Below are 72,089 nucleotides of genomic sequence, written 5' to 3'. Positions count from 1 at the left end.
GATCCCCAGCATTTTTCATAGGTGACACATTAAAATTCAGGACATTTGTAAATTCTGATACAGTTGTGACGCTGACAACACATAGGGTCTCAGAACAGTAAGGTCTGGTCATATTTTCTGTTGCTGAGAACATGCGGCACTTCGTAATCCATATTAATTAAGTATCTGTTCAAAGAAAGTAGGAACTAAGCAAAATATCTAGATCTTAATTTTGAGTTGGTGATGAAAGTTCTGGTATTAGGATCTGTCATCAACAAATCCATGTTTAATCTACAGGACCATACAGGACAGAAGCCAAGTTCCAGCTTCAATGTGAGGGAAATTGTAGTAATTATAGCGAAGATATCGACAGCCACCATGACAGAAAAGTCATGTAGCCTAATTTTTCAGGTTCAGAAAGATTAACTTGGCAGCTGAATTAGATTGCCTTAAACAACAGCCAGGTAGAGCAGAAAACTGTAGGGAGAAGGAAAGGCTTGAGAAACATCCTACAGCATAGGCCTGCAACTGATTTAACATACCAGACTAGAAGTGGTTAAGACTGGCATTGGAAAGACTGTGTCAGGGTAAACACCTATTGTCCTGTAGAGCATGTGTTTTCTTCCCTCTAGAACCCTTGTCTGGTTTTCATTTTGGTGGTGTTTTCTTTTTTGCTTGTTTATTTTGCATTATTGCTTTGTGTAGGGCTCAGGAGATACTGGTTGCATTCTTGGCTTTCTCTAAGCTTTCAGTGTGACCTTTAAGGTGTGATTTCATATCTCCATTTCCTGAATGCAATCAAAATGAAATTTCTCTACCTCATCAGGATGTTATGAAGCTAAAATACCTCTAATATGTTTGAGATGCTCAGGTATTTAGGTGGTGGTAACCATGTCAGTGGCTATCAGAGAGAAACAGCCAAATCTCAGGTACCTCATTTCACTCCTCCTGAAATTTAATTCAGCTGGCTGAATTTTTGAGTTTTATTACATCATGATGCAATAAGGTAGGAGTGGATCACCTGTACTTTTTTCCTCTACAATGTTTGTGCCTGATAAATACTCCTACCATTCATGACTGTCTTATCAATTTCAACAACTGCTAAAATAGTTACCTTGTTTCAATCAGTGCAGAATAAAACAGACCTCCTTACCCTTTTTACTGTATCTCCTTGGAAAAGGAGGGAAAATTTGCATTTTTATATCCTTTTCTTGCAACCCTTTGATTTGAGATCAAGATTATTCATTAGATATAACCTGGTTTGTACTGTCAAATATCTCTGGTCTAGGATTAAATCCAACAAAGTCACATAATAAGAAGGAAAAAAAAACCCCAAACCCTTAAATAATTTAAAGTCATTATTCTACTAATCCTTCCATTCTCCTAGGCTCCCTGGAGGTGTATTAGGAGGTAATTGAAAACACTTTAATACACTGAAAAGACATTTGAGACTAATGTAGTCAGCCCTTGGTAACTCTCTACTTCATTGCTGACTGTTTAGGAATAAGGAAGAGCTCACTTAGAAGGGAAGAAAAAAAAACAAAACAAAAAGAAAAAGAAAACTCCCAACGTATTAAAACAAAACAAAACCACCTAGAGATAATAATGTGCATTTACTGCAAATAAGTACTGACAAGACTTCACAGTGTTGTCTTCTTTAAAATGATAATTTACTGAGCATTCAGAACACCACGTGTAGGGCAGGAGAGGGTGGTATCTGATGCTTGATGCAGGACACTGACACAGAATGACTCAGGGATCCAGTGTCCAGCTCTGTTGCTCTGTGTGATACCTTTGGGAGTCTACATCTAATTTAACTTGCATGGAAAGTGCTGTTGCTACCTCTTTCTCTCACGAAGCTTAAAATAATTATTGCTTTTAAATCACTCCCAAGATCCTTGGATAAAGTTACTCTAGAAGTTGAAAGTGTTATTATTCCTCAAAAATCCTACAGCAGGAAAAGTGTTTAAATGTCAATTCTGATAGGCAGTGCATTGGTACAGGATTGAACTATGCCTGTTAAAGCACTTGCTTGTATTAAGGACAGTATAAAGTTTCACTTCCCCAAGGAAAATTTAGGGAGATGTTATTTTAGCTTTTACTTCCAGTTAACATATTTGATACTGAGCAGGTTGTGTTTGGGGATGGGTGGTCTTTAGAGCACCATTGGACACTGCAATGTGTGAGAACTGTGATTTTCTGGTTGCAGTCAATTTATGATTCAGAGACAGCTTCATCCTACGTATGAATTTATTCCCATGGTTGTGCTGCCTCTGCCAGTTCACAAATGAATTCTTGTCCAAGGCATTTGAGCTGCTTCTTGTTTTGAAAGCAATACTTTCAGTCAATAAGGTTTTTCTATTTTTTGTAAAATTCTGAGCCCAGGCATTAGACAGATCAAGGAGTCAGTGGTGGATTAGGGAGGCTTTGGACCCTAGATCATATGATTTTAACCCTCACCTTGGAGAGTAGCACTCAAAAAATTTTTGTGGAAAGACTGGCCAGTGACTTACACAAAAAGGAGTGCACTGGCTTTGTCTCAGTCCTGGGACATCACCACACCCAGGATCTGTGGGCTGTCTTAGCAAACCTGCAAGGACTAGAAGAATTTTTGGGTGCAGATCTCCCTTCTCATCCCAAAGTGACCAACTATTCCAACACACCAGCAAAGAACAGGGAGTAATTTATCTCCTTATACATCTTTTTGTCATCATCGCTAACTAATGGTGTTGGCTTAAAACTCTGCCACTTAGTGTTGCATAAGGTAAATCAGCTGAGTTATACATAATGACACGCCTGGAGATTTATTTACATTGGGTTCTTCTTGTGTCTCTTGTTATTTACATATGTTAATATATTAAAATATTATTACATATTAAAGCAGGACTATTGTGAGCATTCACAGTGACTGGACATCTCCCTGAAATTAAGTGAAGCTCACAAAGCATGACTTACATTTGGGGGAAAAGCTGGGTTCCTTAGGGTGAAGATATACAAGGGGAAGAGAAGTGACGTTCCCTTGTTCAAAAACTCTTAGAGACTGGAGTGGCTCCCCATTCAAGCTGGAGTTGCACCAGTCCATTGCAGAAGCTTGTAAATATGAAACAGACAACCCACCTTGGCCATCACTGCTTTCCTGCCTCCATCCAGATCCATGCCCAATGATTCCCACTCGGTTTTACTTCTGTTTTACTCACATTGTGCCTTGTAGCAAGGGAAGGAAAATGCAAAACTGGCAGATTTGGTTCTGCCCTGGCCCTTGCACTGCTGCTCCTCACTGCAAGGAGAGGACTAGTATCCACCTGTGTCAACTAGATGGGCACAAATGTCTATAGGGGTAAGATAAACAAGATTTCTACATAGCTTGTCCATGACCAGAAAACAGGACCTGATGGATGATTTCCCTACCTTTCACTTAATGATGAATTTCATTTTATACTCACAGTCATTAGACTGAATACCTGAAACTCTTTGGTGCATTTAGAAATTCATTCATGCAATTTACCATTGTAAGGAAGAGTATACAGCACAGCATAGGCCCCCAGCATGTCACAGCTGCAGCCAGTTCTGTGTAACATCTCTGAGGCAATCACAGCAATTTCTTCTGCTGAAAAGTATTTAAATACTATTTATTTTGAAATGTAATTTAGTAGCTGTTAGATAGGAAAGATCTTAGTCTTTGCAATTCATTTGCTCTTCTGTAAGCTCCCCATCTCCTAATAAAATTACCCACAATAACAATTAAGGAACTCTCATTTTGTAAGTGCAGACTGTCACATAATATAATACTTTCATTTCTGTTTTGATTTCAATGGCATTAACAAGTTTTACACCACATGAGGACCTACCCGCTACATTGTAATGCTGATGAAGGCTGATCATATTTCTCTACTGCAATTTCAACAACTGTAAAAAAGAAGGTAATAATAATAATAATATTGACTTGTGTACCTTAGAGGGATTTTGAGGGGATCAGTAGTGTTTGTAATGTGCTCTGAAATTGGTGCTCTAAGAGCTATTAGGAAGCTGCCTTCCTGACAGCTTGACATATTTTCAGACAGTAGCAATGCAGCTGTGTTAAGCCATTGAGCAAGCAACCCCATATAAAACATCTAAATAATAGAATGTACCAAAAATAACTTCCAAAAACCCCTCTCCTTTTTGTGATGCACTGAAAAGTAGAGATTCATTTTATATGTCTAAACACGTCATTCATCGGTCTGGACTTCCAGCTGGAATGTACTGGTGAAGAGCTGAGAGATATCAGCCTCACTGCTCTATCAGTGCTGAGTACTGTTGTTACACACAGTAAGAGTAGTGCTGAGACTCTGGCAGGTGCTTCTCTTCAGAAAATGGTGAGCCTAATTCAGCTCTTTCTCACATCTCTGTAAATCTGTAGTAACATCAGGAAAGGGAAGATAGTCTGCTTTGTATCAGTGTGACCGAGATTGACCCAGATTATTAATAAAAATCTGCTGAGATTAGATAATAATTTAAGTATCCAGGTCCATGGCTAGTGAGGAACTGCACTGTCATGACAGGGACAATGGCAGGGAGGTGAAAATTCGCAGTTTCTAACACTGTACCTGATGACTGAGTTTGCGGTTACCAGGAAAGAGCTACTCTGTGTCATTGTCCAGCAGCCTCAAAATTCCTCTGTCCCTGTAGTCATGACACTTTATAATTTCAAAATTTACATGTAGTTTCCATCAAAGTAAAAAAAAAAAAAAAAATTCTTAAGTTCTACTTTAGTTAAGTTTAGCTGACAACTTGAAGATTACACACAGGTATTTGAGACTGAGTTAAAAAAAGTTTCAATTTTACTGATTTTAAATTTTTTATAACTCTAAAATACAGTTAAAAATTGCAGATGCAATATTACTCTGAATTTAAAAATGCAGTAGCAAATAAAAAATAAAAAATAGAGATGATAAATTTTTTACAATTTTTGTTTTAGGTACTCTGATTTGAAGCATCAGGTAAAATAGCATGAGTTTATGAAAGAGTTCATTGTGGAAAAATAGACTATTTAGGAACCCTCCCCTCCCAGCACCCCCCAAATTTTGGCTAAAACCCAATTAACTCAGATCTGCTCTAGGAATGTTATAACCTCAGCTGCTCTAATTTCTATTTGGGCTAGGCAGCCCAGGAACAGAGAGCTGTCATTGGCTGATGCCAGTTTCTAGTGTCTCGTCTCTTCCTCACACTAAGCTGGCATCTGATGCTGGGGAAAGAAAAAGTCTATGTATATACATATATATAAAACATTTTGCCGTGAACGTCTATGATTTTTTTTACCTCTTCATTGATTTTGTTAAATGTACTCCAGAGATGACTGTCAAACTCTTAAAGTGATACATTTCTATCATGGAGAACTGTGCTGCTCGTAGCATTTCTTTCACAGAAAAAAGCTGGCTAGAAGCCACTGTTTCACAGGACTTGTACTTTTAGAGATGTGAGCTGTTCTGTAGGGGATACAGCACAGTGTAGGTGGTCTCTGATAATGGACGTTTTGGCAAGCTCTGTGAGGTTCTTTACTTATTCAGTTGGAGATTCTTGCTTTAATAATATACTTTTCTTTCATAACACCCATGCAGCAGGATGCTCACAAAGCTACCATGCAAAAATATTAACTAGTGCAGGGAATAGATGTAACCTGTTCAGTTTCATGTCCCAAGGGGGAACATATTATAAGTCAAGTCCATATACTGCATTACCTCCCAACCAGTTTCTGAACATATTTCTGGGACCTGATTAGTATATGTGAGAAGCTGAGACCTGGCTGCCTTGAAATGACTTTTTTAATCCCCACCTCTATCAGTACAGTCATGCAGGATGTTCTTTTTGGCTTGTTCAGGAGCTGAAATTTGAAGTACCATGAACAACAGCTTTTTTCTGTCATTACACCATATTACTTTGGGTTTCTGCTTGAGGAGAATCTTATCTCTTGCTTCCAGGACTGGTCTCCTGGAGATAGTGGTGTTTGGCTGTCCAGATATATTGCAAAACTCTGCAAGGATTTTTGTGAGATTGATGCCAAGGTCCAAAAATGGTACTTTTGTCTTTTGAAGTATACATGTGAAAGGCAGGTTCTCATTGTCTGGAAGAATACATCAAAGCACAGGACCAAATAGGCAAATGAAGATATAACTGGGTAAAAGGTAGGTATGAACAAGTTTATTAGTGAAACTTGATTGCATTCAATGTTTCTTGAACTTTACAGATGTCACCAAAGTTTGGGGTTTTTTTGGTAACTTGTTTTTTAAATATATGAACTGAATATGAGAGAGGTAGTCATTAAAAGTTATAATGAAGACCATCTGTGGGCTGTGATTATTGGTCTAGTACACAGCTTTTCTGAAGATGGAAATACCTCTCCAAAATCTTAAAGAATATTGTTAGTTACTCTTCGGTTGTCAATTAAATACAATTAGAATTTTGTTTTGGTTTAGGTTTTACAGAATCTACTATTGACATCAGTGTATTTAATCTTTTACTTTCAATACAGGGATTGCATGTGCTGCTTAAAATTTCTTTGTGGTGTTTGAAATGAAAAAAAAAGTTTGAGACATTATTGTAGTAGTATTGTATAGATTTCAAGTCTAAAGATAAAAAGGGCTCACACCAGTATTGTCATTGTATTTGGTGAGAATGAGATCATGCAACTTTTCTTGTCTTAAGGGAGCTAAATTAGGAGTAATTAAGAGCATGAATGATGAAAAGTAAAACTTAGATTAATGAACACTGCCTGTTTTAAAACCTGAGCTAAGGATGTTATTGCTATTTTAAATAGAAGTATTATGGGGGTAAAATCCTATCATACTGAAATAGAGCATGTGGTTATGTACTTCAGGAAACAATTTGTGCTTTGGCAACAGGAATGGACCAGATGAGCTTTATTAATAGGTTTTATAGAGTAATGATTTAAATACAGAGCATGCCAATTAATCGCTCCTGTATTGAGGCACAATTCCAGAAAAAGAAACCCCTTGACCACCCCAGAAGTTTTCTGTTATTTATTTATCTTCTGGTTCTAAGGTCATAAATAGTAAATGGTAACTGTTGATGTAAAGCACTGGTTAGCAGTGGTAAATAGTAAGTTTTCATTTAATATATAGAAAATCTGGAATTATGATATGTTACAGCTAAGGTTGGCTGCAAACTAAGAACAAAATTCTGCCTTCACAAGTGTCCATTCCGTTTTGATTTCTCATACAGCTGTGTAGATGAATATGATGTCAGTGTATTCTCCAAGAATATATCTGCCTTTCTTGGGATGTTATGCCAGATGCTGTTGGGTACTATGAGTGAAATGTCCCATTGAATTCACTAGCAGAGCTACTTTAAGCTTCCGTGGCATTCATCTGTCAGTAGGGATCAATAGATACTGTTTCTGTCATCTTATTTTGATATTGTGGGATAAAAGCCTGAGCATTAATACTTAATACTAGTAGTACTTGCAAGTATATGCAGAGATTTTAGACATAGAAGAAACTGATGATAGGCAGTATCCAAGCTCAGAGCTGTGAATGAAGTACCAATGCACAACAAATGCTATCATAATAATAATATCCCTCATGTCCCCTAATTTTTTATCTGTTCATTCTAACTTTGCATTGCAAAATAGTATGTGTATGGGGGCCTTGTTTAGGTAGTTGTTTATATGTTTGTCTTCAAAGTGCCATGAACAGATAGATGAAAACGAAGACAACTTTCTTGGTTTTGATAACATTCCCTTCCTGCATTTAATGTGCTGTAAAATCCCAGTGACACATTGCCACTCGTGATGACTGTGTCTACATTGATGAGAAATTTGGTGAAACAGGACTGGTTCAGTGGATTGAAACAGCTGGTGCTGAAGACTTTGCATTTACCGAACACGAAGCTTAGAGGGGTGCAGGTCAGACTAAAATTAGTCTGGTACCCTGGATCAAACATCCTTTCTATGTCAAGGGTTTGGGGATATTTGAATTCGTTGTCTGTGTCCCTGTCAGATTTAGAGAGCATCTGGTTCAGTTTCTTCTGAAAGAATCTAGTTTGTTTGCACCAAATAAGCTCTGTAAATGCAATCTGTGCATGGTGAATGGGTATACTGGGAAGAGTCACCAAAATGCCCTGAACCATAATGCTAATATTTATGTAGGTACAGCTTATGATTTCTTTGCTTGCCTATGTAGAATCTAAACTGACACTAGGAAATGTTAACTGCACACCAGGTTGAGCCTTTTAATTAATTCTCTGTAGATGCCAAAGAGCCAGAGGGATACTTGTGATAATAACTGTTCGTAACAGCTAAGGTGGTTCTGATCTCTACTGATAATGTAAAGGGAAATAGCTATATTAGTTTTTACTAGTTCAGTGAGCCATTCAGCCCTCTGTTCAGCTGCATTCCCAATAAAATAATAATTAAGAAAAAAAAGTAAGTTGTTACTACAGGTTTAATTAAAGTTCTGAGCTAATTTCACAGTGCAGCTTTGGGTCCTGATAACAACAGATCTAGAGTCTAATTACTGTCATACCAGGTGGCCTGCTTTACATCTAATTGCTTCCCTTGGGTCTGACAAGAGCCTGACTTGGAAAGTCAACTCTTTCCAGTAGAATATGATTTTATTATAGATAAGGAAAGAAGGACAGAAATAAAGACTCCTTCCCTACAGGTACATACTTAGGTAGCTCTTGTGCCTTGATCGTGCTCTGAACCTCTCTACTGGAATTTTGAATGAAGATGTTAAAAGTAAGACTTCATATATTGATATCCTTTTAAACTCATCCATTCCCAACTTGTAGACAAGGTTTATCAGAAGAGAACCTGAGTAGATAGTTCAAAAAGTGGTAGTAATGATGAGTAATATATAAATTAAGACAGTAGGAAGAGGAAGGATAAGTGCTGTTAACTTTAATGTTGGTTAAAAATACCTGCTCATATTTGCTAACCAGGACAGAGCTCAAATATTCTTGAGTGAAAGCATAAAATGAAGGCTTTCAGAAATACACAAATTGGGTTCAGCATCTTCTATACCACTTTCTTCTGGTAAACAAGCAGGATGGAGTTGTCTCCTGCTTGAACATGTGGAAAGATTTATTAATTCATATGCCCATCTGGGGTTGCAGAGTTATTCTGAAAAAGGGTCTGGACCTGTGGGAAGCAGTGTTAAAGCAGAGGAGAAAGCTTTAGCACTGATCAATAGTACTTGGAAGCACAGGGATTTTTAAGTGCTGAAGGCAGCCACTTATTTTCACCATCATCTAGGATGCTGGGCTTGTATAAAGAACATTTATTTAGTTGTTGAGAGTAAGAGTGTCAAGAATGATGCATAGTAGGGCTGAACACAAAACACAGTTATATCAAAAGAAAAAATTCCATTGTTTTAAAGGGCTCTGGACCAAGTTCAAGCTCACTGTGTCACTGGTCTTGCACCACAAGATTTTGAAATAATTGATTAATTATTAGATTTCAGAAATAGGTATATTGGGTGAAAAACTAAAAAAAAAAAAATCTCTCTAATTCAGTGACATGTGTTAATACTTTTGCTGGGGGAAAATCAGGGAAATAACCTGTTTTTCTCTCCTTTATTGGTACTAGCTGAACTTGATCTTCATAAATTACTCAATATTCTGCTCAAGGCAAATACAATTGTGAGCAACTTTTGGCCTGGGATACAGTGAATTTATGCAAAAAACCTGATATTCATTTTCAATGAAAGTTTATAAGGGTAGATTTCTAGTGTTGTATTTTGAAAGAGGGATTGAAAAAAAGATTGAAAGAGAAGTCAACTCTAATCTTATAGCTGTCACCAAAATGTGAATATTTAATCTGTTTTTACATTGTGGACAACTGGTAAACAATTACTCCTTGAGATGTACAGTCTGAGGGCAGACTATGTTTATACTGCTTGAAAATCAATGGCAATACACTGAGTTCCTGTTAGGCTATCTGAACACAAATGTCTTTGTAATAAACTTCTTTTCTTCCCAACCACATCCTTTCAGATCAAACACATGCTTTAAGACTGTTTTTTTTTTAGCTTGGAGGAAGAAAACAGGACATGTGTTAAAGATGTAGTGGCAAGAATAGCTGAATAATTAGGCAAATAAAGGCATGTAGCATTGTATAGGAACATGTGTGTTCATAGAGTACGCTCATGGAAAAGCTTGGATTCACTGGAAGAAGCCATTTGAATCATGCTGTCACAGGGGAACACCTGGTGAGCAATCTGCTTCCTGGAGCTGGGAGCCAGGGCTGTCCCACCACCTCAGCCCAAGGGAGCAGGACAGATGGGACCAGCCAGGGCAAGCCCCAGCCCTGGGCATCAAGCACCTTCCTGGGACTGGGCTGAGGCCTGGTTGGGTCATTGTCCATGCGTGGGGGTCAGGCTCTGGATCAATGGGGCCGTGACTGGGCAGGGCAGGGCCAACCCTGTCCCCAGGGAAGGGACACTGAACTCCACCTGCAGTACTGACTGGAGGAGCTCTCCCCAAGGCCACCAGCAGCATCAGCTCAGTGTTGGCCCTGAGCCCAGGCAGACAAAACCCCAGGATGGGGAGGGGGAATGTGCTCAGGGCTCTGCATTTTAACAGTGATACATTCTCTATTCATGCTAATTTTCTGACTGGAGTACCTGGTGCCAGGGGATAAGTTATTTTTTTATCTTGCTATGGGTTTTTAGAAGATAAATCTCAGCAACCTGTAAAGCAAGTTTAAAAAAAAGAAAAAATAAAATAAAGACTAAGGAGAGGATCTTAAGGGCAAAAGAAGTGAGGAGGATGACAAAAAGTTTTATTCTCATGTTTAGTACAAAGTGGACACAGTGGCAAATTTAGAAAATGTGCCATCATGGTAAATCTCTGGCTTTCAGGTCAGATTATATGCTAAAATAGTGCATCTTCACCATTGAGCTCAGTTGCAGTGAAAAGAGCTCTTTTTGGCCCTAGAGGTCTTTCTGTTAGCCTCTTGTCTTGGAGTTAGTTTTGAAAAACACACCCTTCTTAGTACTTAGTAAAAGGGGAAAAAACCACACCTGGATAGCTGAACTGGCCTCACCACAGATGGACGTCCTGAAATACGACTGTTGCTGATGTCAGTGGCTAAAAGCACAGGGCTGGCTGTTCAGGGGGGAAGTACAGCACAGGGTGCTGGGTAGGACACCAGAAATATTCATGTTCCCATCGTAGCTCTGGACTTCCTGGGAGCTGTTCAGCAGGTTATTTGGCCTTCTTCTGGTTCATATTTTTCATGTTGTAGTATCGTCTGATTAACTGATTAATGCTCATATTGTTGTTTGAGAAAGTAATGTATTATTTTATTGACATTGCCTATTGTTATGGACAATTAATTGAATCATTTTTGTGATAGCTTTTCCTTTGATCCGTCATTTTTTCATTCCTGTGTCTGATTAGAAAGTAATTAAAATAAACAGATGTCTTTTGCTTGTATCTATGCAATAAGCCTGAATTCATAAATATTATTACATCAGTAATGATACTCCTTAGTAATACAGTAGCTGACTAGGCTGAAATGCTGAAAGAAATCACAATGCAAACAGAAATGGAGGTTAATATGTTTATTAGCAGGCAATGATTAGAAACACACTTGCTTGAAATGAAAACAGATCCCTGCCTAGGAAGGAAGCTGGACAGTTTCTTTTAGATGGGAAATTTTAGCTTAGCAGTGATATAAAAACTAGCTAAAAACACCTTTGGCTAATACAAAAATAAGAATTAAAACTTTGTGATGTTTTATTTTTATGTGATTTTATTTTCCCTTATGTATAAAATGCAGCCACTAGGGCATCTACGGTAACTAGAGAATGTTAGAAAGGAGGCTATACCAAGTTTTGGATTATCTACACAGATGTGGCAATGTTTTCCTTTAGCATTAAATGACAATCCAGTTGTCTACATCAAGAGCCATATTCTGATGAGGACTGAATACAAAAGAAAGAGGATTAAGATTAGAAATAATCCCTTATGGAAATTGAACAACAAAAGTAAACAAAACGACAAAAAAAAGGGGAATAGTGTTCTTTCCTTGGAACAACTCCTTGAAGGCAGCTGGGCAGTCAGACACTAACTTCTGAGCAGTATTACCAGGCTGTCTTACTGTGAAAGGTCTTCTAAGATCTTCCAGTTCTCATCAGGCACTAGTGAAGAGACAACATTTCTCTTAACCTAGAGTAAGTCCTTTTTTAACAGAAAACGTGCCATTGTTATATGATCATACCTGTCTTGTTGTATAATACATCACAGACTACCTGGAAATAAAACATTTCCAGACAAATGTAATATTAAGGAAAGGTAGTCTGTGAAGCCCAACACTGTGCTACTGGCATAATGCAAAGTGGCAAGAGAACCACAATGTGCCCGTTCCTATATAAGACACACACAATCCTAAATGTACTAGTGGCATTTGAGGGTTTTGTCTCATACAAGATGTGGTGGTTTGACCTTGGCTAAATGCCAAGTACCCACCAAGTCGCTCTATCACTTCCCCCATCTCCCCCTTTTTTGTCAACAGGGCAAAGAGGGGAAAGAAAATAAGATAGGGAAAAAAACCACCCACCCTTGTGGGTAAAACACAAGCAGTTTTAATATAAACAAAGCGAAGCAAAGGTTCACGCGTGGAAGCAAAAATAAGAGATTTATTCTCTACTTCCCGTTAACAGATGATGTCGGGCCTTCTCAGGAAGCAGGGCTCCAACACACGTACGTAGTGGTTGCCTCGGAGGACCAAGGGTGACCCCACCCCCTTCCTCCTTTCTCCCAGCTTTATACTGAGCAGACGTCATATGGTATGGAATATCCCTTTGGTCAGTTCGGGTCAGCTGTCCTGGTTGTGTCCCCTCCCAAGATCTTGCCCACCCCGTCCCACTGGGGGGGGGGAAATGTCAGAAAGAGCCTTGGTGCTGTGTAAGCACTACTCAGCAGTAGCCACAACACCAGTGTGCTATCAACACCCTGCCAGCTCCCAACATAAAACACAGCACCATGAGGGCTGCTACAGGGGAAAACCAATTCCAGCTCAGCCAGACCCAGTACACAGGAACAAGGAGTTTTATCCTTTTTCTTTCAGGCCTATAATTTGCCAACATGAAATTTCCTACCTCTTACAATGTTATAATAAAATGAAAATTGTGCTTATGTTTTTCTTCTTGGAAGATTATTCCAAGAAATTTGTTTTAAATTAATTCGCTTTGTTGGCATTTGGGTCATTCTTCATTCTGACTTTTTTTCTGAGTGTGCCTTGCAATCACATTCCACAGTTTACATTTTTTCAAATATCCTTTGTAGGTCATACTCTTATTGTCATCAACAATGCTGAACTGCTCTGGAATAGGATTAGAAAAGTTCATGGTGAGAGGACATCAGAGTCCATGTCACAGACTTGCATGCGTATGCAAATACCTTTGAGGTGTAGTGAAGTACTGATGTCTTTAAACGTAAATGCTACCCTCACTTACAAGAACTGTTTTCTTAACTTAAATCCATGTTGAACCAAATGGATGCATGATTTCAGTGTAGACATTTATACAGGTGTGGTGCTTGATCCAGGGTATGGCGTGGCATAAAAATGTTCTTGCCAGGAAAAAAATTAATTGAAGAATGCAAACGTTTGCAGTAAGTCTAATTTTGTTAACGAAACATTAGTCTGTGCACCACAGATAATACTTTCTATAACTTAGAACTTTAGCAGGTAACATTGAAATCAATATTCTTATTCTGATTTATACTAGACTGGGGCTATACATTTCTTCTGATATCTGCAAGCAATTTTTGGAGACTTTATTTTAACAGATGTATTTTCAAGGGTGTGATGATCTTAAGGCACACGTTAGCTTAGTACAGTTCACCTTTGAATATACGAGTAAATAAATGAACATGATATGTAAGGAGACAGTTTACTGTTTCTAAAGAAATGTAGACAATGTAGATATGAAGTTTCACAGAAGAAGGTTGTCACTAGAGTACAGGTACTCCCCTGACTCTGGCTGGGTCAGAAATAAACTTTTGCTAAAGTTTCTTCAACTGATGACAAGAAGAAACTGCAGTGGAACTGAAAACGACAGCAGGGATGTTCATGGCACTCTCACTGATGACAGATTTCTTTGAATGACACACTTTACCCCCACATTCCTTGGTTCTCAGGAGGCTTTTGTGGAATCCTGTCACTCAAGGTCACTTTGCAATGCAACAAATTGGCTATCACTACTGGACGCCATAAACTTAGCATCAAAGCAATTTTTCTACTGAAGATTTCATGCAAATGCTTGATGAGCATTTGATGGTGCCTGCTGGGTTAGTAAACACAGCATGCTGTATAATTGCAATAGCTGTGAATTGTTTTAAGCAAGGGGAAAAAAAAAAGATAAGGTTGTTCCTACCTCCCCATTAACAATTATAACTTATGTATTTAAGTAACTCTGACATGGTTTGCATTAATTAGAAAACATTGGAGATGGAAATGGAGTTATCACATTGCTCCTGGATCGTTTTCTTTGCCCACAAGTTGAGCAAAAGAGTCTAAGTGTATAGACTGCAGAAGTCTTGTCTTCTGAACAGCAAGATCTACAGGTGGTTAGAGGAAAGGCGGTCAGAATGAGGAGCTCTGGCTTTTAACTCTGTCACTGATATTTTGTATGATCTTGTAAAAGTCATTTTATCACTCTTAACTTTTTGTCATAGGACCCTGACATGACCAAGAAAATGTGCTAGAATTTTTCTAAAGCCATATATTTCATGATCTTTGCTTCAGTTTCCCATCAGTGAAATGGAGAGAATATTAAATGCAAACCAAATAACGCATAGTTCCGGAGTTCTGTTAAATGACAAATTCAGCAGCTCTGTTAATATGGACTGTGATATTATCTGAGTTTTTATAATATGCCTCAAATTTTACATTCAGATGAAGAGGTGTAATTGGCATTGTCACTGAATTAAAGCAGCCTGGTGTCTATCAGGCAGTTGTTGCTAAGAAAAATAAATTTACATTGGGAAAAACTGGGCAGGAGTTGTACTTTATGTTAGGGTCCTGCTTTTTCACTGTCTTCACTTCATGATGTAGATAGCTCTAATTGCACACTTCCTTGTCCTTCAGAATCCTCTGGGGATACTGGCAGGAATCCATGTCTCAGTCAATACTGAAATTAAACTGATTATTATTGTCACCTCTCATTAAAGCTGGAGATTTACTGCTGCCATCAGAACCACATGGGAAACAGATATTTTTTCATAAAATATATATGCTTTTATAGTCCTGGTCAGCCATTAAATGAATTGCTAATCTCTGAAGAAGTTAGACTTGATTCATGCCTCTATATAAATTCTTTTTCATCATTCTGGTTGGTGTGGAGGGAGCTAAAATTAAGCACAAGTTGCAATTGTGCCTTATAAGATCCCTTTATGTGTTCTGAACAGAATGAGTCCTAGCATAAACGAGACACAGCTTTTTTTTACCTTTTCCTGCATGGGGAATCCAACTGATGCCCATGGAGTCAATGGGAAGAGTCTCATTCTTTTCAGCAATAGCTGTATCGGCACCTATGTGTCCACTGAGAGAGTAGAAGGGGAAACAAATACCTGGTTTTAGTGTTTTAAAATACATGGGGTTTAGATGTTTTGAACTAAGGCCTGGCTTCCTTTGAAGTAAAGGTTGGTGTTTGTGACTTCAAAAACTTTCACCCTTTTTCATGTCACTGGAGTGTCTTAACTTTTTTCTTAGCTTCCTACTTGTCTCACCAAATGCTCTTTCTATGATGCAAGCTGGGACAAAGGGATACTGGGTCACTTGGAGGTTGAGTCACAGTCAAAGATGAAATATAAAATTAAATCCTCTCAATTTTGATCATTAGAAAATCACAATTAGATTTTTCTTTCAAGAGTAAATGTAGCAACCTGGCTATCTTAGTGCAGTTCAAACACAGGCCATTACATATGGGCTTCCAAAAACATTATCTATGTGTCTGTCAGCCTTTCTCATTTCCTGAGACCAAAAATAACTGTTTGGGATGGGAATGTTTCACTGCTGGGAGGGAAGAAATTCTTCAGTACAGTAGGTACAGTGTGGAAGGTGATAGTAGTGTATATAGAGATAATCACTACTTTTATAATTGACAAGATATGAATCAATTTATTTACTGGCAATTAGTGTGGCTGGCAAAGTGTTCTTATAAGAGGTGGAAAACTCCCTTGTGCCTATAGTAAGGGGCAGAAAAGCTAATGTGTTTTATAGCTGCTGGAGTCTATATCTGCTTTAGCTTTATTCCGTATCAATCAGGTACATATTTTTTCTCTCCTGTAATTGCAAGTAGTAGCAATGATGACTATAACATGTTCTGGAGTACACAGACTAGAATGAATCTGAGCAGGCAAAAAACTCACCAGGTGAGCTTTAATGTTTACAGAAGATATGAAGGGTAATTTTTAACAGAGATGAAAGTAAGCATCTGGAAAAAAATCTTTCTCGTAAAACAGCACTCCTGTCTGCCATGCCTGAGAACTGCTTCCACACGGGGAAGGGTTAGAAGAGAATGTCATCTATTATATAATTAGAAAAACAGTTGTGAAACAAAAATGATGATGATATTCCCCTGAAGAACTATCATCTCCTGCCTCAAATGACTTGTAGAAAGTAAATTCCAGTGGGACACAGAAAGTCCAAATAGGATAAAATGTAATTTGTGCCTTTTCCTACATCTGAAACAGCAATTTTGATGTAGTATGGGTGATAACTACAATCCTGGCTGGATGGGGAAACACTGTGAAAGCAACAAATGACTGTCCCCATGAATCTATAAGCCTTTCATTCCTTAACATAGGGCTTGTTGGTCTAGCTCTTCAGTAGTAGGTTGGCTGTGAACACCTACATCTGTTATGTGTGATTCCCTTTAGGTATCAGTAATTAGCAACAGTCTGACAATCAACTGGGAGTTTCATGTGCCACTCTGAGGGTATGTGCCACTCTGGGAACAGGCATCAAAAGATGAAAACCAAGCAATGGAGAGGGAATCTATAGAGTTGCTTGTAGCATGTTCCTTATTTGCTATTGTTGACCTTGCACCAGTAAGGCAAAGGATATTCATGTAGCCTCTCTGTTGGTGGCCCCAAGAAATGTACTCAAAGAGGTGACCAGGAAATGTTCTGCTGGGAACACTGAAGCCACACCAGGCTTCTGAAATCTGCTTTCTAGACCAATTGAAAATGTTATTTCCTTTGATCACTACCAGTCTTGCCTGAATGTGGGAGAAAGACCCTGTGTGCAGCTTCCTAAACCATCCATTGTTACTTTCTTGGGAGTTTATTCTAGCATGATGGATTAGTAGGATTTCTCTGACCAGTAATGCAAGGATAGGTATTTTCTTGTATTGCATTGTATTGTATTTTCTGTTACTCACTCTCTTTTCATCCCTGCTCTCTTTTCACCCCCTTCTTTCATTATTTATCTTCCTCATTTTGGACACACTGAATTCTCCTGGAAGTGCAGAGGGGAGAAGAGTTGAGAGGGAGATGGGGCAGATTAACTGTCCTAAGCTACTCAGGAAACTCTTGATTCATAGAATTATAGAATGATTTGGGTTAGGAGGGACCTTAAAGATCACCTAGTTTCAACCTCCCTGTCATGGGCACAGACACCTTCCACTAGACCAAGTTTCTCAAAGCCCTGTCCAACCTGGCCTTGAACACTTCCAGGGAGGGGGCAGCCACAACCTATCTGGGCAACCTGTTCCAGTGCCTCACCACCCTCACAATGAAGAACTTCTTCATTATATCTCATCTAAATCTACCCTCTTTCAGATTACAATGTTTAACCCTCATCCTATCACTACATTCCCGGATAAAGAGTCCCTCCCTATCTTTCCTGTAGGCCCCCTTTAAGTACTGGGAGGCTACTATAAGGTCTCCCCAGAGCCTTCTCTTCTCCAGGCTGACGAACCCCAACTTTATCAGCCTGTCCTCATAAAGAAGCTGCTCCAACCCTCTGATCATCTTTGTGACCCTCCTCTGGACCTGCTTCAGCAGGTCCATGTCCTTCTTTTGTTGGAGGCCCTAGAACTGAACACAGTACCTCCGGGTGGGGTCTCATGAGAAGGGAGTAGAAGGGGATAATCACTTCCCTCAATCTGCTGGTCACGCTTCTTTTGATGCAGCCCAGGGTACAGTGTCTCTGGGCTGTGAGTGCACACTGCTGGCTCATAGACAATTTTCCATCTGCTACTACTCCCAAGTCCTTCTCCACAGGGCTGCTCTCAATCCACTCATTGCCCAGCCTGTGTTCGCTCTTGGGATTGTCCTGACCCATGTGCAGGACCTTGCATTTGCCCTTGTTGAACTTCATGAGGGTCACGTGGTCTCACGTCTCCAGCCTGTCCAGGTCCCTCTGGATGGCACATCCCTTCCCTCCAGCATGTTGACCGCACCACACAGCTTGGTGTCCTCGGCAAACTTGCTGCGGGTGCACTCAGTCCCACTGTCCATGTCACCAACAGAGATGTTAAACAACACTGGTCCTGACTACAAACATACCTGTACCATAGAGGATCTATGGTTACAACAAGTCTTGCTGATTAACTGAAGGTTTGCCAGATACATCATTTTTGCATCAGTAGCTCTATTTTTACAGCACTGCCTAGTATTCGTCTTCATTTCCTTCCTGCTCGTATTCTCTCCTAATGCAAATAAGTGTGTGGAACATCCCCCAGTGCAGCTGAAAATGGGCGAAGGCAAGGCAAAGGTTTTTTGATAATTTCTCTGATATATTTCATTTTGGAAGATGTTTGTTCAACACCCATATGAAAAAAAAATCCTCTGTCCATGTAAAATTGAATGGGCATGAATGATTAATTTCTAAGATGCCCCACACTAGACCTTCAGGAGTAGCTGTCAAATATGAGTGTGTTATTCAGTCTCTCTCATCTATTGGTACCTTACCACATCTGCTTATGTTACATACTGCGGCAACTAGAGAATAGTGTTTGTGTGATACAGACAGCTTCCATTTAGGACCTGTTATGGCTCATTTCACATAGGGTGCACCTTGGTTAGCACTAGATTTGGAGGCACTGGTATTATCTGGTGCTATACCTGTAGTAGGCTGTAGGAACAAGAAATCCAAGGTTTTCAACAAAAATAAGGTAAAATAAATTTGGACAAAACTCACTTTATCTAGAAGTACTTTTTGTTAATTTTACAATGAGTTAGGAGTGTCATGTGCAAGGTGTCTGAAATTCTCTTCCACTTGCCCGAATGTTAGTCCTAATAAGTTTCCAGGAAGATATGCATTGAATATTCAATATAATGAATATAAATGACACATGCTTTTTTTTTTTTTTTTTTTTTTTTTTATGTATGAAATACAATATAAGGTAATGTTTGAGAGCGTTTGATATATTCTTCTACTGGGATGTCTCTGTCACTTACACTCAGGGCAATGTTAAGAGACCAAAGAGTCAGAGCTCATATATGAGATATTTCTTACAGTGATTTTGATTCCTTTGTTGATCTTAATTTTAGTGAGAAAGTCAATGAAGTTACTCTGAGTTACATTAGCATTATTTCTTTGGAATTGTATACTCTTGACTTATGTACTCACGCATCTGTAAGTGTAGGCTGAGAAATTCACACAGAAGATTTGGGTTCCATTATAATTCCCTGCCTTTTGTTCAGCTTTTCCTCTTTTTCCTGCCTTTTGTTCAGTTTTTTCTTCTTTTCTCAGTGCACTTTTTGCAGGCAACTGACAATATTGCAAAGGCAACATGAACTTACAAAATCAAAACCTTCTTTCTTTCAAAACTTCATGGTGTAAGCCAGACAGTATATACATACCACTAAAGATAGGATTCCATTCTACAACAACCTTTTTTTCCATGAGATTTTCCTTTTGCTGATAGACTGATTAGAAATGTTATCTTTTTCATAGATCTTTGCCAACTTGATGGTGACTTTGAGCAAGTTCCAGGTGGCAGAAAGCATCTTGTTAGCTGCACAGTGCCATCACTGTACAATGCCAAGACCTTGAGGGCAAGGAATGATTATCTCAGGGAAGGTTGTACTCTCCTTGTTATGGTATCTTAGAGTCTCAAGTGATCATGGAGAATAAGGTATGAACATGGAAAAATAAAATGGGTAATGTTACAACGTTGCAAAGGATGGTAAAAGCCCTTTAAATGTATTTTATTCACCTAATAACAGTCTCTCTCTCCCATTCTCATTAATGGAAGATTACATGTTGCATTTTCACTTAGTTCTATAGGGTTTCTGATTGTCTAGTATGGACCTGATACTGCGATGCAGCTGTGAGAGATGATGCAAACTCCATTGATTTAGTGAGGATAAGGAATGGGATGTCTACCTATTTTGAGCCTGATCCCTAGTCCACTTAAGCATGTGAGTGAATTCTTGGTAATGTCTAGGGATGCAGCACCTCATGCCAAGATCACAGAGCTATTTTCAAGACAAGAGAAAGTTAATGAATAAGACAAGGTAAAACATTAAACATCAGAAGTGCTTTAGTAGACTGTGGGTAATAGCCACATAAGGTATTGATTCAGGATGTCAGAAATAGTTTCTCTAAAGAGCTTTAATGATGCCACATGCAAGAGAGATTCCCCCTTATCTTATCAGTAAGATTACAGCTTGCAGATGACGCCAAACAATCACTGAATCAGTGGGAGAACAGGCTTCTGAATGATTGCTCCTAGATGTGTTTTCCTTGGAGGTTTCCTATCCAGAGACCAAATTCAGTTCTGTTTAGCTTTAAGAAGGATGTGGTTATTGTATGAAGTGATAGCACTCCAGTTTGGAGTACAGTTCATCTTCTGTCTGTTTTCTACAGCCACATGTTATAAATACTTTTTAAGAGAACTGTCATTCCTTTTCACTGCATTTTATCAGCAGTCTTTAACAAAACAAGTATGTGCTAGTAGCTTCTAACAGGTCCCAGAGGAAGCTTTAAAGGAGGAACTTAAACCTAGAAAAAAAGATAAAATGCAGGGCAATGTTCAGTCATTGTATGCATTAGGGTTGTTTGACTATTCTGCTTAGTCTGAAAGACATACATGGGAGCCTTTTATTATGTCTCAATGTATTATGTGTAGATGTGAGATTTATTTTTAAACAGATGTATATGAATTCTCTTGCTTTATCTCTGGAAAAATGTTGTGTCCTGCAAAGGGCACCCACAAGTCAGACTAATGTGTGGAAGGGAAAAAATAAGAGAGAAGAGGGAGCAAAAGTAATTTACTCACTGTGCCAGCCACATTTTTCACAGGAGAGGTATTTAGGACGTGTGGATACGAACATATGAGGTAGTGAGATACTCAACGTTCCGGCCAGGATCTGCATAAAGCTGCAAAAAGCTGGTGCCCAGATGATCTTTCTTAGACCAATATCAGTGCAGGGAGCAGCAGCCTCAGAACTGTGTTGGATCATAGTCCTGGACATCACAGCGCCCTGCATCATCCACAACCTGAAATCAGCCATCTTTGCTACTTTAAGGAAAAGGTCCCCCTTCCCGCACTCCCTCCCTCTGTCTATCATTCCTTCTCAGTCTGCTTCTTAACTTGGACTGTGTTCAGCTTTACTCACCACATTTCTTTCCTTTTTCTTAATTATGACTCCACCCCTCTCTCTGTGTCTCCCTCCTTCCTGGTGCCCTCCTCTTTTCTTTGCATAGAGTTATTCCTGAAAGGTCTGGTTGTATGTGAGCCTGGAAAAGGTTCTTCAGTTGGTCATAAGTTCTTAGGCTCACATAGGACACTAGCTGTGATATACCAGAGGCTTGGATAACTGATCTGATACAGTAATCTTTAAAAGGAGTAAGGATTCCGTAATATTGCTTTAGTGAGAGAGAGAAATTTTAATGCTTAATGGTTCCATGAGTATCACTCTTCCAGTGCTGGTAGAGAATGATGAATGTTTGAGGAAAAAAATTGACTCTCACTCACATTCTCCCTTTTTAGGACAAGTACCTTAAAAAAAAATGGTGATTAATTTTCAGTTTACCTTTTCTTTAGTGTAACAAACTTCCATTTTGAGGTTTAATTGGATCTGTTCTGGGATGCAACAAAAAGTTAGTGGAAGATAAAAGGGGCATAGCAAGAAAAAATATTCAAAGTGAATAATTTAAGATCACATCCATAATTAATGGCATTTGGAAAGCTTCCTCTAGTGCTCTAATCATATCTCAAAATGTGCTAATTAGAGCAGTTTGGTACAAAACAGAGTATGCAGGTGTTGAACAGCTTCTTCTGTTCTTTTTTAAGAAATGTTGTGGTAACTGGTTCTCCTGACATTAGTGCTCACATTTAATAAATGTTTCCCCATTTAACACATATTTGACAGCTGAAGAACGTGCATATAATTATTACCTTGTTAAAATGGGTTTGATCAAGATTGCAGAACAAAATCAGGTATTTGTAGTACAGAAACTTAAGCTTGCAGTAAACAGTGGGGCATCCTATAATGTCCATTGGGGATATAACTAGTAAAGAGTTGAAACTGAAAAAGAGAAAAAAATCAGTGTTCCTTGTCTTGAAACAGCAAAGTACCTGCATTCATCTAATTGAAATTAACATTATCTAAGAACAGTTCTGATACTTCAACAAAGCTACTCCTTTGCTTGCTGCTTGCACTGTGTTTGTGTTGCTATCTTCTGGCTGGTCAGGATTTTGCTGGTCAATTCCTCATTTATCTTGGAAATCAATGACAACTGACATCACAGTTCCCTCTCTCTAACCCCTCTCCAAAACTAATCAATATGATCCAGAAATAAATGAGCTGTGCATTCAGGTCTTTGTGTGTACACATTTGTGCATCTATTACTGCACAGTAGTAACAGCAGTGAAACAGCAAATGCTGAGGAGATGCTTAATGCACAAATGACTCGGAACCCTCCTGACAGCTCTACATTACTGAAACAGGAGCTGGTTCTACAGGGCTGCAGTGTCCAGCAAGCAGGTGTGAGAGTACTGTCAAACAGACAAATAAATAAAACTGAAGATCACAGATTGTATTTAAAATGAATGTATCATGATTCTGCAGGATGTGTTTTATATGATTATTCTAACACAATGTTTTATTTTATTTAGATTCTACAAAACTTAGCAGAATGAAACAAATAGTTCTATAAACATGTATTATTAACTGTTAACATTTCCTTTAAGGTTAGTTAACCTGGCTGAGAGCAGAGCTGCTTTCTGTTACATGCTGCACATTCATTTTAAGATACTTAATTGGAGACCTATGGTCTGAAATATTAATCTTGCAAAATCTAACACATGGGCTTAAACCTAAGGCACGTCCAACTTTTCAAGAGCCTCAGCAGTATCTAGTTCCTTTTTTCCCATGCAGTCAGTAGACTTACTGCCATCTATGAATTAGCTCTTTTTCTATGCTATGTTCTCCTTATTCCTACCATTAGCATTCAACTCTTTGTCTCTGCAACTAGATGAATTATTCCCAGAGAACAATTCATTTGACAGTGAAATTTGCCCTTTTTGCATTTGTTATTTCTCCATGAACACATCACAATTTGCATTAATTAGTTTATTATTTGAAATTGTTTGATGAATAGTTTGTTCCAAGCCAGTTCACTCATGTAGCTAATATTAATTTGAGTGTTTCATCCCAGTGATTTACCATTCAAACTGTGTCCTATTGTATCACGTGGTGATTGTTTCTCTCCTGTTCTGGATGACGCAACTAGGGTCAATCAAAAGAGAAAATTATGGTTCATGGAAAGTTTTCAGAGAAAAGTTTTGTTCTATTCTCTTACTATTTTTGACATTTTTTTCCCTGAGAAAACACTACGTTTTCATTTTTTTATTGTGTTCTTCCTTTTTCTCAGTTTCAAAACTGTAAAAACATGAGTAAAAAGGGATTTTAAAAAGTCTCTTTTTGTACTCCCTGTTCAAGGAGATGGAGTAAAGTAAATTGGGATTTTATTTAATCCAATAATAAAGCATTTTTTCACTTAGGGACAGTTTTTCATCAAAACATGCTTTTTGCAATAAAAATATTTTTGTCCAGGTTATACAATCTATAAACAGTTTCTACTTTCCCATGACTTATGATTCACCAATAAAAACTATTTTGGCAGTATTAAGTAAAATTCTGATAGAATTCAAATGTTCTTTCACTACCTCCATTTGTTTGAGGAAAGGAAGTTATACCACCAGGAAAACTGGAAATATGTGCACACGAAAGAGTAGAATAAGGTTTCAGAATTCACAAGCATAATCACAAACCCTTTCTTTCTGCTCTGTGCAGAGTTCTGGTCTCTTGATCTAAACTTCTAATAAACTTTGGAGTATAATCACCTTATTTATTTCTGCTAAAATTGACATTATATCTCTACACAGATCCAGTCTGAAAAAAATCTTAAGATGCACAAAAATCTATAGTGTTTCATATATACTCATAAATATGTACGACCCCAAAAGAAGTAGAATGCTGTAGTCAGTGATCAGAGTAATAATTAAATCCTTCCTGTTCTAATGTTAATTATAAGTGGTGTTGAAAAACAGCAGTTGAGTACTTTCTTGAAAAAGGAAAAGAATGGGTAAAGAACTCCCCTAGACATAGATTATTTATTTTTTTAAGAAACAAATCTTGGAAAAAATGGGAATGTTCCAGTATATAATCATATGCGTTATAATTTTAATTACTTAAAGAGTTCAGCAGATTTGCCTAGGAAGCATAAAACAACTGCTTATGGCAAAATCATGGAAAGGCAGTGACGGGGAACACAAATGCAAAAGCAGAAAAGAATGGCAGTGTAATTAATGCCATCAGTATGCTTTCATAGAAGATAGATCCTGTCAAAAAAACAGTGTCATTTTTGAAATCTCAGATATGGTCAGTGAAGATATCTCTGTGATATAATATATTTAAGGCATTTTTGAGACAGGTGATATACTGTCACAATGTTCTGATAAGAAAATTACCCCTAAACAAAATCAAGAGAGCCCACAGAAGCAGGGTAGTGACTGGGTGAAAGTAACTCTAAAAGTTCAAGTCACAGCTCCACGGATTGGTTTCTGATTGTTGCTGCTCCTTATTCTTGTCCCAGTCTAATCCAGGAGGAATACACCTGTAAATAACACATTTGTAAAATTTCTGATGACACAGAATTAGTGAATGAATAATAATGATAAATTGCTTAGAGTGTATAGAGGCTGCTCTGGATCATTTACAAGCACGTACTTCAATACAAGGTTTTTTGTGGTCACCTTACAAGGTTATATTTCCAGGCAGGCAGAAAGTGTGTCAGGAAACTGGGACTTCATCCTTGAAATCAGTAACTGGAGAACACCAGAGTAGTGAAATGACTGACCATGAGTGGGCAACCTGATGCAGCTAAGGCTCAATACAACTTCTGAAGAATTAGTTGGGAAATATCATATATGAGCAAGAGAGTACTATTTTTGCAGTTGTCATGACATGAAGAGGGACTTGCATGTTTCTTTTTACCTATTTCAATTGCTTAAGTGAGAATTATAACGGTTGTTATGAGTCATGAACCTCTGGCACTAATGATACACTTTTGTTTTGAGTTCTAATAGTCATCCTTCAGAAAAACTGATGAAGGATTGAAAAGGATTCAGAAAAGAATAATAGGAAAATATTTTTTTTCTAGGGAGAAACCAAGAAGGTTTAATCTGTTTAGTACATCAAAGAGAAAATTAAGAGGTGATAGTGGGAAGAAATGGCTTATTGTAGGTGGTATTTCTGTCAGAAAGATGAATCCATGAGATTCAGCAGCTGGAAGCTAGGCTAAGGTAAATTCAAAGGGAGTAATTAATCAGTGGAACGACTTTCCTCCGGTTATGATGGATTCTCTGTCACTGGCAGCTTCTAAATCAAGTCTCAATGTCTTTATAAAAGATATCTTAATGTTCAAAATAAGATAAAACTCTCGAGAAGAAATAATTTATATGAGATTTTTGGCCCACTGTGTAAAGGAGGAGAGAAAAAAAAGATCTCTGCTCTTAAAATCTATCCATGAAACTTTCCTTTGTAGTTTACACATGTTATCAATATTTAAGTCTTTCAAATAATTTTGGGATGCATGTACAAGACACTGTATGTCTTACCAGAGGGAACTCAAAGTGAATCTGAGAGCAAAATAAATATAATTTTAATCAAATTGTCAAATAAGAGCAAAACAAAGCTATTGACTTCTAGGTATTCCAATTCTGTTTCTCACAGCTGGGACAAAAACTCTATTTCTGTTTCAAACAGATACAGACAAAATATATGGAAGGCTTTCTCAGAAAACAATAGTTGCGGTCATGTCTCCAAGTGCTTTACCACCAGAGCTCCACATCAAGCAATTAAACAACAAGTCTTTCTTGGAGAATCACCAAGTCAAAGAACCTGAGTGATGACAGTCACAATCTAAATAATTTTGTCAGTACATGAAGTATTGTCTGAGAGCTGTGGACCATGTGGAAGCCTTTTCTTGTTGGCAGCGAGGCAGGCAGCATTGCTTCACTAAATGTAGTCCGTCTTTAGGGTGGCTATTTCTGTGCTAAATGCCACAGTGGGGTATTGTTTGTATCAAGAAGAAACTACAGTCGCCTCTCATAAAAGTAATGGCTTAACACTGCATGCTGCTTTACCATAAAGCCCTTTGGTTTATACATGTTGCTCCTGGTTTGGAGTTTAGCTTTTTAGCATCTTTCTGAAATTGCACGTTGCATTTGTTGGAGAGGTTGGTAGAAAGAAACAATTCCAGTGGCCAAGCAATGGTGTACTTAGGAATGATGGGAAAATACCCAGGATCATTCCTCTAGATTTCTATTTTGTAACTCAGAGGAGAAATCTGTAGAAATCTGTCCATGTTCAGAAAAAGAGAATGGACAAGACTAGCTGTGCCAGCAGACAGTGGGACTGCTTGCTTCATCTCATTTCTCAGACCTGTCAGAACCAGCTATGATAATACTCTTTAAGAAGAAAAACCCCCAAAACACAAAAAGGGTGTGTGTGTCTGTGTTACCACTTAACAGGGCTTTCTGGAACATCATTGTGCATGTCACTGGTGATCTCTGAGTAATACACCTTGAGGGATGGTATGAAATCTAGTTAGGAAAACATCTCAGGTTAGGCCATTAATCTGTGACATTGGTTTACCTTTTGGGTACATAGAAATGGGCTGGAAAAAGCAGCTGGATAAGTGACGTAAAGTAATAGAGTGCAACTGCTTCCCGTGGCAAAAAAAGACAAAACCTCTGCTTTTACCCAGTTTCTGTCCTGACTATTGTGTCTACAGCGGTGATACTCTTTTCTTTTCATTGGTCCTTTAATTAAAAGAAATTTCCCCACCTCTCTGGGGCATGTCCCTGAGGAGAGATTGTTTTTGAATGAGAAGCATATTCTGCTCTTTTATCCTCTTCAAAACTCAGAGTTTGTTTTCTCCCTGTTTGTTGATCAGCATGAAAAAGCTTTTTTTTGCTCTTAGTGCAATGGCAACATATATGAAGACAGAAAGCTCCAGGCAGTTTTAATGTGGGGAAATGTAATGCTGATGTAAATCTACAGCAGATGTGTGGCTTAATTAGATGTTAATGAATAGACAGGCACATATAAGCAAGCAACTCTGAGGCTGTGAAAGGAAGCAGGAAGATGGGGCAGTAAAAAGACTTTGATGTTGTCTGGGTAAAGGTACAGTTAAATATTTCTCTGTTTGCTGCTGTTTCTTGTACCCAGCCTGGATTTTCCCATCACTGTGTGGCAGCAAATCATTTTGTTTCTTGCCAACACAGTAAGTGGAGCTGAACTGCATGCTCTCCTCTCAGCCATACTTTGCATTGCTTCAGTTCTTCAACTCTAGGGGAGAGTTTGCAAACCTGAAGTGGTAGAGATCTATGTGGTGAAATTTTTGGCAAATCCTAGGTGTCAGAATTATGGAGAAAGTTAAGGGGGTAGCTGGAGAAAATAGAAGGTGCTCTGGACTTGGAAGGAACAGGTAAAGAGTACAAGCAGAGATGAAAGGGGCACAAAACAAGATGCAGAGACAGGAAAAACAAGAAATTATTTCAGGCATTGAGATCACAAATCACCTTTGACCATACAGGTAAACTAGTGTGCAGAATGGCTAATCAAAACCAGCATAAACACCCAAGACTAAAAATACCTGCGAATTAGAATTGTGGAGGCACATATAAAGGAAAACCAAATACTACCAGAGAGACCAATAGCATTGTAATAAGAGTGATGATAGGTTTAAAAACCACTTGCTATGCTGCTCATTGAGAGGAATGCATATATAATTCAGTGCATATAAATCTCTTTGGATATATTTTTTGGGGCTAGTTTAATATCTAATATCAGGACATTTTCATTGTCTGCCCACCTTATTTATGGATTAAAAGGAGCTCTAGGCTCTTCAGTATTTTCAACAAAATGCCTTTTCTCTCCTGGATTTTATGCAGCTGATGAAGATCATAGGTCTGATGCATGGTATATCTTCAAACCTCTGTAGAAACCATGTTACTACCCAAGGACAAGGCAGTGGGAGCAGTCTGGGAGGAGAGGAGATGGAGGTGAGGATACAAAGCTTTTCTTCACAGAGAACTGAGGGTCAGAGGTTCTGTTTTGGGAGGTTTTGTTTTCGTTTTTCTCAGATGTGTAATAAGAAGTGTTGTGTGTCCTTCACAGTCTGAAGCAGTGGACCTTACTGGTGATGAAGGTATCCAGAGATTGAAGTCCAGTCTCAGATAGGGATTGCAGGCAGAGATTACTGCTGATCTTGTACTTCTAGGGATGCATGCTGCATGAAGTAAGAGTATTCTTTGTTTATTAATTTATTTGGAAATATGTTTGGATTAACTTCTGTGGAATTATATTTTAATGTGGACTTTAAGTACTCGGATTGATAGACAGGCAGGCAGGCCAGACTGTCTTTCTATTTGTCTGCCTGCCTTGCCTTCCTATCTGTCTACCTGCCTTTTGATCTATCTATCTATATTTTTAAGTCTCCCAATGGTACAGGCAGCCTGTCTCTTCTGCTAAAGGGAGACTCCTCTTCTTAACAGCCTGTCTGTTTGAAGCCGGTATAACTTCAGTATGACAAAGGAGTTTTATTCCTGATAATAAATAATATTTTTGTACTTTACAATGCCTGAAGGTCTTGGTGCCCTTTGCGAAACCCATTACTTCCAACACACTTTCCCCTGCCCCTTCCATTGAATTAGCACCTACATGTGACACTAGTGCCACCTTGCTAATTTTGGAGCAGGAAGTACCTCTGTATTCTGAGGCCAACTTTTAGCCTGGGTCTTGTGCCTGGAAAGGATAGGGTGGGCAAATGTAGCACAGGATTTTTATACCTGGTATTGGACTCAAAGAAGCCAGAAGGGCTAGGGAGAATCAAGAACTGTCTTGTAAACCAGGGCTACACTCTCTGTTGCCTGACACTGTGGCAATGACACGCAGCTGGCTTACTCACCCATGACTGGCTCATGGTGCAGAGACTTGTGTCCTGAATCTCATATGTACTGTCTTGCTGTAGGACAGTGTGGAAGCTGAAGGGCGGTGGGAGGCCATGAGAGGGCTAAGGGCATGTCTAAGGTGCTGACTCGAAGGCATAAACAGCTACAGAGGATTTCAAGGCACGTTGGTTTTTTTAATGAAGTAAATATATCTAGCAGGATGCATGATCTTGGACATGATAAATAAGTCACAGTAAATACATTGCATACAGGAATAATATAGCTCATATACTTAGCTAAAATATTTACATAACACTCATGCTGTATGTGTTATAATGTCTTACCTTGCTCATATAGAACATTCTAAGAACTATTAAGGAGTCACAAAAAGTTTACTACAGCCTACATTGCTGCATTACTACATTCTTCTTTATAAACACTACAGCCTTTTTGAAAAAAAAAAAAAAGTGTCTTTTATTTGTTCTTGCTACTTAGTATGTTTGCTGCGAGTTTACTATTTAGTAACAAACTCTGACAGTCCATAGAAGTGATCTGGCAACAGGGTGGGAATTCCAGTGTACTGGCTATTGCCAAGTAAGCCAAGTCATCCATGTTTATTAGTCCTGTAGATTCCATTAGTATCATTCATTTTTCAGCAGAGTGAAAAATAATCAAATCTTCTGTACAGATTCATAGTACGTATATGTAACAAAAATATGTAAGAAAAATATGTAACAAAAACACTGTTTAAAAGATTTTTCCCATCTCCTTTCATCCCCAGGCCCTTTATCAAATGTGTAGGCAAGAAACAAAGAGATAAGTATCAAACTAATTGATTGCCGTATCATTTCTCCTCCTCCCTTCTCTCCAGAATTTGTACAGCTGATCCATGCCTAACGTTAAGGAAGTGCCTGTGGTATTGTCTTGTGAGAGAAGCAGAGTGAGTAGTATAAAACTAATGCATTTTTTCTGTAGGGGAAGTAAAATCTGTAACATTTTAAAGAATCTGCCAGAGAAAAAGAACAAGCTGGTATCCTTCTAGGGACCTCATCTTCAGCCAGGAGCATTTGTGTTCCATTTAAAAATGCAGAAGGAGCATTGACATCTAGTGTCTGTTCCAGTATTTTACTAAAGAGATTTAATGGTCCACAATTCAATTTGAAGTGAAAGTATCCCCCAAATGACTCTTTATAAAGTCTTTTGGAGACCAAAGTCAATATATATGGGCCTTTGGAGATGCAGCAATTGATTACCTGTCCAAGTCAATGAGCATTAAAACCCAAAGAGATTCAGAAGTACATTTCACTGTTACAAAACCTCACCCCTGATACCACTGATACACATTGACTGGTCCACAGTGAAGTTCAGTATACAAATAAACCATCTTGTTCTGAGACCTAATTGAAGTTTTGTAACATCTATAAAGCTGTAAGTTAACACTTTTTGCTGTAGTGCTGATATGCCTGGATTTGTACCTTTAATGCATGTCTCGGTGCATGATGGGCATGAAGTATATCAGATTTTGAAGACACTTATTCCTTTGTGTGCTAACACTGTTGTTCTTTTTCTCCTTGGCCTGTAGAATAATGTCACCTTGTCTTCCCAAAGCTCCCTTCAACCTGACAAACTCTGCCAGCAATATACAAGAATCACTTATCCCCTCCAAAGTTAAGTCAGTTGAGTAATTACTTTGTGACTCTCTGAAAAGCAGGAGCTGTTTGAGAGCCAACACTTTATGACTGAAAAGGAGAAAGAACAGTGTCCAATTGTAGCTGCGTGTGACATAAACTGCAAGTGACAAAAACTGGGACTTAGTAGTGGAAGGAGTTGATTCAATCTTTTGGAAAGTAAAAACACCTCTCTGAGGCAATTGTTAACTTCATGAATTTAGGATCTAGGTTTTACAGCTTACCTGAAACGCATCATCTATCAACATTAAGTTAGGGAATTGTTGCACTAACTGAGATGGAAGCAGGTAATTTATTGGAAATCCAATGTCATGACTTTCATTTCATTTCCTTTTCTGCTGAATCTCATGGCTGGGTCCTGATGATTAAGCAAGATTTCACTGGAGGGGAACTCAATAGGTCTTCTAATTCTGAACTTTAATTCAGGGTCTACTGTACCTTAACCTGAATGTGCCTACTATCCCTGAGAGATATTTGACTAACTGCTGGCTATTAAAATCCTTCAGTGGATGGAGATTTCACAGTCCTGGGTGACAATGCTTTAAAGTACCACTGATGTCCAAGCAACATTTCCCTATAATGATCCCTTCTGGAATTTCATATATGCAATGTGTATGAACTGTGTGGCACATACCAGTGAATGTCATGCCTATGGAATGTCCTGGCCATAAAGCATATGAGCTTCACTGTTTCTCAAAACACACTAAAAGTTCTGTGTTTCAGAGAAGTATCAGGCTTATCTGCGCAGTACTGACCCTTACTCAACTGCTGCTTATTTCTACTTAGCCCTTAGCAACAGTAAGCATATAACCAGAAGCCGCTCTTGATTTTTGAGAGATCTAGTTAAGTTTTGTTTGTTTCTGTCAGAAGAGTAATGATATGAGGAAAAAGTATTGTAATGGCTGACTTCAATATAAAGAAATCAAGTATTTTGTTTTAGTGGGAAGAAAAAAGGAGGTAACTTTGTAGTTCACTGGTATGTGAGTTTGTAAATCTTATAAAGAGTGTAGCTGAGGTCCTTCCCATCTTTAAAAAAGGTAACAGGAACAGTCTGGGCTATGGGCTAGTCAGCCTCCAAAAGGTTGTAGACTGTGTACTGATGGAAGTTGTTTCCAGGCACACAAATTACTAGACGGTAGTTTGAGGAAGCCAGCATGGATTTACCAGGGGCAAATTGTTCCTTCCACAATGGAACGACTGATGTTGTGGATGAAGGAAGAGAAGTTTATGTTGTTTGCAAACATGTGTCATTTAACACAGTTTTCTACACACTGTTCCATAACATCCTGCAAGCCAAATTGAAGAGATATTGATTAGGGGGTGGACTACAAGGTGGTTGAAGGGATAGAATTTAGAAATGCACATGGAAGTAGCAAATAAATGTGACATAATGTCTTTATCAGAAATGGTAACTAACATCTGTCCTTTGTTTCTTGTCTGCCATAGTAGAGAAATGTTATGAATTTAAAGACACAAAGGTCTTCACTTTATTAGAAGAATCACTTGATTATTAATATGCGAGAGAGTTAGAAGAATATATGTTCATTTTATACTTCAAATATATGATATTCCTGTTGGTGTTTTTTACATTTCTAGTGTTCACAGAGAGCTGTTTATTGCTTCTCTTTTTAGTTACTTTTTGATGAGATAATCAACAAATGTGCCATGAGTGGACTTACACTGTGTCTTGAGATATTAAATATCAGCAGTAATCCAGATTCAGAAATCCCTTTTTTATGAAGATAAAATCATAGATAATGAAGATCTTTTTCTTACTTTAATGAAATAAATGAATTTAAAAAATACTGGAAAACAAAAGTAATGGAAAGAAAATGCAGTGTTTCAGAAATATATTTGGAATACTTTTCTTTTTCTTCTAGGATTATTGTTCCTTATCTTTCCCAAAAGGTTAGTGCACGAACTCTGTTGTATTCCAGAGTGAGTCCTACCTGGAGGCTGCAAGAACTGAACCAGCCTTTCCCTGCTGATTTCTCTTTTTTTTTTTTTTTTTTTTTTTAAACCAAGAAAACCTCAACAGTCCTGGTCCATTTTCACATAGGTCCTGATTTGGTTAGTAGTTAGCTGATTCAGTGAAATGCACATGGAACCTTTAAACATAGTCATAATCTCACTGATTCATCTGAATTATTCGTATGCCTAAAAGAGATATAAATAGGATTAAATATATTGCTAAATCAGGTGAATGTCACAAAGTTTTAAGCTGCTGTTTCAGTTATGAAAACTCTGGGAATTCCAATGTCCCAGAAATACTTAAAATTAGATTGAAATTATGTGTAGACACATAGATCTGTGTCGACCTGTTGGAATTTTACCAATTTGACAATAGTTGCAGACTTCCACTAGTTAAAGGTGGGAGGCCAGCCATCTCTGCACTCTTTAGTTTTTCATAACTACTTCTTACAGCCCACTGAAAAACATACTTTTTACTTTAGTTTTGACAGTTAATCTAGCACAGAGAATATTAGTGATTTTTTATTTTTGAGATTAGAAATAATTGCAAAAGCTTTTTTACTTATTTAATATTTTGATGTGGAACAGGGAAAACTCATTATCAAATCAGGCCCTTAGCCTTATAATCTGATGACATTTTATCTTCTCTAGACACAGCCAGAATATTTAATATGTAACTGTTTGTGCACCATGGGGAAATAACAGGTGTCAGTGAAAATGAAATGAGGTTAACTTTGAGAAATGTTTCAAGTCCAGATTCTCCCATCTGAACTGAAGTCTCAAAGAGTTTGAGAAATATTTTTGAGATATTGAGAAATAAAAACTTTAACTCATTATCTGACCATCAAGATAAAGATGTTTTGTTCTGTTTTGTCTTGTTTGTCCAGGAAAAGAAACGTTAGCTACATATCATTACATTTATGGCTTATCAGCCAAACATCTGTTTTTGGGAAGGACCTAGAGAAAACAAGATTAACTGATTTCCAAGGGCAATAGGAAAGTATAGATATGGTGAAAGGCTGCACAAGTGGCCCTTAGATATCCTCTAATTTTGTGGTTTTGCAGACACTATTGCTCCTACAGAGAAAGACTGCACATATACATTAGGTCTAGTGAGAGGTTGAGAGAGCTCCATTTATGTTCTTTGCATGCAAGTTTTTGGGTCTGGGAAATCCCAGACTAAAATATGATGTGCCAGGCTGAGGCAGACACCAAACTTAGTGCCTACAAGGAAAATCTGAGAGGAGATGAAATGGAGGGGACAGGCTTGAGAATGCAGGACTGATAAGCTTCAAGTCCAATATTCTGTCTTAAATCACCACACAAGCAGCAGAAATGGCTCTTCCTCCTGTCACGCTTTTAAAAGCTCTGAATCTTCATACACACATCAGTCATGAACTGAAGGGAAGAGCCTAAAGGATGAAGGGAGTGTTAATGCATTTAGTCACTTGTATCTCTGCTATTGCTGCCAGGAGAAGAAAAAAAGCTGGAACTGCTCATAAGTGCTTTTTTTAAAAAAAAAAAAAAAACAAACCCTGTCTTTTTTTAAAAAACTGCTTTTACCTGTTTTAGCTTCAAGAGAAATACATCCTTGCTACTCCTGTGCATGTCATGAAACTTCAGGTTTTTTGTCTGCACCAGCCCTCCCAAGAAGTAAGGAACTCTTATTTGTTCATGTTTTACTGATCTAAGACACATAAAGTCTAAGTGATTTGGTCAGTGATGCACAAGGAAATTTGTGATAGAGCAAACAGTTAAAGCCAGCATCCATATCCTAGACTATCCTGCTTCCCTGTAAACAAGTGTTCCTTACTGAATGGATCAAGAGGCAGAATCTTGTTTAGCAGCCATAAAGCTGCGTAAAACAACATTCATTGCCAATTTAAACAAGTGAATTACGGGGGCAGAGCTCCACCTGTTTTTTTTAATCCCAGACATCCTAAACTCTAAAAAATAAAATGAAAATGTATCTCCACAGTTACATCCACTGACAGTGAGAGATACTTCTACAAAAAGATCCAGTTCATCTTGTCTTGGGCAGAGTGTTTACTCTTCACCACAACCCTGTTTGCTACAGTTATAAAGGTGTGACACACAAGATCAGGGTGAGAATAAACTGAATTTTCTCTCCCTGATCTCCTAAGATAGTCAATGTGATGAAGGTTAATTAAAACTGCTGCCACTTGACTGAAGTCAATACACAATAGCTTCTCTAGTTAATGCTACAACCACCTGATAAAAAAACATAGATCAGAGGGAAAGTAATCCATATTTGCTAGGGGTACACTTCACTTCTGGAAGAAGAAAGTTAAAAAAAAAAAAAAGGCAATAAAAGAGAGCTTCTGTGAAATGCAAGTCTGTGACAATGATTGGAAAAATCTCTGTGTATCTCCCAGCTGAACTGCGGGGTGACGAGTGGGGAGCTGAGATAAGATTTGTTTGTACAGCAGCCCAGTCCTCTGAGCAATGGGATCTTGCACAAAGAAGCACACAAACATCCCACTTCTTGTTAAAAGCAAGTGTCCAGTAAGGGAAGGTGTCACTTTGTAGAAAACTGCCAAACTGAAAAGAAGATGGGGAAAGTCCAGCTAATGCAAGCCAAAAGCCAGACTCTGGCAGTTGTTTGACACAGGGAGAGAGCTTCCAATTCAAATCACTGTGGGTCATCTTACCTCAACACTGATCTGTTAATGTTTCAGTAGAACAAGCTATGAAGATTATTGCAACATTATCAGGATCAGTTTCTACATTAGCACATGCTGCTGGCCAATGTTTACACAATAGTCAAAGATTTCTCCCTCACCAGTTTAACAGCTTTAAACCTCTCTCATTCTTAGCCCTCCTCACAATTCCTACTTAAGTATATAATGTGTAATTCTGGAAAATATTTTGAAATACAAAATTAAACCTAAGTTATGCAAAACAATTAAAATTAAAGACCCCTATCATTTTGCAAAGCGAAATTTTTTGTGTGTATTTGGCTTTTTTTTTTCCCAATCTTTGAAACTCTATGCAGAAGTTTCAATTAGTGGAGATTCAAGGGCTTTCAGGCAAACAGAAATTCTTAGAAAGGAGCACTTAATGGAGTTTCCTTCTCCACCCTCCTGTCACATCCCAGAAGAGACAGACCCTTTCAGAACTGCAGCAGCAGTTCTCCACCTGCGTATTTGTCGGCTCTGGAATGTGGTGGTGAATGATCCTGTGCCCACCACTCTAGAGCCATAGAACAGGAATGTTACTCTTCTCTCTGCAGGATGTGGCTACGTTTCACTGGCCTGAGTGAGAGTGAGACCCTGGGAGTTTTATAAAAGACAAAAGTATTTTGCTATGATGACAACTTCTGAAAGAAGAAAAAGTTAAATGTCCTCACAAGTATGTCAGAAACAGTTTGCATGTCTCCAAGCAGTGTTAAGGACTGATTTTTATTGAGTTTTCTCTCTTCTATGTAGGCTTGTTCTCTCGTGCTCTTTCTCTCTCTGGGGGGATCAATGCAGACTTTTAACAAGGTGAACTTTGAAATAGAAATCACAAAATGATTTTCTACAGTACTTCAGAAAGGAGAAAAAAAAAAAAGAAACTCTAACATGTACGGAGAAATGACAAGTTGCAATTGTATAAAGCCTTAGGGGTTTGATGGTTCAGGCTAGTTTGCGTATGAAAAATCTTCACATACATATGGTTAGAGAAACACATATTATTTAAGATGGCAAGAATGTCAGCACACAGTTATCCACATGCCAAGTAAATACTTACTTGCATATCCAGTTTGGGACAAAAGTAAAGCTGCAAATCTTTCTTAACGAAGTCACTGATTCAGAATGGGACCTGACTTACAGGTCAAGTAGCTTTATTTCACCTCTGTTCCCACAACTTGTTGTTTATTTGAAAACCTGGCTATATTCATATTATGTCTTTTTCCCTGTGAAGTCTGAGTGTTTCATAGTAGTGCATCAGGCTGTATCAGTCTCAGTTAGCTCACTCTTAATCTCCACTCATATCTGCTCAATTTGCCCTCAGTTATCTTCTTCCTTCTATTCTTTCATAGTCCAGCTAAGTAAGTTTTTCTCCCTCTGTTTGTCAGTTTCTCTGCGATTATTCTAATCTCACCATGCCTCACTCCCTGATCCTTTATAGCCATGCATAGAGGTTTTCTTTCATAAAACAGGTTTTAGTCTTTCTGTCCCCTCCCTCTTAATGAGGCCAGATCTGGCTATTGACTCATTCACTGTAAATTAAAGCTATTAAAGCTAGGCATAGGTGCTCTCTCAGATCACCAACTGCTGCCCAGAAGGGAACTTCTGGAGTCCTGCTTTTGAAGGCTTTGGGAAGGCCATGGCTTACTGCAATACATTATATTCTAAGACACCTTTTTTTCTATTTCTCTTTTTCTGCCTCTGGTCACTAGGTATTTATTTGAATGGAAATGAAATCAGATTCTGGCTCCTCTCTGATGTCTACATCACAGAAGAATCTCTGTCAAATTCATTTGGAGATCCAATCTGTCCCCTATGTCGTCATCATCAGAACGACTGAAATTTGCTTCTAAGACTGCAAAACGAAAATGTGGAATATATATATATTTATTTTTTTTAAGTCACCATCTTTGAGCTGGTATCTAGTTTTAAACCTCACCTAATTCATATACATAGAAAACATGTTGTTCTGCTGAAAACTCATGTACTTAATGCACTGTGGAATTCCAGTTACATAGGTATACCAGTTTTAATTGTAAAATAGCAATTACTTCATCAATCTGTCAAATACCTTACTAATATCCAAGTGACCTGGGTTCAACTATTGGCTTGGCAACAGATTTCCTTTTGTGGCCTTGGGTGACTCCCTTACTTTACTCTATCAATTTCTACCCCTCTGCAAGAGGCAGTTTTATTGCCAAAGGTGTTTATTGTTCCCAGGACACTGTAAATAAAATGCACCACTGAAAATGAGTCTTTGGGATATTTCTGTGAGGAGGGACTATCTAATTAGGCAGATAGATGATGTTAATAATAATTTGCAGACACAAGCAATGGCATGGCATACGACACTTCTAGCAGTCTTATTGCCTGTAACCTACCATAGCTCATAAAAAAGATTAAAGTCCCACAGTGAGCCATGGAGAGTCTGTGCTTCTTTATCCTGCTCATTTCTGAGAGTCATCCTCCTCATCACTGCTTGATTTAAAAGAAAAATTGACACATATGATGGTTGGTTTGGATAAAGGTATGCTAATCACTGAGTGTTTGTAGTTTATAAAGGTTGCTGCATTGTTAGAAATTTCATCCCTAGTATGTGGCTTTGGAAGCCAAAATGATTTAATTGCAGGTGGGACACAGAAACACTAATGAAAGAAAAACACAGTCTTAGGCAGCAAGGAAAAAATTATGGAGATTTTAAAATTTTTTTCCAGTGGAAGATGAGGTCACCGTTAACAGCAAGATGGCTTTCAGAGATAACTGCCTGCAGGAATAGATTGGGGGCTTATCAGGCTGCCAAACTGCAGTGTTGGGGATTTTTGAAGTGAGAAGAATGTGTGAGATGCTTGTCCAAACGCTGAGTGAGAAAGCAAGCCCTTGATGAATAAAGCCAGTGAAATTTTCAGTGAAATAAATCTAGCTCTGGTTAGAAGCTGGAACTTCAGTTTTGCCTATGAAAACCGTACTCCTGTCGTGCTCTTTTGATAAAGCCTAGGGCAAGAGCATCTAAAAATAGTGGAGCAAGATGAGGGAAAAAAGGGAAAATAAACCCTTCCATTATGGAACTTCTAATACATCTTGTTTTTCTGTCTTCTTTAAGACAGGGACACTTTCTTACACTGTATTAAGCACATTGTTGGTACAAATCAAACACTACTATTTTTATGATTAATGCTATTAAGATTCATTAAGAAACAGGTTAGAGTGACAAATCTTTCTCAGTCTTGCACATAAAAATCATTGCATGTAGATGCTACTGTGTGTGTATGTGTACATATAAATATTGTTATAATTCTTGGGCTGATTTGCAGTGTTTATCACATGGAAAAGCTAACACACAAGTAGTATTTGCATGTGCTAAACTCTCTTTGCAGAGATAAGTTAGTTATTCTCATCTCGTCCTTGACTGAGAGAAGCTCTTTACTCAACCTGCATCACTAGTTTTATGCTGAAATTCCACAGGACAGTTGGATTCTCAGTAGACCTGCTCCATCACATCCCCAAAGCGCTGTTGAACTGATGGTTTCTACTGAGTTTCTTAAAAATACAAAAAGGTGCTCCTGGAGATTATTATGAGTGATGCGGGCTGCACTTTCTAATCCCAGATGAGTTGCTCTTTCCAAGGCATGTTCCTTAGCTCTCATTTCGTCCGGAAGCTGTTCTGCTGTTGATGGTAGGGATGCTCAGCTGACACCTCTAAATCCTCACTTGAAAAAGACAGCATTATCAGTGATTGCACCCTGAGTTCTCTTCCCAGTTACTCATGCTTACTGTGGCCTTCTCCATTTCACCTCCATGTGCCCTTCTGTTTAGCTGACTTTAAATGGGCATAAAGGTACTGGCTGCCTTTGTAAAACACATTCAGTGCTAGAGATGAAAAATGTCTTGTCATGATTTAAGTAGTTATTTTGCAATTGGTTGCTTTTTATTTCATATTTTGGTCCCTAGTAGATGAATATGATTTCTAATTTTATCTTTATATCTTCCTTTTTATTGCAGAGGAGATGTCTCACTCTAATAAATAATTTCCCATCCTTTAAGAAATGGGGTGTTACTGCACCTGAGACTGTGAGTACACATTTGGGTGTGCATGCATCTGAAAAAAAGCTGTGAATGCTTACTGCCGCAGCAGACATGAAGTAGCAAGCTTTAAACCTGTTCCATGAGCTAAAGCAACTTCAAGGAAGAGAGAGAGGAAGAGGGAGATATCTTATTTTAAGATGACAAAGCTTAACATTCTGCATGTGTGCACCTGTAAATACATCTGCACGTGGAACTGCTCAGAAGCAAACTTTATAACTGTGCAAGCTGTGCTTACACTGCACTCAGGAAGAGAGGAAATGTTTATTACTCTTTCAACACTTGAACCTTAATTTATGCTATGATCATCTGTTTGAGTTAGTATCAGTACTGAGGCCTTAATTTTAAAGTAATTTAGAACATTTTTCTAAAATGTGGTGGCTTCTGGCTGCATTTACATAGTGTTCAGTATATCTACATTGCAGGAAAAAAAGACCAAAATTTTCCAAAAAGACGGGCTGCTAAATCAATCACTTCAACAACTAGGAAATGATAAAATTTAAGTTTCCTCTATGATCTTAATAGTTATCCCTTGAACTGTCTCTATCCAATGGACTTTAGACTGTCACATCTCTGATACTATGTATCTTCTAACTCAAGCTTCCAGGTTGAAAGTCTTATTTTGGCTCCTTTGCCCAGGCTATTTCATCACATGAAAGTGAGCTACAGCTCTCTGATGAACCCTCCATTCTGAGCACCATATCCTGCCCCTTTCTCACAGTACCCAAGTGTCTCTTCTTTTTCGCCAGGCAGCTTTGCCCTCTGCAACACAGTGAAGTTTACAGGTGCCCCTGAGTGCACTGAGCTGAACATGGGGAAAGTCCAGGTCCCCATCACTTCATGGCCTTTTGTTGCCATGCTCTAGTGAGTCTCCATTGACCTATCCCAACTAGGATTTCCAAAAGTGTATAACTTATCTAGTGCCAGATGTGTTTTCTTGGGAGTGACAGAAAGTCCATTCTGCAGTACTTCAAATCTGCAAATTTGAAATATTATTCTAAATCAAAGGATAGAAATGGAACTAATTTGAAAGCTCATGAGAAATTAGCAACATATTTTAACCTGTGTTTTGGAATCATTCTTGGCTGAAATAATTAACCTGTAAACTGTGATCAACATAGTTTACTATGATATAAACCATATCATAGTTTACTATGATATAAACTATCAACATAATTTACAACTGAACAAGTACAGACCACAGCCAAAGCATTAGTGTCTAAAACCCAGAAATTTCTTTCTTGGGAAATTATTAGATTTTGTCATTCTGTCTTCTCTGCCACTGCAATTAAATGCTTCCACTTTAAAGTTCAGACTAAAAGCAAATTCTAAAATATTTTGTTTCAGAAATCTTCAGATGACCTTACCAAAAGCTTCACTTTGATACCATTCAGGTTGTTCATTTCCACTTTATTGGGAATTTTGTGTATTTTTATGTTTCTTGACAGTAGCTGATATCCCTTTAGAAGTCCTTATTGTTGACCTTCATATCACTCATCAGATTAAATTATAGGTGGCCTTTGGCTCTCCTGACCTCATCCATCCCTGCATGCTCAGATAGAGTCTCTATATTCTTGTCAGGACATCTGACTCTGCTTCCACCTCCTGTACCTTTCCCTGTTATGCTTCAGTTTAGTCAGGAGCTGCTTGCACATCCATGCAGGCCTCTTACCACCTTTGCTTCATTTCCTCCTCAGCATGATAGACCATTCTTGAGCTTGAAGGAGCTGATCCTTGAAGATCAACCAGTTCTCCTGAAACTCTCTTCTCTCCAGGACAGGTACTCATGGTATTCCTCCAAGGAGGATCCTGAACAGGCCAAAGTCTACATTCCTGAGGAGAGCTAGCATATGGTTGAATTTTTGCTATTAATACTGGTTTTTCTTGCAGAATCTTGCCTGGAATTCATTTTTTATAGTTAATTAGAAAATATATTTCCCTATTTATAAAATCTTGCTTGATTTTTCATTATACTGGGGAAATATTTTGGTTTTGCATATCATTATAATTAGAAAGGTAAGTTTGACAAACTAAAATTGTAGGTGTTAGATTATATGGTTTAGGTGAAAAGAAGCAGTAGTTTTCCATCAACTATAGATTCAGAAATATTCCTGTTTATCTAGAAGCCCTTTCCAACTTATAAAATATTTCAGTTAAGTTTTATTGCCTGGATCTGTTAGCTGCATCTTTTTCTTCACATAAATATATGACTTTGGCTTCAGTGAATGGAAGTCGGATGCAACTGTCAGATTGGAGGATTCTTTAACAAACACCTGAGCCAATTACATTATTTTTTTGTTTGAGCCTTGCCAAACTTGGAAGCGTGGGGAACAAGTTCAGTGGGGTTTTGGATTAAAAAGTTTTACCATCATGCTATGGCTACCATCTTTCCCAGTGTCACTTGTTCTTTACAGAGAGATTATGCCTAATACAGAATTTCCTGCAGAAGTCAAACAAGAAGTCAAGCTGCAACATAAGTGAGAAAAGGTAAGAAAGTTCAAACAAACAAAGGGAAGTAGAGACAGGCATGAAGCCAGGCAAGAAAGAGTATGGAAATACCATGAAACTTGTGTATTCAGGTGGCCAAAGATAACTAAATAAACTAATCAGAATATGCTATCAGTGGGCTATTTTTTTGCTAGAAGTGTAGCAGTTATTTTACTTTTTTTCCCCTTTAGATTGCTGAAGTGATGATTAAATTTCTGGATCTGATGCTGGAGATTCTGAAGAGAAGAAATATGTCAGAAATGAGGACAAGAAGAAAGAAAACAGAGATAAATTCTCATTAGAGGCACTTCTGCTAATACAATTTTTGTTACATTGTTGTTCTTTCCTCCCCCCCCCCCTTTTTTTTTTTTTAAAAAAAATAGCATATTTAACATGATAAATACAAATTGTACATGTTTATAAAAACTCTTCTGCCATAGGGTTTTATTCCTCCTTGAAAAATTGTAGGAGATCTTGGGCCCAGAAGAAGGGATACTGGGATTTAGTAGTGGAATTATTTAAATTGTCTTTATTTGAGACCCAGAAAAACACTGACATACTGTTACTTCACTGGGCCACCACACAGGATGAATTACTTGTTTTATAGTGTATAACTGCAGTCTGAACCAGGGATGCTAATGCCTATATAGACCTCTGTGGACCTGCCAGAACTTGGCAGCACTGAACCTTTCATAAAAGGTGACAATATGGAAGAAATTTGGTTTCAGGCTGGATACAAAGAAATGCCGCATTTCAGTCTTCAGTTGCCATCCCATGCCCTAGCCCATTGCTGTTCCCCAGATGCTCCATTTCTTCCTGCTTCAAAAGGTCCAAAATGATCAGTCTATAAAATAAGCTGTGAAAGCCTGAGCATTTGCTCAGGTCTGTCAGAACAAACAATGTGTTCAAATGTATGGTATTCATCTGTAGAACATAGAAATCTTCCCAGTGCCTAAATTTCCCTCTTCAGCCCTTAGAATAATGTGCCCACTTTATGTGAGACTTTATCCTTACTCATCTGGGTCTGCAGTCATAAATCTCATACTGGCATCCCAAACCAGCACAATGTCTGACCATCACCTATTTCCTGATAATCTCTGGATGATAATGCAGTTGGTTTTGTTTCTGAGAGCTGTTCTGTTTTATTTACTCCTTTCCATCTTGTGATGTATACTTAGCCAAAGTCAATATCTCTAATCAGGAGATGACTGGATATTTGCCATTTGTTTGCCTGCAGAATTGTCTCTCCCTTGCTTAATATATTCAGCGGCACATTTCTTATATGACATTATTTCCTTCACAGATACAGTGGTTTATGCATGTGTCTGGGAATTATGTTTCCCTTTGATTTATTAACTAAGCGCAAAGGTTTTGTCCTCTTTATTTCTATCTGTATTCACATAAGTCTTGGCACGTTTCAGCAATTCCAGCTATAGCTCATTTAGTTCTGTTTCCTTTTGAGCCTTGTTTGTTTCACCTAATTACTTGCGCAATAACTATTTTTAGGTTTTTGACATTCATTTTTACTGCAGTAGTTTATTTGTTATGTGTTTTTATATTCCAGTTGGTCTCCCAAGTGTAGTTTCTCAGCTGTGTGCATTTAGTTTGTTCTTGAGTAATTACAGAAGACCTTCATGAAAGGAATGAAATTATAAACATATGGGTGGCATGTAAGTGGCATCTGAACAATGTGAGTGAGTAGAATATACTTGTAAGAGTGGTGGGCAACCCAGATGAACATCTATATGTGGATACCCACTTTCAGATCTTACTTGGTGCTACCAACTCTTGATCCTGCATCATAACAAAAGATTGGACTAGAGGCTTCCTTGAGACTCATTGCAAGCCTACTTTTTCTTATTGTTAATGACATGCAAAAATATAAAAGAAACACATTGTCCTATTCTTGTCTCAAAAAGATGGTTTCACAGCTGGTTTTCCTAATAGGCATATGAAATGAATTCTTCTACTGACTCTTAGCTGCATCACTGCTACTTTTCAGTTCCCCAAACTTCCCACTTTAGTTTCTTGCAAAGAGAATAAAACAACTAAAGAGTTAAAGCCCAGAACTGTTTTCCCACAGTTCCCTTGAAATACCAATAATGACCCTACACTTAGAGATAGTGTAGGTTTTGTTTGTTAATGTCAATAAGCACTTCAAGAATCCTGTGCAATGAATTACAGATATGATATCTGATGGCAGATATAAAACATTTTGTGCCTTAGCAACATGATTGGGATCTGGATTCTGAGCCTATCTTACTCCAATAAAGTTCAGGGTATTTATGGCCAGGCATTGATTCAGGCTTGTCTTTCTCATCAAGAGAATACTGGGGAAATATGATGTACTCTGTTGCCTTGCTTATTCTGTGAAGCCACAGTCATGGCAGACTTTGGTGACTGAGGAAAGTTAGTGAATCAAAACAGTAATGAACCCTTGGACAATGTTTTTGTGTGTATATATATATGTACATATTTTGTATAGGTATTTTGTATATACTTATAGAGAGCAGTGACATACTGGCTTGAGAACATGCAATTTCAGATAGCCAAGCACACAGGTTTTATCAGCTCAGCTGTTGGTTTGAACCTGCATCCCACTAAACACTATTCATATATTAATCTTACTTTTTTTAGAGGAATATCTCTTATGTATTTGTATGTATCTTCCACTATCTGTTAGACATTTTTCAAGTATGAAACCTGCTCCCCCAATGAACACCCAGTACAAAGGAAGAAATTGTTTCTAAGTAGAGCTTGGTGGCTGCCAATAGCCCTAAGTCTCTGAGAGGCAGAATGACTCGGGTGCTGCATTAGAGCGATGCAGAGAGCGCCAGGTCTCCTGTATGTAAACAGCACCATTTCAATGTCTGCTTATCAGCTTCCTGGTAAATAGAAATAAAGTGTGTTGCTTTTATCACCTGAATGTGCATGTGAAGTTGGTAAAATTTGCGATTAATAAAAAATATTTTCCACAATTTTCTAGTGGTAAGCTGGACTGCTAACTGTGCCTAGAGACCTCTTATACAATGTACCAAGCAAAGAGAAAGCTGGAGGGATCAGAGAAAGAAGCTGCTAGAAAAAGATTTCTACAGGTGATTAACCTAATGAGCACCAGGATTTTCAAGCAGACTGTCAGATTCTTCTGGTGTTAGTACCTGAAACTCATGAGTCTGATTCTTGCAGTTCTGCTTCTGGCTCTCATATGTGTGGTGTTTTAGGTTATTTTTTAATGTTAGGCAGCATTTTTACTTCTTTTTATGGCTTGGTTTACTTCTTTACAAAATTACAGTAGTATTTACTTACTTTAACAGAGTTACTGTGAACCTCAATTAAGCAACCCCTGAGCAGCTTGGAGAGTGTTGGACAAAAACTGCTGTCGAGGTAACAGCAATTTTCTGGGACTGAACAGTGTCGAGCAGCATGGGGTATTTCATACCCCACCTTTTACCTGCTGCTGCGTCAGGCAAAGGGATGAGATATTAGCTTGGTAGATTAAGAGGTAGCTAGTAAAACTAGACACATTTTCAGATGTCTTTTTGATAAAGAGGAACTTGACAAAATTAATTTGTAGAAGTTGAAACTGTGCATGCATTTGGCTCTAGCTGGAAGATTCAAGCATCATTAAAAAAATTAAAGAGGCCATTCAAAAAATGGCAAGAGCATTTCCCTTAGTTCTTTTTCACAATTGAACTATTTTCCCTTGTAAATGCCAGCTTGTTTCATTTTAACAATTTAAAAAGCATACTTTGACTATACAGTTTGAAACATTTTTCATTTTAACATTAACATTGTATGCCATGAACATGGGTCAAAACTATCACATGTATGTCTGTATGGACTGTAAATGAATGTCATACCTTTGTGAATTCAGAGTATGAGAGAAGATTCACCTTAAGATTTATATATCCTTTTCAACCAGTAGAAATAAAAATAACCTCACAAGGGGCTAACAGCTTGTTAGTACCCTAGATGAATCCAAGATAATCAGCAGCTGGAAGGAAGCTAAAGCAGTGGTTACATGAACATGTTAATTTTTTGCAGCTCCAAAAGAAGCAGGCTTAACTCATCCCTGTCCTCATTCCCACCCCATCACCAGTGCTGGATGTCATTGTCACCTTTTCTCTTGTGCCTCAGTCAGCATTGCGCAGCCCCATGGTGACCAGAGTGGAGAACAACTCCACTGACCTCTGATTTTCATTTACAGGTTTGGCTTTCACCCAAATCCATTACTTGGTGTGGTTTTCATCTGGTTGGCTGAAGGGAAAAGGTTGGATCAGGTGGGCAGCAGTCATGTCCTCCTTTTCAGCAAAAGTCTGGACCAGTGGTGGTTTAAAGGGTTGGTATAACCATCATATAAAATACTTCCTGATAAAGGTTTACATCGAGGACATTCAGGGACAAAGGAGTAACTTTTATATGAGTGGAAGTCCACAATGTATTTGAGATATAAAAAGAAGCATGTGTCTATAAATTTCAGCTGTATTTCTTTCCTTTTTGCCTAAATGTGACTTCTATTAAGGGTATCTTCAAGGTGACTTATGAAGAGCAAGGTGTTCTCCCCTTTGGGTGTGGTAGTTTATAAATAACATGTTATCCCCCTACAAGCTCTCATTTGTAGTACTCAGTATTTGGTAAGATGGGGTTTCTGCATAGAGGACACTCTTCCCTAATGTTTGGCATTGACCACAGGTCCTGGTAGCATATAACACAACAATGGAAAAAGTACATGAATGCTGAGGACATCCAACAAATGTATAACACCTATATTAAAAATAGGATCATTAAAGTATTATTAACGCATATCTATAATAATATACTTGTATAAAATAACTTTATAACATTATGCATTTCAACAATAAATTTTCTTTTAAAAACAAATAAATAAATGGATTTTCAAATGGGCTGGAAAATAAAAAAAAATGGCACATTTTGTCTGAGTGAGGTGTTTTATGTATAAACCAAAATAAAGTATTTCAGAAACAAGCAGTGTTATGTCAGCCCTTCCAGGTCATCTGCCAAAGTATATGATCTTGAGGAAAACAACCAAAATGATAAGGATCCTGAGTAATTGCCTGAGGGGTTTTTTTGCCTAATTTATGCTCTGCTCAGGGCAGATCAGCAGTCTTTTCACAATCTGGCAAGGTCACATTGATACTGGAGAAAATAATAAAAAACCCCAATTTGTTTCTTGGAAAATTGTAACTGGGAGGATTTTGTGTTATTTAAGATCAGTTGCAAAGCAAGAGAACAAAGTGATTGAATGCTTTGCTTGAAAACAGAGATTTAAATTCCTATGTCCTTTATCTTGAGCCTTGCAAAGATTATTAAGTCACTGAGATTCAAATTCCTTTTTTAAATTTTTTTTTGTTTGTTAGCTGCAGGTTTTTTCATCCTTCTGGGACAGGCAAAGTTGTCCTAGAGTAAGAGACAGATGTAGAAAGAGGAAAGACAAAATGGAAGCAATATGTCATTAAGTGAATAATTCCATAAAATGTAATGGAGATGTCACAATTAATCAAAAAAAGACAGAAAATATCAAGAAAATTAAAGTCACTGTCTAATAGTTTGATGATGAAAAATTACAAAGCATCTCTTACTAAAGTAAAACACCTTCACTTTTCTGAAAAAGAGAACTCGGGTTCCAAATGCTGAGAGAGCCAAACACTCCTGTAACTAATTTAGAAAGGCCAACAAGTAAGATGAATAACTGTATTTTGAAAAGAAAAGTCAGTTTGAGCTGTGAAAGCTGAATTATTTGAAATGCTTGTAGTTTAAAATCATTTTCAAAGGACCTCAAGCTTAACTAAGCCTTCTGTTCACATCGCTTTTGACATTTCGAAGGAGGTACACATCTTTGGTACATGTCTTTGGTAGCTATGGGCTGCGAGGTGCTTTGTGTGTGGTCTGTACGCCATGGTAAGGGGTTGTACACAATCACTTTCCTGTAGGGATGCTGGGAGTCACTGTATCTTAGAGATGTGATTATGTCTTGTACAGTGCATTGTTCTTATTAGGGTGGCTGGTTGCACCAGGTGTGAAACAAGCAAAGTTTAGCATCATTTGGAGAATGCAGAATATTTTCTCATCTCCCTCCATATAGACAGGTGCCCTATGTGTGGAGTAAACCAAAATTTCCTTCAATCTGCTTATCACCCCCACCCCACACCCCACCTACCTGGCTCTCAAGATGGTGTGTTTGCCATGCCATCCCATAACTTTCCCAAATACCAGACAGCAATTCAGATCACCTTTAAGTAGCTGCAGTGTGCTAAAGGCAAAAAAAGAAGAAAAGCATACAATATGATGTCTGGATGACCTCTTCATCCCTTCTTATTGCCTGAGCAACAATGTAGGAGTAAAGCACACTGTAGCTAGCACTAGTAAGTCAGGTAATTCTTTTTATAAGGCTTGAGCACATGAACAATATACATTCCTCATGTAGTAATACTGAAGTCAGTGAGGCTATCACAGAAAACAGGTTTATTGAGATGCATCAGTTTTGCAAGACTAGCTCCAGAAAGCAAAAATATAGACAGACATGAATATTCTTAACTGGAAGGGACCAGAAACTCCAGAGTAATATGAATTAAAATAACTTCTGCCCTAGCACTCAGCTAGCTAGGTGACACTACTAACACAGAATGGGGAATTTATAAAGAAATAATGTCTAAGAGAGAAAGAAACTCTGAAACAAAGCTGCTGCATGGTCTTTGTGAAGCAAGGGGGTTCAGGCAGCTCCAGTCTCTCTGGCTTCATTAGGGAGTGTATAATTGATGTAAAAAGAATAGTCTACTTGTTTGCATCTTAGAGAGGTTCAATGAGTGGTACTATGTTAATAAAGACAAAAAAAGCAAGCCACCAAACCCCAAGCTGCTACAGGAGATGTCTCCTGCACAGCTCCTGGTGGAGCCGCAGCCTGCAGGGAGCAGCGGGACACCCCAGAAGGAGGATTCTATTAGTGAACATGAAGTCAGGCTTCACATGACAATATTGCTCTCTTTTCATCCAATTATAGTCAGTAAAATCATCAGGGCTATGGGTGTTTGAAGACAGAGCTGGTATTTTGACTTGTTCAGGGGGAAAATTATTTTTGACTTACACTTCAATGCCTGTCAGGTTGTCTGAGTTATTCTGCACCAGCAGTGATGTAAGGGGGACGGGACTCAGAGTCTATGAGTGATGTTTTTGGAATATTGCTCCTGTATTAACTTCTGAACAACCTCACGCTTGTGAGCAGCCTTACCCAAGCTTGCTTCAGCAGTACAGGCAACAAGCATAAATTGTCCTCTTTGCTAGTACTTTTTGTTTGAGGTTCTCAAAGAGCTCTGCAAAGCTTAGGAAGTTTCTCAAGTTTAAATATTACCTTTCTTAATGCCTGAGGAAACTGGGAGGAAAAAAATGTAAACCAACAGACTCAGAGGTATCTACTGGTTTTGATTATAGTGTTATTTTGTATATCAAATAGACAGAGATGAGTCTTGGTTGCTCTTCCATGCTGCAGGATCAGCAGGAGACCTCAGCACATGCCGAATTCTGCATGCCGCAGTCCTTGCTTGCCCAGCCTGTGATGCACACAAGCTGCTTGTTCTGAGGTGCTGAGTCCTTAATCATCTCAATGGGATTCAAGAGCACTCAGACTGCTACACAAACAGATGAACAAGTCATTTGTAGCCACTTCAAGGTGGTTCCCTGGAGTCCCTTGCTCTTGTTTTTGTGGTTGAGATTTCTTGAAGGGAAAGGTTGAGAGCTTATTGAGTCAACAGAACAAGACGGAAACACACAGGTTTAACCTGAGTACTGGTAACACATGAAGTAATACAGATCCCTGCAAGTTTTGTTCTAATTCAACTTCTGGAAAACCAACAGTGAGACAGAAGCTGTTCTCAACCCAAGGCACAAGGCCTGCTGGGGGTGGTTTGGTGTGGGTCACCACAACATCCTGTTAAATGGAAAATATTTCCAGGGCATCTGGAATCTACAACATCTGTGCTTGGTTCAGCAGAGTCTACTTGGTCTCTGCCCTGATTCCTCATTCCTAGCCCTGCCTGAAAAATTATTTATTGGCCAGCTACTCTTGTGAACAAAAATTTATTTTAGTGATGTAATTTCATTTTCATACCCTCATGACTGAGTTTTGAATCTGCTTTATGGATAATTAATATTATCCTCTACCCTCCATATACTGGAGAATCCTTATATTCTGATAGTTTTTACTGATGCACCACCTTCGGGCATTATAATCATCATTTTACAGTCCTGGTCACCATATCAGGTTTAAAAAAATAAATAAAAATCCCTGATATAGTTCTTTGCCTATTTTATTCAAGAACATGTTCTCATTGCATGACTAATTTGAACAGACAAAGATAAGGATTACACTTTGTTTAAGGAGTCAGGGAGAAATTACAATCCACAGCTCATGCTTTTCTGATATTCAGATCTCATGGTGCCTATGGATATTGTGAGCTCTGATACCCACAGATCCTGCTTAAATTGTAGAGTCTGAGTATGTGTGCTCGAGTCACTGCATTTATGAGGTTTCATATCAGTCTGGACTTAGTTTGGCTGGGGTTTCTTGGGTTTTTTTGGGTTTTTTGGGTTTTTTTTGTACATTATTTATTTATTTACTCCTTTGCCTCATAATCTTCTGTTATTATTTGGTAATATCACATGTGAAAACATATTTGAATTTCTTAGAGAAATACAATTGCTATATGTGTTTTTGCTTTCACTAAAGGGTGCCAAAGATATTATAGCTGGAATAAATTGACATCTTCATATGGTCATGATGCCCAGTAAGACTGAGACCATTTGCAAGGAGCTAACTGAAAATTTCTTGTTCTGCCTTCAGACTGTGCTGGTATTTCCAGAACCGTTTGCATTTACCTACGGTCCAACAGAATTTATCAAGTTCAGGTAAAAACACATGCAGTCATTTTTGCTGTGTTATGGCCACACAGTATTTGACTTGTCTAAGAGTCTGCTGTCTAAGGCAGGGCACTGAAAATGAATGAACTGGGTCTTTTGTAGATATAGAGGCTTCATAGGATTGGATGATTTGATGCTGAGTTCACTTTCTTTGCCCATTTGATACATACTTGGTTACTTGTTGGGGTATGTGTCTTATCTCAGGTGGTAGCTACTAGCAATTAGCCTTCCCTTGGCTGAGATCACTGACCTTAGAAATGGAACAGGGGAAAAATTAGTTTGCTGACAGCCATTTTTAGTTGTGATAACCAGAAACCAGACGGAGATGCCCCAGTCCAATTCCAAGGTAATTTGCTTCAGGCCTTATAGCTTGCTGAGTTTTTCAAATGTCAATGAAAAATGAAGACTAAAGCTGTGTTAGTTTCCAAAAGCACGAAGTTATTAGGATTGTTAGTGTTGTTACTGCTGTGTGCTGTTAGTGAGGCAGATACAGATGCACATTTGTGACCTATGCCATGTAGTCTCATCACAATCAATCTGTATCTCTTACAGTTTTCCACTCAGGAATTTCTGCATGACTGTGGAAGATTAAACTACCTCTTCCTTGATAAATGGTGTCCTGAAGACATGTGCCAGGAGATACTGCTGGTGCAATGCCAAGAGTAAATGCTTCTCCTTGATCAGAGCTTCTCCATGCAACAGACCTGAGAGACTCCTTGTCTAAGGATGCTACAGGTACAAGGAATTTACATGGGCTCAGTGGAAGATGGGAGAGGAACTTGGTGGAGATATTAGTTGGTGGTTGCTAGATAAAGAAACCACAAAATGCACAAGAAATCCATGGACAAGTATCAGAGTAGAAAGTATCATACTTGTTTGTCCTGGTCTCACTTTTATGAGGTTTCCACTAGTGAACACTGTTGAAGACAGAAGATTGTGCTAAATGTGCTCTGAAGCCACGGTATAGTCTTATGTTCCTTCTAGCTCCTACCATGCCCTGTCCTGCTCAATACCCCAGTCTTGCTCCATCCAGTCTACATTTTAGGGTTCTGCAAATTTTCCAACATAGGAATTTCCTAAGACAGCCACTGCATTTGGCTTTTCTGGTAACCTGTAATGTTTAATTCCAGCTGTTCCAAACACCATACAAGGAGAGCCTTGAATGTCCACCAGGACACTCTACATCTATATTATATCACACTTTGTTTAGCAGAGGGATCTTTCTTTTCCTTTCTGCTCTTGTTTCAACCATTTTTATCAGCATGCCACTGTTTTGGGCTTTATCCATCCATGTAGTGCCTTGTCTTCAGCCGTTTGTTTTGCCCTTTGTTTTGGGAATTCTCTAGCAACTTTCAGTTGCTAGTTCACAAATTGAACACCAAACACCATTATTTTACCCATAACTATAACTTCTGAATTTTTTCTTGAATCTGTCGATAACTCATATATATTTTAAATGCTTTTGAGGAAAAAAAGTACTAATAGTAAACTATTCTGCCATCAAAATATATTTAATCAGTTTTGGCACCTGTAAATCACTGATCTTCATTCACATTGTAAACACAGTGCTAGAGCTGCAATAGCTCAAAATTAATATTCTAGACAGACTTCGTACAAGAGTGTAGGATTACATCTTTTACATGTTAAGATTGAGTCACACCAGCAACTTACAAGAAGCTTAATGTTGGCATAATCAGTGGTCTTAAGAACCAGATATTGGGTCAACCCACAGATGTGACTGAGCTGGCTTGATGATTTAGGGATATAGAGTCTAACAGTTTTATTTATCAGGACAAACATTTTTATTGAATGTGACTATTTTATATCAAAGAAATTCTCAGCATGAGCAAGAAGGCAGAATGATGTCTTTGCCCTGGCCTGGAATGTGCAGCCATAAGATTGGTGAATATTTGCACCATGCAAGTAATCACATTGATATCAGTAGCTCTTCAAAATGAATAAGGTTGTACAGATCAGTTCTTAGACACATAACAGCTTCCCAGTGTGCGACTCACATCCTCTGTACTTAAAACATCACCTTTGCATGTGGCCTGCTGGGTCCATCAAAGCAGTGAGTTGAAGCAAATACAGCTGAAGCCAAAGGGCTAGAAGGGAGAAGACTGAGAAGAAAAGCATTTGAAGACATGGGAGGAGGTTAGTTCTACCTCCTTAAGAGTTCATGTAACTTTATGAGTCCCATTTCTTTTAAAGGGTTCAAGGTCTGAAGTCCCTTTTGCAGCACACTGTTGTGCATGTTCTGAGAAATCAGTCTGTGGCTGTACAGTGCCTCTCCTGTCATCTCCAGATTGGGCCTTCACACTCATCTTATACGCATATTCATATTTGCCGTCTTTGACTTTCACAACAGTTTTGCTTCCTACACAGTCCTTTATTTATAAAAGCTTGTTGCTGAGCCATGTGTTTGGGTGCAGAGGCTCCTTAAAAATATCCTGGGTGAAGCGCATGTTCCAGCACTTAGGGGCAGTATAAGGAAAAGGGAAGAGTGCAGCTGGGATGTTGGGGAAGAAGGATTTGTGGTAGCTTTAGTTGTTAACTATAAATGTGTATAAATCATGTTTATTTCTCATATATATAATTTATACATAAAATAATACATTCTGTTTTACACCTACACAGAAAAAAAGGAAAGAAAAAAGCTATACATGAGGTGGCACAAGAAAGAGGGGAAAATAAAAAAATTAAAATAATAAATTACAGATGTGGTTTGGCTTTGTAAAACACTTAGTATTTAGGTTGCTCTTGGAAGGCAGAAATCATTGCCCAGAACCAATAAATAGCAGGTAGCAAAGATCACATCTGCTTTACATTCTAATTAAAATTTCAAATAAGCAGCTGAGATGCATGTTCTCTGTAACCAACTGGTTGTGGTGTTTCAAGAGGTCTCTGATGAGATGAAAGCTGTAAGGATCTAAGGAAGTTCATCTGAGTTATACCACTACCAGCCTGTCCTATCAGTCAGTCATTGGTATTATCAATTACATATGTGGAGATACCACATTAAGGCCCTAATTTTAACAGGAGTTCAGTAAGTATTACTGATTACACGAGACAACCCTTGTTACAGTTTGAATGCACAGACAGAAAAAAGATGAGAGAGGACATGAGTACAAGGGGTTAAAATGAGCTGAGGCAATGATATTTTCCATGCTAGTCAGAGAGATATGAATGGAATCCAGATTTTTAAATTCATAGTCCTATGCCTTAGGTATAAGAGAACACAACACATGCTGGTGCACAGTGCTTGCTCATGATACTGTTACTCTTGTGAAAGTGTTTTCAGAAGCAGTGATGACTTGAAAGACAACAGAGAAAACCCCAAGGATGCTCTCTGGCTGCTCCTGAGAAGCTTCAGAATTATATCCATCATGTACATGCATAAACTCTTTTCTTGGTGCTGATTTTTGTTCTTGCTTAAGAAGGTCTAGATTGAAACAGGGAGATTTACCTGGCTTATGCAATAATGGGGATAGACAATAAGGCTCATTCTCCACAAGAAAAGCCAGTGTTAAACAGCATGTGTTGAAAATAAACTTTTTAAAAACAACAGGTTAAGATAATTTCTGCAAGAGCAATAAATAAGCTACAGAGTTTTGTAAACAGCTTATGTTATTATCTAATATCTCTTGAAAAATAAAAAAAATCTAAATTGCTGGAGGGCTGCCATTTATATAATTCATATATATTAAAAGAGAAAAAGGAGATAAACCAGTGCACAGTAGACCACTTAGGCTGTTTCAGTGATGGATAAGTTAATGGAACAATTAATTTGGGACTTTGTTAATGAAGCATTAGAAAATAAAAATATAAATAATATCAGGCAAATTATTTTTGTGGAAGTAGGCCTTGTCAAACAAACCTTTAATGTTTTTTGGCAAGATTACAAGTCAGGTTAATGAAAACAACTTTGTTGATATAATGTATTTGTTGGATTTCTCCAGGGAATTTGATTTAGTACCACATGGGATCCTGAGAGAAAAAAAATAATAAATGGAATGGACAGGGCACACTTTAAGTGAACTAAAACTCTCTCACTAGCAGAGCTGAAAATGCAATAGTTAATTGAGATTATCGGCAAACAAAGTCTTTACTACTAAGCTAATTTGTAGGTACAACTCTACTTCTTTTCATTTGTTGTTTTGGTATATCTTCCTGGTAAAATTCACCAGCAGTGTAGAGCCTTCAGAATGACAAAATTCTGAGGATTCTCTTAAATTTCATAACTTCTCTGAATTACTCTGATGTGACACAGAAGGTGAGATTCAATTAATTTAAATAAATAAATTAATTAAAAAATCAGGTGCTATTTTAAGTATCCTAAGGAACTGGATTCAGCTGCCTGGGACTGGTAGATATGACACAGGACATACAAAAAACCCCAAACCTTTTAGAAGAGCAGCTGGGGCCATATGGGATGTCTCCTAGCAATCTGAACAGGACTACACACCCACGTTTAGGCAAGCAAATCCTACAAATCCTACCACAACTAACATCTGTCAGCTGGGTGTATCTCCCCAGCCATGGCTTCTACTTACAGCTTCTGATACAACACTTACAGTCTAATAGGAGGAGGTCACTAGCACCTGAGGATGCCCGAGCTGGACTTGCAATTTTCTGTGTGCCCTGTGTTAAGTTTCCTACTTGCTAGGAAGAGAATACCCAGTGTTTGTCAGCGTCTTTGAAATCACTATTAGCTACACGACCTTTACATTTAAAGAAGAGCCAAAATAATTACAACTGGAAAAACTCTGCCTACATGAGCTTCGAGAAGTTTAATCTATTCAGTTTATCAAATAAAAGATTGAAGGATTACCCGATTATTTTGTGGAGGTTCTTGGACATGGAAAGCTATGATAATGAGAAGATTTTCAGTCTTGCAGACAGAGATATAATGAAATCCAATTTGCTGGAAGTCAGACAAATTCAAGCTTGAAATAAAACACATTTTGAACACTAAGGTTAATTTAACATTGCAAGAAATTCCATGGAGGAGGTGATAGATTTGCCATTGCCTAGAATCTTTCAGGTAAAACTTTAGTTTTGGACACCCTTTAGTCCACTCTCTGGGAAAAAAAATGTCAAGGACTCTGTGCAGAAATTTTGAGACTAGATGATCATAGTGGTCCTTTCTGACTACAGAGCACATAATTTTATAAACAGAAGGAAATGGGCCCTAATTTTCCAAGAAAGTCTATGCTATTGAAAAATTTTTCTCATCTGAGAAATGAGAAATATTGAAACAACTACAACAAAATCCTTCCTTGGAGGAATGTATGACTATTCTCTTCAGCACACATTTTTTGAGATTGCCTCAGTAGATGTCAAATGACATACTGCTCCTCCTCTTTATAAGCATAAACTTGGAGACAAATAGAGATAAGGTCATTTGAATAATAATCTCAGGCAATGGAGTAAACACCTTTGCTCCTGTATTTGATTGCGTGCTCAAGCATCAGCTTTTACTGACTGTTGATTTCTTTTGTAGATTCTTATCACTGTCAACATAGCTGTTCAGCAAATGCATTTTCCCTTATTGCTCAATTAACCTCCTGTAATTATCTTCATTCCCTGGAATTTCTGCTGTTTCCAAAAATACAAAAAAGTTAGCTGAATATTTTGGTGGTCTTTCATTCCTGAACAGCAAATTCAGAGGAAATGTGCTTTGCCCCAGCAATCATGCTGATGTGAAGAATATCCATGCTGTAAGGGTACGGGTCTGAGAGAGAGACATCAGTTGTAAAGAAGAGGATTCAGGAGGAAATACTGGATGGATGCTCCTGAGAAGCCGTAAGTATGATTTACTGTGAAAAGTACGGTAGGAAATAATGATAGACACACTAAAGACATGAAGACACAAAAAGAAGAAAGAAGAATTTCTGTGTTGGACCACAATTCTTGTTTATCCTTTTATCAGTTGACTCATTCTTGCTTCTTGGTCAGTAAGAAGACAAGAGAGGTGCTACACACCTGTATCTAGATTTGGATTTCAGACCTGGTTTTGTATTTCAAGTTTTTTCCAGTGGTATGGACATTCAGCTGTGATGGTACACTCACTGTATTGCATCACATGGATGACTTATGACTGAAAGCTAGATTTAAATTTTGATCTCATGTTACTTCTGTAGAAAATATGAACCACTTCTGATTTTGCATTTTAAATATATTCCCTCTCACCACATGTATTTGATTGAAAACTGGCTTTTATGAATATATGTATATAATTTCTTTAAATGTGTTGAAGGAAATTGTTAGTGGAGGGCTGGAGAACCTGCTAGGTAGAAAATGGACAGTACAACAGAGATTGATAAAGAGTAGTTCTGGGAATTATATTGTTTAGTATTGATCTAAGAACAGATTGATTCAATTTAAGGGAAATGATTCTTCATTATGCTCACAGAAGTGTGTTTCTGGAGCAGCATCAAGATCTTAGCTGCATTTAGGTTTAGATACTGCACCTGTGCGTGTTCACTGCAGTTTTCCTTTTAGGTCCTTCATCAGGATTTCTTAGCTCTATACTGGCCTGATGATCCTCATGCTCTAAAAGAGTGCTTCACTAAAAGAGGTTTCTTTTCCACAACCTTACTGTTTGATGTCGGCCAGCTGTCCATCACCAGTACTCTTCTTTGCAACAACAAATGCTCTTGAATCCTACCTAGCTGTCTTTAAGTGGAGATTTGTACACTGCTTATCTGTGTGTCCTGTGTCTTAGTTTCCTTCCTTTTTCCCATCAACAGTTCCCTCTCTACTAGCCCTGTGGCACCTCACTTAGAAAACTGATGTCAGGAAAGCTTTTAACATCACTGAGGCTGCCTAATAGGAACAGAGAGAAGTGATCTGCCTGAAACTGATCCTCACGCTGCACAGTATCAGGGTTTGTATTACTTAGCTCATGAAATCCTAGCCCATAGACCTCAGTTAAACTGCCCCAATATTCACAGCTTTCTGTGGCAGTGAATATAAGAGAGGAAATACTGTCAAAAGTTTTAGCATTGGAAAGCACTTTGATTTCTTACAATGAATGACTCTTTACATGAATGAATGGGTGAACATAGATAGTAGATGTGTATGGTATGGGTGGATGGATAGATAGCTAAAAGAACGATGTGAATAGATGGACGTATAGGTGCTGCATGTACTGAGAAAAGGTGATGACTACAAAACTATCTCAGGAAAAACTGGCAAGTTTCTCATACAGTGATCTGAAGTTATGCCCTTTGTGTCAGCTTAACAAAACCAAAACACAAAAAGGAGATATCTCAATTAAAGGCCATAGCAGCTTTAAAGGAAATGTGCTGATTTCAGTAAAAGCAGCTGAAATACCTCCCCATGTGGAGGAGGAGGGTTTTGGCATGAATCCTGCAAGCTGTGGGTAGAGAGTAATTGCCAGCAAACTTTGCGCCTCCACAGAAAGATAAAATAAAATGTAGTTTAAGCATTTAAAAAATACATTATTCTTCTTATATTTTACATTTAAAGAAGGTGCTGACAGGTATGGAGCATCACAGAGGAAAGTCTTACCAGCACAATCAGTGCTAAGTGGTTGTCCTTTTTATATGCAATGCCTTCATTCTGTTCTTTCTTTTCCTTGCAAAAGACTAAATTGATTACCAACTTTGTTTCGATGAGTTCCATCTTTCCCTACAAAATCAAGGTAGTAGTTCATGCCATGATTTTAAAATAATTTTTTACTGCAAGCATGGAGTCATAACTCTTCTTTGGTAAGACTTTCAATTTTTACTTTAATGACATATGTCTCATTATTTCAGAGGTGAAGAAAAATCAGTCCTAATTTTAGCCAGTCATGCTGGGCGCACAGATGAAAAATAAGAGCTTTGGCCAGACTTGTGAATTCCCCTGAAAACTTGCTAACTTACATATTCTCTGTCACATCCAAATTTTAGAGTAAAATTTCCGCCTTCTGCACTGAGTTATGTACTTAAAAACATTTACATTTGTTTGTCTTTAATAAGTATCATTATTTCTACTACACGTCTAGAAACCTGATTTCTTTTGAAGGTAAAAAGGAAACTTTTAGTGTTTTCAGGTAATTCAATCTTGGTAGAGGTTTCACAGAATCACAGAATTACAGAGTGGTTCAGTTGGAAGGGATTTCTGGAGGTCCACTTGTCCAATCCCCCTGCTCAAGCAGGGCGACCTAGATCAGGTTGCCCAGGACTATGTCCCGATAGCTTTCTAGTATCTCCAAGGATGGAGACTCTATCACCTCCCCAAGCAACCTGTGCCAGTGCTTGATGACCCTCACAGTGAAAGTGTGTTTCCTGATGTTCAGAGGGAACCTCCTGAGTTTCAATTTGTACCCATTGCCTGGGCACCACTGATGCTTTATCCTCATTGCACCCTCTCTTCAGGTATTTATGCACATTGATAAGATCCCCCCATGAGCCTTCTCTTCTTGAGGCTGAGCAGCCTCAGCTCTTTCAGCCCCTCCTCATAGGAGAGATGCTCCAGTCCCTTAATCACCTTTATGGTCCTTCACTGGACAGCAGTTTGGACCCCTCTACATTAGACATGGCTCTTTCTACTGCACACAGTCTTTCTGTATCACCTCAGCAGGCCTTGTACCCCCATTTCCCACACTCCCTCTTATGCCATGTCCCATGTCACACATGCTTGACATCAGGCTATAAAAAGCCACATTTCGTGCACCATGATGTTTCAGGCAATTTGTATTGATGCAAATAATAATTATCCCAAGGGTGCCTATAGAGGACTCATGAATATATGGGGCTCATAGTAGGTGATAAAAATAAGTTTAGGTTTCTCCAGAAGTTGGCAGTACTGTGCAGTCTGGATATGAGTCACTCTACTATGCCTGGCTGCTCAGGATAGCTCCCTGAGACAGATGCCTTTAGCGATGTGGGCATAGCTTGAATGGAAAAAGTAGTCCTCAGGGATGTCAAATCAGAGCACGACCTTTCAGCAGATGGCATATTTTTTATAGCCGAGCTCTGGGTCACATAGGAGTAGAAAAAATCAGCTACTTCTTGTGCTAAGAACTGCTAAAGCTCCATCATCAGGGAGCCCCTCCGTGGCAGAATAAGTGAAGGTCAGACTTTCATATTGTGTCAGCTCTGAGGCAAGGTCATAGTTATCATAGTTACATACCTGTGACACTGAATCTTCCATGGCACAGCAGCAATATTTGGAGGTCCTACATAAACACAGGCAATAAAAAGTTGAAAGAGACTTACAGAAGCTTTCGTGTATATTAAAATGTAAATAGCAGGAGAGAACAGTTTCTGTAAGATTAAGGGTGAAAATTATATATGATGATTATAAAACCTGATGTAATGAAACATGGCAGGGTGGGGCCCTAGGGTTGAAATAAACTAGATTCCATTCTTTAAACTACATTATGCCAGAGTGAAGATATAGAACATGGGAAAAGTAATGCAGTAATAAAAATGTTTCGGAAAGTGAGACAGGGTGAACAAAGTCTTTTACTCCACGTGAATCTCCTGCCAATATCTTTGAATATGAGTTATATCTTGGCGTTGTTTATTTCAAGCTTATTTAAATTTTGAAAGGATTTGTGGTTTTTTTTTTTTTTTTTGCTTTTAACTGAGTGGAATACGTAAAATAACCCCCCAAAAGAAGAAATTATCATTAGCTAAAGCACATATGAAGAATTTGTATTGCAATGTGATGTGACTGCTTGGATTCCCCTCAAGCCCCTTTACAATTCACCCATGGATAAGTGTGCACCTTCATGCACAGTCATGCAGACATGTTTCTGCTTAGATGTTTCAGGGATAGGCACAGCAGCAGTCTGATAACAAGGAAAGAAATGCAGAGGTCTGCCCTCACATGAGGCAAGGACATGTGCCCTACTGACCAGGGGTTACCACCACCAGTGACAAGGGTCCAGTCCCTCCACCTCACCACTCCTTCTGCTTTGCTCTAGAAGCTTATGCTTTTGTGATCACAGATGTGTTGTGTTTATGACAGATCTCTTATAAGCATGGCTGTGTTTATTATACAGCCAAAATTTGCTGCCATGGAAAGGACTTAAAAGCTGGTCTGGCCTACAGCCCAGTAATGAGCTGCATCAATCAGTTTCAATAACACTCTGGAATCGAATACATGGATCTCAGTGTGCAGGGCCAGCATTAATGTGTTTATATGCCCATGAAAGAGGTACAGGCCTTTCCACTTTATTGACTGGGAAACTGAGTCAAAACACATCAGCAGCCTGCTTCCATTGCCATGGAAGTTGATAGCAAAAATCCCTTTTACAGTCACAGAAAATGAAAGGTTGAGTGAGAACTGATACATCTCAGTAGAAATGCCAAATCTGTTGGCTCACAAGCTTTTACAATTAAACCCATTTTTGTTTCATTCCCTGTTAAGCACCGATGGTCTATTGTGATCAGTACTTTCTCTCTGTTACACATTTGTGATGTTTCAGAAGAAAGTGACTGTTTTATCTGTAATAAACTGATACAGATTTGCAATCCTGTGTGCTGGAGGAAAGCAGATAGAAGTGGTCTTCTTTAGTGAACAGAGTTTACCCTGGAGGAAGAATTTGGGTTACCTTAGTATATGCAGGCATTATTTGGTATGTATTACTGGTGGCAGAAGAGTTAAAGTTCTAAAATCCTGTATGTGTATTGAATATGTGTTCAGCTACTAATATTTAGCACAAGTGTTCAGACAGCACTCTGTGGAAAAAAATGTGCCTTCCTTGGATTAGCAGTACTGTTCTTTAATGTCTTGAAATCACACATTATTCATAAATTATAGGTAAAATTAAGGAAGTGAGAAGTTGTCACTCTGCAGTACCTCTCTTAATCAACAAGTTGCCTTCTGAACATGAAAGGATGCTGCTATGTCAGAGCAGTTTAAATCCTTTGCTCTTTTTTCTCTTTGTTCTGAGTATGGCGTCGGTACTGTGCATCCAGCTGTCTGAACAGAGAGGATTAACCTTCTCCTGGGGCCAATTACTCAGACCAGCTATCTGCTGTCATTGCAGAGCTGCCAAGGAGCCCAGTCAGGGACACATGTGGCAGGGTCCTGCTCTAATGAGCATCCATGTTTCAGATGAGGGCTCCTGACAGTTCCCAAGATGTGGATTCAGGTAGCTCAGGGCACTGGCTGTTCTTCTCTCCTGGTGATTTTTGGCTGCTGAAGCTCACGCTTGGTCACTCTGCACCTGCAGCCCATATGATTGAGCCACAGACCCAGATGTGGCTAGGTCAGGTTGTCTTTCACTGGGCTGTGTGCATCAGCCTCATTATGGATGAAGAGATGTGCACGTGAACACTGCTAATTGGGGCTTTACCAAAATCTTGGGCATTGTTGGGGCCCTGGATCTTCAGTCTCTGCTCCTAACTTTGGGATCTTGTAGAATGGTGCTCTAATGGGCCCCAAACACCAGTGGTCTGAGCCCCAGCTTGTATGTGATGATTATCCTCACCACGCTGCCTATGTCAGTGGTAGAAACATGGCAATGATAAAGAGCAATTACAGTCACTACTGTAATCTCTGTATGTCTGACCAAAATTCACTTGCTCTTCCCATTTGTACAAGGCACTAAAAAGCAATAATACAGAAAATCTGAAAGAATGTTTGCTAGACTAGTCACCGGTAAAAGCGCAAACAAGAATTTTGAGCTGTCTGGGGAGCCATCCCCACCTGACAAATACATGGACAGGAGGTGGACATTTCTGGAGGTTTGTTGCCTGCAGGGAACCTCCCAAATCCATAAAGAATATTTGGTTGAAAAATCAGGGAGAGGCAGTGAACAATGTTTTCCTTTCTCCCCATCCCTCCAGCTGAGCACACCAGGACCATGAGTCATAAGTTCTCACAAAAATCAAAGTAGTTTTCATTCTGTTGGTTGCAGATGGCCATTTTTAAATCAAACACTTATTCTTTGATTTTTCTTTTGAGTGCTGAGGGAGGGCGGAGAGTGGGGAGAAGGGCAAGGGAAATGATGCACTGAAAAATGTCTATTTAATTGTAGGAATAAGTCCTTGAAAATTAAAAGGCAGTCTTGAAAGTGGTTGATTTTAGGAAAATGACCTTGTTACTGTGGAAATATTTTCCAGTTAAATTTCATATTGTATCAGGATATGGTGAAGCATGACTACAAGTAATACCTTGAATCACAGCCACAGCTGTAACAGTGAACACTAACATATTTTGAAAAGGACATTAAACTTTAAGCCTATTTGTAACCATTAGAGAGCAAGCTGAAACATAACAGAAGACTGCTCCCAAATCTGCCTGCAGTGAGCTGCTTCCACAGACTCTGCTGTTAGGCAGAATATTTGGGTCTGATTTAGTTCTTCTCATCTTCTGAATTATGGCAATGATTGGAAAAATAATTTTAAATAAGAAATGAGGAGTGATCTGCATGCTTACATTTGAAGAACAAAGGAATGTTTTTCCATGTGCACAAGTCTTGCTGACTCAGATCTCCATTTTTTCAGTGCTTTCCCCAAGCATAGTAGTAACAGGATATTTGTGTTTGTTTCTGGCATGTTTGAAAACTGGAAGACTTTGGTTCATAATGGTCTAAACATAACAGAGCTGTCAACTGGGTTTTTGTGGTCATTTCTCTTAACATTGTGAGAAAGAATATGAAATGCCCCACTGAGAATATGGGGATTGTATGTATCAGTACCCATAAAATATGATGATCATTTTCCCACTGAAGAAGAGAAGTGCTAGTAAAAAAACAGATTCTTTATACAGAAACTACATCAGAGGACTTTAAGGGGATTCTGTCTCAGTTTCCCTGCAATCATAAATTAAGAGTATGGATACCATGAAATGTTAAATCAATCTGTTGACCAAAGGTTGTTGATATGTAGGGCGGTGGTGCTATTATTTCTTCAGAGCTGAAAGCTGTTATATATCTAGTGATGAGTGTAGGGTTATGTAAAAAGAAAAGGCAAAGAGAAAAAAAAAAAAGATGAAGGCAAACCAAAACACATATGACCAATCTTTTGAAACTGATGGGAATATTGCCTTTCGAATACTTGAATTATGCATTATGAATACTTCATCTGATGTATTTAGCCCACACTCCCATTTTTAATTTGTGAATCAGTGGCAAAACAGTCTCAAATTTCACATTATGCACAGTTAACCTAAAAACACAATATTAAAGTTGTGCTAGAAGCTTCCTAACCTTCTGGATCTTTTCACTGCTAGTAACTCCACTACCATCTGGAATGAAGAAGAGGATTTTTTCTTTATGTGCCGGACATCCAAGCAATTAAATTTACTAAGGGTTATCTCATGTGTAACCACTGGGCTGTGGAACATGGATGAGGAAGGACTTTCACAAAAACACTTGCCCATGGTTCTGTTAGACTGCCTATGAACTGTGATAGTTATACAACCACCTGACTTTCTGTGGCTTATTTCCTCAACTGTTTCATTACCTATATAAAATTGTGATAACAGAAAAATACTTCCAGCTGTTAACAGAAGTGTTCTCTGTGGTTTGAAAATAGAATCTGTTGTATGAAAAATAGGTACATCTCTCTGCCAAGCTCTGGTCCAGAAGAAGTAACGAATCATGCCAGTGACACAGATGGGGCTGGACAAATTCAGAACATGAATGGATGGTGCTTTGTAACTTAGTATGGTTTAATGCCAGTATCATATGAATAGGCACATGGATCAGAATAGAATTATCACATCCCACATTTGTGAGGTCTGACTCTACACTTTCATAAACCTAGCATAAAATAATGCTGATTGAAATTTTTATGTGGAGTTCCCAATTACTTGCCTAGAATATGATTGTCATGTTACTCTTTCTTCTTCTTAAGGTGTTTTGCTGTACGTTGGATGAGTAACAGGTACATAATGTTTATCTGGAAATGTCACATTTGAAAAAAAAATGGACTAAATATTCAACATGACTAAATTTTTCCTGTGCAGTTTTTGAGTGAATCAAATATCATGGTAGAATCATTCTTATAGCAGTTGTGTGGTGGGAACAGGGTGTTTCCATACTTCATTGTGACTGACCATGCCAACAGTGCTGGCTTATCTATCGGCACTTGAGTAGGCAAAGTACCCAGACATACACATTAGGTCCCAAAGAAGGCAAAAGAATATAAATGTATGCCTTGAGTTTTGTGTGGATTTATGTGCTCTGCTGAGCTGTACAAATGGAGTTCCTATCCCTTTTGTGCTTGTGTTGTACTCAGTAGGATTCCAGACAAGTGTCTATTGATCATGTTTTAAAATCACCATGATATTATGAAGAGAAAATAATAAGAGAGAGTAATAATCATAATTAAAAACCTAATTTTTCCTTGAGGTAGCTCAATTAAAATTCAGTGGAGCTACACAGAACTCAGTTGGGCCTATTATGTCCTATTAGATTTTCTGGCAGAGCTAGGATGTCGTACAAACACTGAAAAACTGAAAAGAACACAATTACTACATGCCAGTTCTGTGTTCTAGAGACAATTGGGCCAATCACTCTGATCCAAGTCTGTAACTAAACACAGTAAAAGCAAAAGAACTGCAATGAAGACCTAGCAGTTAATTTACTATGTAGAAGTAAAAAAGCAGCCAAGCTAATAAGTCTTCTTCAAATTTACTACCAAACAAAAATGACACGTGTACTGGCATGAACTGAAAGTGCAAGAAATCTATCGGGTCAACACTGCAAAGACTTGCAGAGGACATGTGTGTTGAACAGGTATTTGAGGGTAGACACCAGCAGAAATCCTCCCTGTGTACACACATTTTTGGTATATTATGCATGTGTTTGTTTATGATGCGTGTATCTACATGTACCTATATTCATATATGCAAGTGTTTATATATAGGTGTATATTTTGAGTTCTTTGTCTTCGAGCATTTTATACCTTGCTGACTTACTTCAGTGAATTCACAAACTCTGAGAGCAGAAATGGGGCAGGAAGAAGCAAATTTATTACAATGCCCTCTGATATCTGTGCAGTTTCTTGTGCCTGTGAATAGTCATCAAAACAAAAGTCTGCCTGAATCCATGACACATGTTGCTGCTGACTGTAGCAAAAAACAGCTCTTGAGTGACTGCCAGCAAGACTAAGCATAGGATGAGCTTCCTGCCCATACCTACAGGTGATTGGGAGAGATGTTAAAAGGTTTTCATATCAAGTGTCTTCATTTAATTAAAACAAGGGGGGAGAGGAAAAAGTCTAACTAATAAAGTAGCTGCATCCCCCGTGCTTCCAGCAAGCCCAGCTGCTCACACAGACAAGCATACATTCCAAACCAATTTTTTGTTAATGAAATTTTTCATTCCAGCTCCACTGATGTAGAGCTTTCCACTTTCAGGCCCCTTGCTGTGTTGTAGAGCTTATTATTAGTTATTATTCATCTGTCCTCAATTCAGTGATTGGATCTGTCTGTTGCTGCTTTAGGAGGCAGAGATTCTAGCCAAGCTTACTGAGGGGAAAATATAAAGCAGGCAAACATAACCACTGTGTGAAGTGCTTTTCCTGTGGGCTGCCAACCTCACCCTGACATCATGCAGATCAGGAATAATTTTCAATCAACAAAGACAGAGCCATTGCAGATGAAGCCTGAGACAGACAGAACACAAAGTCATGCTGTCCTGATCCTCAGCTGAGCTCATCCTGAACACATCTCAAAGATACGGGTGACTGCAAAGTACCACCTCATCAGAATTCCCACTAATATCATTCATAATTCTTCCTCTCACAGTGCAAGCAGCTAAGAAAGTGCAAACAGGAATATTAAGCTCTCAGCAAAGCAGAGGGGAACAGTCCAAGCAACTTCTACTTCCTGGCATGGAAGCCACTGCTGGTTACACTGAGAAAGAAGGAAAAAAGAGAGAAACATGGGTCAGTCTTGCATCTTCCTATGTACTGCTTCCAGCTGAGTGTGGTTCACAGTAAATAAGAAAGCTTATTCCTCATGCAGGTAATCTCTGTACAGCTTTGTAGAGCTCAAACAAGACTAGGTCCATGTGTCTGCTGTTTCTACTTCAAGGATTGCCCTTTGTGGAAATAAAAAGGACAAGGCTGAGGTGCAAATGGTGACAGAAGTGTGACACACAACTGCTTTTGGGAGGAAGCTTCCTGGGATTCTGGCTGGCCTTAGGAATAGGGTCATCTCTGTTCCCCTTTGTCTCTCCTTCCTGGGGAGCTGTTCAAAGCACCCCACATGAAACAGCACACCTTCCCAGGCAGCTGGCTGGAAAACTGGATGGCAATCTGAAATAGGATCCAGCTGCAGGTGACACATGCAGAGAAAAGGTCCTCTTGTATAGACTGGCTGATCTGTCAGTGCCCATGAAAATTGTGGAAATGTGCCCCTGCTTGAACTGCCTCTATCTGTACATTTTGTGATCCAGAAGTGCAGAGATCCAGTAATAATAACAGCAGGATTGTACCTTCAGTTTACATCTGGGTAAAAACAGAGGAGATGATAAATGAGTAAAAGTATACTCATGTCACTAGACAAGATGATTAGGTTAATGAAATGTAAACACAAGTTTTATGCTTTTGAATGCCTAAAAAATGCCTAGTTAAATATTTGTATAGTAAACACTATGCCCTTTCCAGGTACTTGCAAAGAGCAGAGATTTAGACTAAATATCAAAGGTAAACTTAATCAGGGGTAACCGGCAAGCCTAAGAAAGCAAGTAATGAACATAATTAGTCTGAAGTTTTTTGGCTCTCCAAAAGCCACCCAAACCAGACAAGGACATCCGTTTGAGGACATTAATAAATTTGGGCGTGTCAGCCACAGATTGGTGATCACAGCCACACTGATCCATGTTGGCTCCCACATCACCATTAATCTACCTTACTATTTGTTTGCTGGATTATAAAATAACTTAGAAGTTTAAATCCCTTGTATTCCCACATCTTGAAAAACTGTTCACGTCTCGTCCTCTTGGCTGGAGAAGGTATTTAGCAAAGCCAGAAAATGTTCAAAGAAGGACAACAGGAATGACTGAAGGGATGGCATGTCTGCGTTAATGGAAAACACTCACATTTGAGCCTGGAAATAGTGAGCACAAACCTCCAGAACAATCCCACATCATATTTGACAACACACACCCATGTCTCAGTTCTACTGAAAGCCTTAGCGCTTTGATCAGCATCCCTCATTTTAAATGTATAAAGAAACTTCCAACAAAGTTCAAATGCGTGGCCTGAAATGCCTTGCCATGAGGAACTGAGCAGAAAAACCCAGGCAAAAGTTCCTGTATGTGGGAGGTAGATATGAAAGTAATTCTCTGCTGTTTTCAGCCAAGGGAGAGCTGGGTACCTGCCACTTTGCAAACCCACAGATTTCTGAGATTATCCTCTGATGAGCAGAAGTTTTCTTTAAATAGCATGCTGCAAGTTAACAGTTCTCAGAAATTTTCTTTGACAAAGTCCCTGATAAAGTTTCTTTCTTAACTCTTAAGCTGCTGTCTTGGAGCAATTAATGGAGTGACAGAAAAGGGAGGGTGTGATACAATGATTTCCCCTATGGTTAATAACCTCGTGGCAATGTAAAGAGTGGGAGACAGTGTGCTTGCGATGTGGGAGACAGTGGATAAATTTTGAGCCTAGAGGCATCTGGTTAGAGCTATTTTCTCTGTTCCAAGGCAATTTTCAAGATGTTTTACATTTTTTTGCTGTCTTGAATTATGATAAATGCAACATGTGTCTGTGAAATAAAAATCAAGACAAACTCTTGGGTTTTTTCCCTCCTTCTCAGAATGAATTAATTTAAATGTTGAAACAAAAAGGAATATTTAGTTATGTACTTTACAAAATCTCACATAAATTGACAAGGTTGGTTTCACTACCTGTTCTAAAATTTTAAATTCTTCAGACTAGACCTTTTCTGGCAAACAGGAATTAGTATTTCCCTATGAAGATGTTTTATGGAAAACTGTCTGACTGATATGCTACAATGGAGGAGAGGGTAAAACTGCGTTTTTTGAATGGAAGATTTTCATATTCTTGCAAACCAAAGCACAGTAGTTACTTCCACAGTAAAAGGCAAGACCTCTGCAGGTAAATCAGTGTAATTCCATGTCTTTCAATAAAGCAGTGTGAATAATTTTGGCAGCAAATCTCATCCTTGGTTTCTAAAACAGAATTTCCTGTCAAAAATAGGTTGGAGCCTGGCTCTGTTAACATATCTTCCACGTCTCCTTACACTTCTTCTGTATCAGTCATTGCTATACATCTTTGTCCTGAATTGTAATAATCATGGATTTCATCCCAACATAGCTGCTGCTGATTCTTCTCAATGTGTTGCATAATAATATTTATCGCTTTCTTTAATCAAAATGTCATTTATCCTTAATAAAATATTCCATGGGCACTTACCCTTTCTGAGGAAAATCCATATACCATCTTTTGTAGTGTTGCCACAATGTTTTTAATTTACAAATAAATACAAACTAGGGTTAGCTTTGTTCTTTTATTCCTTTTACTTCCTCCATTTTATTTGTTTGCTTGCTTGCATCACTGTGGATAAGAGTGCCTTTGTTTTTTAATTTTTCCTCTGCAATAATCTTGTGGACTACTTTGCAATGTCCATGTCTCACAGACTGCCATCACTCCATAACCTAGAAGACAAGAGTCACTGATGTGTAACACTGCAGTGCTGTTATTCTTAATCCTCATGGACTGTATTTTCTGTATTCTCTCTTTCATCAGGTTGTTCTTCATAAAAGTAAATCACCTAAGTCCAAAGTCTTTTGCCAGTGCTGTTCCACAGTCTTTTGGAGGATTTTACTGGCATAAACAGGAGCAGAACACTGTCCCTAATTGGAAGAGATATACAAGTTTATCTGTTCTCATAGAAAGGCAGAGAGATGAAGAACTGCCATGAAATAATGCATACTGTCAGAAGTCTGAATTGTGTCAATAAAATCTGCTCTTCCAAAGTTGTTTCCTTGATTATTCTCTCCCATGTTCAAACACATACATTATCAATAGAAAAATAGTGCAAGAATAGCATTTAGTATAAGAAGAAAATTCTCTGACAGAGAAATACCTTGCTGTAGCATGGTAACAGCATATTGGTAAGACCAGAAGGTCCAGACTTTCTAAGCGGGCTCTACAGATGTCTTTGGCAGCTGGCTTGTCAGCAGCTCTGAGGTCCTGTTGGGTCTGCAGGCTTCAAGATGTCCCTGGTGAGTGTGCAGGTAGAGTAATTACCTCAGGGTTGTTAGGCTGTGGAGGTGGAAGAGAGCAGTGGTGAGACCAGTCATTTGTCCAGCTACATTTCCGTCCAGGTACCAAAGGCTATACTAACTATGCTACCCTGTTCCTTAGAAAATCTGTTCCTCAGCATAAAAATAAAAACTGAGGACTTCTGAGAGCCTTGGGAATCTGTCTCATGTTTTGGTACTTGCAAGGAGCCTGTCTGAATCCATAGCCTTGGTTTTTCTGTGTGAGTAATGGATATGGATCTGGGTCTATTCCTCATAAATCTGTTGTATCTCAGTTCAATTCCTGGACTCTTTTGTTCTAGCTTTTGTGTTCTTTAATATCTCCTGCTGCGACAATCACTATCTGTTGACATTTTTCCACCACATTCCCCAACAGGAAGCTTTCTTCACGTTATTTTCTGTGCCTTTTAAAAGAGCTGGGACAGGGAAATTCAGTTCACAGTTGGTGTACACTGGGGAGGTCTGGGACAGTCATAATTAACATCTGAAATAAAAAGAATCTCTGATGGAGAAAACCAGGCAAAAAAAGGGAAAAAAAATTCTATACCCACACTATTTAACATCATTTGTACTCCAGCTGCAATTATTCTCAAGAGTACATTAAAAAGCTTGGGACATTGAATTATAAATACATAATTGAGGTCATTCTTGTAAGTGGGCCTCACTGTAATATTATGCATATTAATACTCCCAAGTCTCATCACAGCTCCAGTTTATTGAAAATAGCTTGTTCTCTAGAAACACAACTAGATGATATTTCTATGTATATATTTATTCTAAGATGTATGTGTTTTATATAGAGATAATCAGACAAAGACACCATTTACTGTATTTACTAATGATGAAACTAGTAGAAGCAAAGGATTTGTCACTTCCACTGAAATCAGAGTCCTTGGAGCAGGACCTTTTACTTGGTCTTCCTGTCCAAAGTCACGGTTGTTAACAGCAAAGTATACATTGCTGCCTCTCTCTTCTTACTCTAAAACAATCATTCATTCAATGCAGCATATGGAAAATACGCTGCAGATAAATGGTGCTGAGGTACACCTTTGTCAAAAGCTTTTTAAAATATGCATCATCGAGACTTAGAAGACCCACTTCACTGTACTTTGCTACAATACCTAAAGAAAAATATGGACCCTTGTTTCCATCTCCAGGAAAGAAAGAACATGGGAATGGAAGATAATGATGTTCCTGAAGGCAACGACAAACTGGTGGTCAATTTGGCCTCAAACCCAGGCTTCAGCTGCCCCTTTGCACCAGTAAAGCCAGAGCCAATAAGACTCAATCAGTTCCAGCAGTATTCTCTACCTCTTGTACATTATCTTTCAAAGTAACATAGAGAAAAATGATCACCTATTGTAACCCACCTTTGTTTGAATGAAGAGGACTCCAGAAAATTAATTTATGAGGGTACTGAAGATAGAATAGAGAAACTTTAGGTAGGACTAGGTTTTATTTCAATTAATAGCCCAAACTCAATGCAGTAATATGACATACTGCCTGAGCTCCTTTCTTTGTCTGTTGAACTTCATTGAGCTCCCAAATGAGCCACGTTTATAGGAACAGACACAATCTGAGTATTTTTTGCTGTAAAGTCATTGTTTTATTTATTGCTTTAATAACCCTC

General features: G+C 38.4%; 1 long non-coding RNA gene across 1 annotated transcript; it reads left to right on the top strand.

Annotated features, from left to right (window-relative positions):
- Positions 1-56,928: 56,928 nt before the first annotated feature.
- LOC141921739 (uncharacterized) lies at positions 56,929-70,169 on the top strand. The gene is made up of 2 exons (XR_012622762.1): positions 56,929-57,057; positions 69,942-70,169. It is a non-coding gene; the product is annotated as an uncharacterized LOC141921739 (long non-coding RNA).
- Positions 70,170-72,089: the final 1,920 nt, after the last annotated feature.

The sequence above is a fragment of the Strix aluco genome, chromosome 3 (assembly GCF_031877795.1).
Source record: "Strix aluco isolate bStrAlu1 chromosome 3, bStrAlu1.hap1, whole genome shotgun sequence".
NCBI lineage: Eukaryota > Metazoa > Chordata > Aves > Strigiformes > Strigidae > Strix > Strix aluco.
Note: the sequence above shows the minus strand (reverse complement) of the source record. Positions and strands in the feature narration are given on the sequence as shown.